At 39.6% G+C, this 72089-nt stretch overlaps 2 protein-coding genes and 1 long non-coding RNA gene across 3 annotated transcripts; all 3 read left to right on the top strand.

Annotated features, from left to right (window-relative positions):
- The first annotated feature begins 37279 nt into the window (after nucleotides 1–37279).
- On the top strand, nucleotides 37280–42455 carry LOC131224336 (serine/threonine-protein kinase BLUS1-like). The gene is made up of 2 exons (XM_058219854.1): nucleotides 37280–37313; nucleotides 41485–42455. Exons 1-2 carry the CDS (start codon nucleotides 37280–37282, stop codon nucleotides 42453–42455), a joined length of 1005 nt encoding a protein of 334 aa, XP_058075837.1.
- A 1938-nt stretch (nucleotides 42456–44393) lies between these two features.
- LOC131222461 (dol-P-Man:Man(6)GlcNAc(2)-PP-Dol alpha-1,2-mannosyltransferase-like) lies at nucleotides 44394–47640 on the top strand. Its single transcript, XM_058217531.1, has 2 exons — nucleotides 44394–44715; nucleotides 47514–47640. The coding sequence occupies exons 1-2, from the start codon at nucleotides 44438–44440 to the stop codon at nucleotides 47623–47625; spliced, it is 390 nt and encodes a 129-aa protein (XP_058073514.1). The 5' UTR covers nucleotides 44394–44437; the 3' UTR covers nucleotides 47626–47640.
- Nucleotides 47641–49941: 2301 nt separating this feature from the next.
- Nucleotides 49942–50676, top strand: LOC131222460 (uncharacterized). The gene is made up of 3 exons (XR_009160057.1): nucleotides 49942–50026; nucleotides 50118–50201; nucleotides 50286–50676. It is a non-coding gene; the product is annotated as an uncharacterized LOC131222460 (long non-coding RNA).
- Nucleotides 50677–72089: the final 21413 nt, after the last annotated feature.

Below are 72089 nucleotides of genomic sequence, written 5' to 3'. Positions count from 1 at the left end.
AACCTTTTCATAGTGAAAGTCAAAATTACGAGGGAAGTAATTTTGGGAGTGGAGTAGGTGTGGTTGTTTTTAAAGCACCGAATCACTATAATCCTTTGTGTTATGTGGTGAATGCCTTTATTTTATTTGTGGTGAATGATTATATTTAATTTCAGATTAAGTAATGAATGTTGTAATATTTTAATTTACTCTTGCAAGTTTGAGGTTTTGATTTTAAAGAAATTCATGAAATAAGGTTATCCTGCCTAAAACTTTAGGTAAAGAATGTCCTACGAATTATTTGAAATCAACCTTGAGATGTTTGTTTTATTTACATATTCATCACTTAGTTCAATTATTTGGCACTGTCCTATTCCACCCCTCCCCCCCCCCCCCAAGTCATCTTAAGCTCGCATTTTCATTATTCAATAAGAATTGTGGTGTTCACAACCCCAAGTATAGGGTCGTGATGCAGTAATAATCTTGGTGAGACCGAGGTCGAATCCACAGGGACCAATCTTGTGTGTATTCTAAAAGTAACTAGAAGTAGAACTAGAAAAAGATATGAATCTAAATCTGAAATTAAAGGAAGTAATTATGAAGTGTGTAATTCGAAACTTAAGAATTCAAAGGTGGGAACTAGGGTTTCCAAGGATCTACTTGTAGCAATTAAGGTGATTCTTTAGTTGATTTAAGTAATACAATTGGAATTAGAGTCCTATCCTATCCAATTGGAAGATATAATCATTAAGATCAAATCCGAACTTCCTTTAACCTAATTCTCAAAAGAGGAGAATTATGATAATTGGCAGGGATTCCATCACCAAACCATGCCCATGAGACGATGACAAACAACAGGATTTACCAATCCCATAATCTCAAAAGAATATACTCAAAGCTATTGCAGATCTACCGTAATTTAAGTCACAATAAATCATTAAAAACTGAAAGTATTCCTTAAATATCAAACTAGAATCAAAGTAAGTTCAACATAAACACAAATCAAAGCAATAAAAACATCCCATCATGCTACAAGCTTTACCTCTTAGCCCTAGCTAAGAGGTTTAGCCAACCATAAACATGATTGGACCAAAGTCTCTTAACAAAAACATGAAAACAACTAAGGAATAAGAAGAAAAACTCTTGGCAACGGCTTCTCCACCCTTTTGCTTCACTCCTTAAACCCTAGAAGATGCCTAAGAACATCTTAGGGAGTCCTATTTATAGTTGTGGAACTCCAACTTTCGCACCTAGTTGGAAAATTTTAGAAATCGCCTCAAATTTACGTAGTTTGCTAAAATAGACTTCACTCTGTGCAGTTTCCCAAAATAGACTCCACTCTGCATAATTTCACAGAATGACCTAGAGTTTTAGAATATAATTTTTTAGGATGATTTCAGGATTCCTTTTCTTCACTTCAAATCTTTGATTCTCTTCATTCCTCACTTGGTTTTATTGGATATTTGGCATGTGAATTCTTCAATCTTGGTCTCCTAAGTTCCATCCCTTGCCTTGGTGATTCTCGAACATCAAATCCATGCTTTTAGCACCCTTTTCAATCCAAGCTCTTAAATTCACCTTGCAACAGAAACATGAGTAAAATAGAACATTAAGCATTATCATGTTCATAAAACCAAGATATAAATCGGGGATAATATGCAATATTTGACCCTCAACACGTGGTAGACCATTCAACAAAAGGGTGAAACCATCGGACTACAAGGGCCAAATAGGCAAATATTTTAATAAGTCTAAAGAGCCCCAATCTTACAATTGTCATAAGTATGGGCACATATCCATAGAATGTTCCAGAAAGAAAACTAAAGGAAAGGTTATGACAGCCACCTAGGACGACACCGAAGACTCTGAATATGATTCAAGTGAGTCTGAAGTTGATGAAGATAAAAAATCATTGAAAATAATCATGGCCTCCATCACTACTATCATCCCAGAATTAGGGGATACTGATGAATTGAATGAACAACAAATCGAAGAGGCACCTTCCTCAGTTGAAGAAGAGAAAGAAAAAGATAACATCCAAGTAGCATATGACCAACTTTGTATACATAATATAAACGTTCTTAGAAAGATTGGTTAAGTCAACAATAAAAATAAACAACTATAGTCAGACTTGGATGAAGCATTAGCCACAAATACACAATTACTTAATAGCCTAGATGAGTATTATGTTGAAAATGCCAAGCTTGAAAGAGAAGCTACCAATGATGGTTTTATGATTGAGAAACTAATCAAGAAAACTAATCATCTAGAATTAGAAATTGAAGAACCAAAAAATGAAAATAAAATCTAATTCTAGATGTAGAAAAATCTAATTACTCAGTGGAACTTAGTAGTAAGTTTTCCCAAAGTAATGAAAAACTAGAAAAACTTTTAGGCTTGGGTAGAAACTTCAAGGATAGGAAAGGCTTGGGCTATGAAATAGGTAAATCTATTTATTCACTTGTACCTCATATGACTAAGAAATCTGTTGCATCAGGAAGCAACACAAAAGCTAGTCCTATCTGTCATACATGCGGAGATATGGAGCACTACAAATTTGAATGTCTTGTACTGAGACAGCCCCACTCCACCTCCAGTTTGAGCTATACAGGTAAATCCAAACCAACCAAAGAAATGACGCAAAATTTAGGGAATTCTCCAAAACAAGCAAATCTGGATCAGTTACCTTGTGAGGTCAAAGAACCAATGGGTAACCACTTCAAAAGAAAAAAAAAATGAAATATCATACTCAAAGAAAGTAGTTACCAAATGGATACTATCAAATAAAAATAATTGCCCTATAAATCATGTTAAACTTAATTTGGGCACTTGTGGTGATTGCTTCAAGTAAACAATCTGTGACTATGACCCATTTCTATGATAACTCTTAAATTTGATAATGGGTCAGTCACATCTAAAGGGAGCTCCATTAAGAAAAGTGAGCAAGGAACGATACTTGAGTTTGAACTATCAAGGATTGAAGATGCTTTAATGGTTAAGGGACTACAACTCAATGTTTAAATTATTTCCCAATATCTATGATCGAGATCTATCTATTATCTTACTCAAGGAAATGTGCAAGATCTTCTATCATATAGAAAAATGAATATAACATCTTTGCACAAATGATTGTCTATATGTTTATTGATGACAAGCCACATGACAAAATGGTCCTTCCACTAATATGAAGGTTAATGAGAATTATGCATTATATAAAAATCTGATAACTATTCCATTCCTCCATTTGAGTATCATATCAGTTTTTAGGATCATCACATCCTTATAGAGCCTATAGCCAATGTGGAAACTCAGCATTGACATGAGTATAACAACTAGTCATCTCTGCTTCATCTTTTTTTTTTTTTAACCACAAAACAATGTTCTAAGCACTCGAATGAGAATTTTGGATTATAATAGTGCTAAATGAACTAAAACAAGTTGAGAAAAATGAGATGTTGCAGTCAGGTCCCAGGTCATTAGCAGGAACTACAAATTTTGACTTATGGTACCCGTTTGACACATCTACCATCATTGTCAGGTATTCAAACATTGATTGGGCTGGAAACATAGATGATCGCAAATCAACCAGCAGTGGTTGTTTCTATATCAGCAACTGCCTTGTATCTTGGCATAGTAAAAAATAAACTTCATCTCTTTGTCTACTGCTAAGGCCAAATACAATGCAGCTGATAGTTGTTGCGCTCATCTTCTTTGACTGAAGCAAATGTTTCTAGATTATAGCATTGATCAATCTACAATGACACTCTTTTGTGACAACACATGTGCCATTAATATCTCAAAAATCCAGTTCAACACTCAAGGACAAAGCACATTGATATCCGATACCACTTCGTACATGAACTTATAGAAGGAAATATAATTATGTTGGAACATGTACCTACCAAACTTGCCGACATATTAACGAAACCGATGGATGCCAATAGATTTGGAGATCTCCAAAAATCTATTGGAGTATGCGCGATCTAATCTTGTCTATGGCCCATTTGGTTTAGATGCTATATTTGAGGATTCTTTTTCCTCATTATTCATTTTGAATATATGTGTGTTTGTATTTTTATTTTGTTAAATTTGGATGGATGTACAAATGCTAAATTATTAAGATCTATTAGTGTACCTCCCAGTGTATAGGGCAGTGCAAGTTGAACTAGTATATTATTGACTGAAAGCTTTGTCAATGGCATCAAACACCTCTTTGATGGATTCGGACATCCGCTCGATGACATTGAAGGTGGTTCGATGAGTTTGAAAATCTTTCATATCTCATTGACCTAACCGAACACTTTTTGATGACATTGAATCTAGTTTGATGTCATTGAAGCTTATGCTTTGATGGCATCGAAGACCATTCGATGACATCGAAGCATCACGGTCTATATAAACTATGCTAGCAGGATTTTTTTTTATTCATTTTCATCTCTATCTCCCTCCTATGTGTGTCCGGTCATCTTCCAACCTTCTTCGGAGTCCAATGATCATTTTTCACTCAATCTTCTTCTCTCCATTGCGCTCCATTTTGGTAAGGAATCCTATTTAAATATGTTATTCTCATTTTCTTTCGATTGGGTTGCTATTCTAAGGTATTTAGGGTTGATTTGGGGTTTTCTTACTTTTGTGCACTTATTGGCTGACTTTCCTGAAAAATCGTGTGTATTCTTAGTCGTGCGCCATGCCTAAGGAGAGAGGTAAAGCCCTGGTCCAAAAGGAAAAACCTCGACCCTCATGGTTCAAAACATGCGCCCCATGCCCAAGGGCCAAAACTCCAGTGGGTTCCTCGACACCCACATCTCCCGTTTCACAGCAGGAAAGACTGACCCATGAAGACCCACAAGTCGAGATACCCATCCCAATGATTCCACCCCCTAGTGATATACTATTGCAAAAATATAGGGGGAGGCTAATCGTTCGGGAAGGCGAGGTGGATCTAGCATGCATTGAACCTTTCGGAATCCAACCACTACTCGAGGCTGTGAGCTGGACCAAACTCCTTGATTTTGGGGCACGATATGCGACGAACAAGTATTTTAATTTTTGGCATATTGTTACATGCCCATCTTGGACCCCCCTTCCATCTCAGTCACTATTGGATTAACCACTAAGGTCATCACCACCAAGACTATTACACATCTCCTAGGTGTATCAGGTTGTCCTGTTGGTCTAGAGGACCTTGACACCGACTCTCCTATTGTCCGTCTCACCATGACCAAAGCTTTGTGCAATGGTAAGGACGTTCCTTGGCATGATGGGAACACCCTACACTCCAAAGACCTAGTCAGTATCTATGTCTTCCATCTATTATACTTCATCAGATTACAGTTGTTGTCTTTGGCACCCAGTCTACAAATATTCCATTTGCCCATCTACTTTGCCTTCTTTCTCGGGATTGTGAACTGCTACCTATGGGAGACTGTACTTGGTTGGTGCCAAAATTCACGCAACTCAACATTTAGTGAATGAATCTGACTGAGGTTCCATCGACCACCACGACAGCATCTCAACAAGAGGAGATGGAGACCCAGGGAGAGACAGAGGGAGCCGACACAGACATCTGCACGACGGATGACACTCGCCCACGAACCTCCCATCCTCCCACTCCGGACTTGGTGCATACATGTAGACATCGACGCCACCATGATCGCATTAGTACCATTCTCCGCAGACAAGAGAGTGGAGGAGAGGCTCAGTCGGTGTGAGATGTGGATCTCTGCTATGGAGCGACTATTGGAATCTCTATAGTGCACAACACAACATGTGGTGGACCTGATGACCTATCATCGTGATGATACCACTCTAAGAGAGGGTGTTCCATCCAGTTAGAGTCTAGTTCAGTTGATGCACAGTCAGGGTTGTAGGCTCATGGCATTAGATATCTTTTTGGATGCTGAGATGATCTGATCAGTCCTTCCTTGCATATATATATATATATATATATATGATCCGATTCATACTTGTATTTGAGTGTTATGGATGTTGATACAATTTCTTTTTGGGGTATGTATCATTTTGGATATTTGTGCCCATAAGGTTAGAGGTGTACACGAGTCAATCCGAGTCGAGCTTGGCATAGCTCGACTCGGCTCGGCCACTTGCTAACCTCAGCTCAGACTCGGTCCTCAAGCCTGACTAGCCAGCTCAACTCAGTTCGGTCAGCAGCTCGGGCCAATTTGAGCCAAGATCGAGCCGAGTTCGTCTGTGCAGCATTTTCACAAACACATGAACTGCACTTTCAAAATCTTGTTGTATGTAAAATAGCAACAATAGATTTACAAGTATTTCATCAAACACCTTGTAAACAACATAAAAATTAAGAAAAAAAGGGTATTTGTTTCATATATGTACCTTCCTTGCCACCAGCCACACTTCGTTGAGTCATTTCATCAAACACTTGGTGAGCAACAACAATATCAAAGTAACCGAGTCACCAAACTAAATCGATCTGAATTCGATTCGAGTTGGGTTCGATCCGAGTCGAGTTGAGCTCGAGCAAGCTCAAACTCGGTTTAAAATTTTTTCGAGCTCAAAAAATCAGCTCGACTCGGCTCGAACTCAGTTTCGAACCGAGTTGAATCGAGCTTTTTCGAGTCGAGTTGAGCGAGTTACCTAGCTAACTCTGCTCATGTACAGCCCTACATTATGTGTTTTGGATGATAATCTATTTTTTAATTGATACTTCGGATATCTTTATGATAGTTTTGGGCATTTATCTTGATATATCTATACATGACATTTCTCTTAGTTTCTCACATAATTCTTGCTCTTCATTCTATTATTGCAAATTATGTTATTACTTGATCTATCTCCCCATATGCTTAAACATGACTATCTATCCAACTTTAGTTATCTATGTCTATGTTTACTAATCCTTCGCCAATGACTGACAAAAACAATATTTCCCACCATTATGTGCATTATGTTCCCTTGATGATAATGGTGATGTGGGAATATAAGGAGAGTACGAAGAAAGGGGGGGTAACAAAACTCAAATTAGCAACTTGAGCATCAAGACCTTTATATGTATATGTCCTTAGTTGAGTTGTAACAATGAATTTCTGAAATATTTGAGTTGTTTGTAATACCTAGGGTTTGTTAGTTGTTTTGTCACGTAATTGATAAAGGGGGAGATTGAAAGTGCCCTGATTTGTCAATATACATGAGTGTTGAGTTAGTCTGTCAAGTGAGCCCAAATTGAAGACCATAAGATTAAAGACTCATCAACTAAAGAAATTTGAGCACTCCACATAGGTAAACAAAGCCTCACTTCCCTAACCAAACCCTTGAGGTATATAACCCCACTCATAAGAACCTAATCTTACCCACAAATGTTTTTGAAAATTTCTTGTAAGCTCAGTTTAGGATATTTTAAGTATGGGAGGAATTATGAACTATGCAAGAAAATTTTATGTCCTGTCGATTGCATCGAAGTGCAATGGAGGACAGTTTCGATGGCATCGAACCTAGTTCAATTACATCATAAAATATGGCCAAATACTCCAGCAACGAACTGAATATATGTTGAAAATTGTCAATTACATTGAGTGATGTTCGATGGCATCGAAACATAAGTTTTGATGACATCGAGCCCACTTCGATAGCATTGACCTTGGCCTCTTCTCTCCACTATACTTGAAATACTCTAAGTGCTCTTCGATGTAATCAAACTTCTGTTGATAGCATCGAGGTAAGTTATCGATGGTATCAAAGACTGTTCAATAGCATCAAAATATGGACCAGTTTGTCCAGCAAGCTTTTAAGAAAAATCATATATTTTCTACTACATCGACGAAAGTTCGATGACATCGAAATTCAAAATCTGAGGGCATCGAAGGTACGATCGATGGCATCGAAATAGGGGACAAACTGGCCAAAGAGCTTTTATAGGAAAATAATTTTTCTCTCAATGGTATCAAAACATAATCGATGACATCCTCAATGGCATCGAAGGTTGCTCGATGACATCAAAGAAGGCCTTAATTAGTCCAACAACCAAAGCGTATTTTTTAAAGGAATCCCGATGGCATCGAATCATCCCTCAATGGCATCGAAGTGCACATCGATGACATCGAAGTTTGCTCAATGAAATCGGACAGAATCTATCCTACACCCAACTAAATACTTGGTGCAGGAAGTCGATGCAATCAGAGTGAGTTCGATGACATCGAAGGAAACTTTAATGACATCGAATAGCCTTCGATGGCATTGATAATGCTAAAATTTATGCCCTTTTTTTTTACCATTGGGATTTGTCTTTATATACCACTTGGGTTACTTCTTGGACTTTTGAGCTTAGATTGAAAAGAGTTTTGATAAAGTAATTTTTATAGTTAATTCCCTCATCCTCAAGCTCTCTTTTCCATTAGAGTTCATCATTCAATCCATTAATCAAGCATTTATTAATATATTCAATAGCTTGGATTGAACTATGAACTCTATTAATCTTCCAACAACACTCTTTATTGACAAATCATTATGTTGGGATCCTTAGATGCTAAGCTCATGGGAATCTTCTCTAGATTTTTATTGCATATCATTCATTAGAGAAGATCAGATCAAACCCTAAACCGAACAAAATTCAAATGATGGTTGGAGCATCTACAAATGGTTACAGTTCAAGGGAGCTGAAGACTCTTCATCAATAAGAAGATCTTCAACAAAGTGTTATAACAGGGCTCACTCACTTATCAGTAAGTATATAGAGTTTATTGAGTCTGAAGCCCTTTCTTTGTGTAAGACTGGGATTCAGAGTTTGAGTTTCTAACTCACTAAGCCCTTTCATAGGCCTCCGATGGGAGAATACGTATAGGCCCTCGTGTAAGCCTGTAACGCCCCAGTTTTCGAAACCCGAATACTTGTTTTCCAAGAAACCAAGTATTAACTAAACATGTATGTAACAATTTATAATAATCAGAGTACGAGGAAATAAACCAAGCATGGTGAACCATCTCATAGAAAACTGTGTCAAGATCTTAGTCCACCCAGCTGGGTACTTTTAATATAAAACTAAAGATTCAAATTTTCCAATGATAAAACAAGAAAAGAAGTAAACTAGCAAACTACTGATTGAACTCATAGTGTTCCGACACCTCTTGGTGGGGCTCCTCTTCATAAAAGTCTTCTCCCAATCCTATGAGGTCCATCCTATAGGTACCCTCATATAAGTCTTCATTATCTATACGGTTATATATTCAAAGGATGAATGGTCAGCTCAGTGGGAACTCCCCTCAAGATTACACACTACTGCGTTAGTTAAGCATAATTTTGAATAATAAAGCATACAAAACAGTGATACATGAATGCACATCAACTAGGGATGCACATCCAGTTGGCCAAATAAATGGACCTTTCCAAACAGTCAGTCTATTCATGCAAGAGAATGCGCCTTTCAAACAGTCGACCCGCTCAATTACGGTAGTGGGCCTTTCAAACAGTCAGCTCATCCCTAATATGAGAATGGACCTCTCAAACAGTCAATCCATTCAAATACAAGTGCCATGAATGCATGATTAGTCCCAACCATTATTATTCCAATTTGCAAACAGCTAATTTAAGGATGCTCAAAGGCCACTATGGGGGGCTCGTCACCAAACATAGGCTGACAGCTTGGGCAAAATGTCCCATTCCACCATCCCCAGCTCATGAGACTCCATCATTAGGATGTTTAATGGCATCCTCCCCAACCAGTGGTCAGTCACAATTTAATAGTGGGGCTTGTCATCACATGGTCACACTAAATAAACCCACCAATCCAGGTAGCCCATAGGTTGAGGATCCATTATGATCACAACCAGTCAAGTTTCATCCCAAGTCTGGATGTACATGTATAAGTGGGGTTCTCCCAATAATAAATGTCATGGCTCAAATTTCACAAGCATGTAATTCATAACCATTCCTTAAGCATGAATTGATATACCATGTATAGATGTTTACACAAAATAAGTATTGAGCATGTAATTAAATTCAATAACTAATGCAAATAATTTGAAAACGAGGTTATCGATTTAGAGTCGAACTAACACTTAGGCTAACATGGAAGAGGAAAGCTCAAGGGGAAGAATCCTCACCTTACGAGTTGAATTGCACGCCAAAGTCGCTAGGGAGTGCGTGCTCCCTTAGAATCGAATCCTACCACAAATTGTGAAATTATACTATTATGATGAAAGTCTAGGGTTTGGACCACATAAGTTTAGGGTTTTATCATGTAACTCAATTCTAGGTTTTGATTATGGACTTTGAACTCTATTTTGTGTGGCCATTAATGATATTATTAATAGGGATAATAAATTAATAAAACAAATTAGTTATTAATATTAGGAATATTAATTATGGCTAATATTATATTAAGTAATCTAATGGTAATCAACAATGAATAATAATACTAGTAGTGACTCATAATGGTAATAACAACAATAAAAGGAACCTATAATAATATCACAGAGAATGAACCCATTAACAATAGAGCTCGACTCGATGAAAGAAGTGAACCAACCCGAAGGGTCAGATTCGGTCCCGATCACAATCTAATCCGAACAGTCCTGGCAAGGATTTGAACCTTGGGACTTGTCACTGCAAAGCTGGACCGGATCAACCCTTGAATTGACTCAATTCATAGCCAAACTCAGTGAATGTTACTAAGTTGGATCGGTTTCATTCCACGTCCTATGGGCACATTACTAGGTAAAAATAGAAGCTGACTAGGATGTAATTACCTGGCTGGTCATAGCAACAAGAATGGGAGATCCCGAAGATGGATTAGAAAGTCCAGCGATGTAACACCCCGTACCTATCAGTACTCGGGTGTTACTATAATTCACAATGTAGGATTTCTTCATCACTTACCAGTCAACCCACGATCTAAAATCAACCACTGAGGCATGTGATATCGTACTTAAACATCTTGAGATCAACCTTCATCCATCGAACAGACCATCTATCTGTTGATTTTTTTAAGATGGACCATCACATCATTAGAGAAATTTATTTTTAGGATTTCAATCTCATTCATAGATAAATCTAACTGGCCATCTTAGGTTTAGAACCTTGAATCATGTGATCCATTGTGCATCATGTTCACAACTAGTGTTAAATGATTCGACCATTAAATCTTCATAGATTATAGGATAACTATAAATTTAGGGATCGTGACCATATATCTCATAAATCAACTGCTAAAAACTCACCCAGATGGATTTTAAAAACCCCTGGGACTATTAGTAATCACATGTAGCTAATCAAATAGTTAAATCGATGGAAATTAACACAAAGATGCCATAATCCCATTGATAAGGCCCACCTGAATTTCTGATCTTCCTCATCTTTGGTCAGATATCATTTCACGGACCGTAGAGCCCATTGAACGGAGTGGATTTGTCAAAATATCACTGTGGGCCCCATGATCATGGTGCATGTGCACCAACAGCATGTCCGCCCGCAGCACGCAGGTTCAGCCTGCCCGGTCAAAGGAGTGCTAACCCGATAAAAGAGAAATTGTCTCTCTTTCGTATTTTCCCATCAGCGACGGATAGCTGTCCGTTGTTTCGATCAGTGGACCAACATCATCGTCCATTTGGATGATCCAGACTGTCCATCTGGTTCGGACGGGAAATCTGACCAAAACCCAGCTCCTCCCACATGTGGACGCACGTGTACACGTACACAATCTCGAACATAAATCGGTTATGTGCCGCCATTTTTCCAAAAATGGATAGCTCCATTCTCCTTTCGGATTGTCAAACTGGAAACCCTAGCCTCTTGTCAGCTCAACCATCCATTCTAAGGGAATCCTAGCCCTAGAAAGTAGGTTGTTATAAAAAGAAAGAGAGAGAGGAGTTGCGGAAGGAATCTTCCTACTTTTGTGCTGGTGCAATCCCATCCACTCCCTCCTCTAACAACCTCTCCAAATGCATCGTGGCCCTAGAAACTAGCGCATCCTCAAGCATCCAGCTTTGAAATCTCGCGCGAGATCTCCTTCTTGGGAGAAAACCGCCCGAGGAAGAATATCTCGGGACCCATCGAGATATCGTCCATCACTATCCAAAAGCTAGGTCCCACAATGATCATTGATCAAATCCAAACCATCCAGATGCCTCAGATCAAGAGATCAGCCCTCCGATGAGATTTTTCCATGATCAGCCACACCTTCTTCTCCAACCGGCTAGTGAAACCCATCACCTTACATGGGACCCTAATCATTGATCCGGGTGATCCATTGGATCGGCCAGGACCCCAAAAGATCATCCATAACAACAGATTTCAACCATGCAAATGATCTACAAAGAGATCATTAACCATATCTCCTTGTTAATCTAGATTAGCGGGCGCGACTGTAACTAATTGGCCGATTATGAGCCAATCCTTCTAGGCTCCCATAAAGCCATAAATAGCCTCTTTCCCTTTAGGGCAACTAATTCAAAAAGGGAGAAAAGAGAAAAATAATGAGAGAAATAGCGAAAGTGCCGTTTCTGGAGCCGCACCGCACTAAGTCCACTCGTAAGAGTCCATGCGAGATAGGGCGAGCTGCATTGAGCCCATTTTCTACATAATGACAGCAGAAGAAGGAAGAAGAATGGAGAGAGAGGAAAGAGAAGAGAGAGAAAGACGATGGAAGGAGAAAGAGAGCACCTTCCAGCCGACTACCGTACCGAGTCACTCAACTCGGTTCGAATCACTGTAAATCAGGGCCGAGTCTCATGTCTCAAATCCTCCCAATAGAAAGAAAGAAAGAAAGAAAGAGAGGCTAGAGGAGAAGAATGAGAGAAGTGAGGGTGTGGGCAAGTCAGACTGTAGGCCGCTGACGAGTTTGGGAGAGTGACTCACTGACTCGACCGTCCTTCGTCGAGTTTAACTAAGTTGAGTCGGGTCAGGCTCTAATGTCCACGGTTGGACTTCCACCAGAAAAGGGAGAAGGAAGAAGAGGAGGAAGAAAGAAGAGGAAAAGAAGCCCAAGTGACTCGTCTAAGTCGACTCATTGAGTCAGCCAGGGATCGGGCCTGATGTATCTGTTGTGATTCAGCTAGTTAGATTCCTACATGCACCCTTGTTTAAGCCCATGGGCTGAACTCAGTCAGCATGAGCTTAGCAAGTTGTTGCGAATAACGAACCATTGAGTTCTGACTCAGTAATATGCAAGCACCTAGGATTATAAAGGAACTGAATTGGATTCTTCGTCCTTTTACTATGCGAAACCGATACTCCACTTCAATTCATCAGGTAATCTTTTTCCCTGACGTGAATTTGATTAATCTTGAGGAGTTTTAGATGGGAACCCATGTTGAGTTGACTCAATTAGATCAATGAGTTTAGTTGGCCCATCCCTGACTGTTGTAATCTGCCTAGAGACTTGTTATTATATTTTTGAAACATCTATACTCAGTTATATCCATAGTAAACTCAATTTTGAGCTGAGTTAATTAACTAGGTTAACTCCCTTAGGTTTGGGAGTCACTGAGTTGATTAACTAATAGTAGCTTTTGAGTCAACAGTGTAATAATTGGTCTTAATAGTGCAATCCGAGTTTGAAATCAGTTGATCTAAATAGTGTGAGTTAAAACTAAGAATGTGGGGATTCTTACTTTGAAATGATCAAAATTAAGATGATTAGACCATATTGTTGTAGCGAATCCCATATGTGTTAACCTCCATATAAGTGTTCGACTCTTTCTAAACTAAATATTAACTAATGTGCAATTATTCAAATCAGCTATATATTTAGGGTGGATATGATCATGATCAAATACTCTCATCCTAAAACCACTCTTGAATGGAAGTTCAACTTAAACGGTGAGGATTACCTTCAAGCTTTTCTACATCATGACAATTACCTTAGTTCGTTTACTTCATTAATTGCTTAATTTAATATTTAGTAAAAATGATGATGAATGCTAGTTTATGTTTGAGTGAACTCTTTCTAAATGACTAATCATTGGATTTACATTCAAGCATCTGAACATGTTATATATCACAAAATCTCTATCTCGGTTTAAATGAAACATTTCATATAGATAAGCGTTATTGAAATTTTACGTGGCTTATTTCACCACTTGTGATTACTGTATAGATACTTGAAGATCCTCGTACTAGTGGCCATATTGTCTAATAAATTAAATGGAGTTTTTGTTGTGAAATTACCATCTTATGGACCATTTTTTGCCTATGTGGCTTTTGGGAAAATTCACTTTTATTACATCCTTGGGATGGATTGTTTGCCCTATGCAGCTTGATGTAATAATTTCCCTATATGGCTTTAATGAACGTCTTCATTTAACCTTGCGATGGTAAGTACCACTTGTAGAACTATAATTGGCCATTAGTTGAGTAGGTTACCTTTAAACATCCTATTTGTTAGTCTCATGAGCCAGGGATAGTGGAATGAGACACTATGCCTGAGCTATCGGCCTATGCTGGGTGACAAACCCCCCATAGTGACCTTTGAGCTTTCTTAAAATGATTGTTTGAAATTAGAATAATAATGGTTGGGCTAATTATGCTTTTCATGGCATGAAGACTTTACCAGGCGATCGATGTAAGACACGGGGGTTTTCTTAGATCACTATGGCCTGTATCATAGAGTATTTTACCAAGTGATTGTCATGCCTCAAACTCGAAAATTGGACTCACGAAATTCCCGATCACCGAATCCGGCGCCGACAGCCTCCATAGTACCCCATTCTCGGCTCCTAACACCCATACACCAGGTTCCGATCCTGGGATCCTACAAGGAGGATTTTTACAATATAAGTTTATTCCATAATCAACATAACCAAGATCATAATCCACAAATAATAACCACATGAACATCATCACAAAATCCAAAGGACATAACCTGAAACTCAAAATGACCGTAGCGCGTCCGAAAAGCTGTCTTCGGGATGTCCTCCTCTCGGACTCGAATCTGATGATAGTCAGACCGTAAGTCAATCTTCAAAAAGAACTGTGTACCCTGTAGCTGATCAAATAAATCATCGATCCTCAGGAGTGGATATTTGTTCTTCATCGTAACCCTGTTGAGCTCGCAGTAATCCACGCAGAGCCTTAACAAGCCATCTTTCTTCTTCACGAATAATACCGGGGCTCCCCTACTCGGACGGATAAAGCCTAACTCCTGCAACTCATCCAACAGCTCCTGCAATTCCTGTAACTCCATCGGTGTTATACGATATGGGGCCTTCAAAATAGGCGCGGTACCGAGCACAAGATCAATCTGGAACTCAATCTGTCGGCACGATGGCAACCCCGGAATCTCTTAGAACATGTCAGGAAAATCACAAACAATCGGCAACTGATCGATGCTCATAGCCACCGACTCATCTACTACACACACCATTAAACTAGACAAGGCTCTCCTCTAGGCTCGGTGACGAACTAGAACAGCGGCAAGCCGGGTACACAGAACGTGACTGTCCTTGTGGAGTAGTCTAATACGGCGTGGTACTCAGCGAGCTAATCCATGCTCAAGATAACATCAAACTCAGACATCGACAACACAAAAAAATCTGCAGGCATAAAGATATCCCCAATTAGAACAGGGTAAGATGAGCAAAATTAGCCCAATACTGCAATCTTCCCCAAGGAAGTCGATACCGACAAAGCCTCATGAGCGGACTCCAATGGTAAACCAGTCGATCGGTAAAACTCCTCGGCCACAAAAGAATGAGATGCTCCAGAATCAAACAACACACGTGCAATGTAAGTGGAAACAGGAAGAATAGTCTCGACTACCCCTCCTGATGACTAAGGGTCCTGCTGAGCGGCATAAAATCTGCCCTCGGTCGGTGGTGGAGGTGCATGTCCCCTCTTCGATCTCTGCTACTATTGCTGCCACTCTGATGACCTAATTTGCTGCCTCTGCTACTGCAGGGGAGGCCTTGAAGGCTAGTGTTATGGTCGCTGCTACTACTACTGCTTCTGTTGTAGTGGAGACTGATGCGGGGGCTACTGTTGTGCCCTCGGCTGTTGTTGTTGCTGCTGAGGATGGGGACACTCGTGCCTACAATGTCCCGTCCTACCACAACCAAAGCAAACACCTATGAATGATCCCTAAGATGATGTTGGATGCACTACTGGTGGTCGAAATCCTAGGCGAGCCGTACGCCGACGGTGCTACTACTGACAGGAGCTACCGGAGGGCGCCTTCCTCTTCTGGTGTCCTCCTTGGTCACGGGTCCAATGTAAGGTGGCCCAATCATCCTCGTAGACCAAAGCTCTCTGAGCAACCTGATTGAACGTCGTAAGTAGGTGTCCAACCACACGACTCCTGAGAGCAGGACGCAAGTCGTTCACGAAATGATGGGCCTTCCACCTCTCATCATCCACAAGATAAGTCGCAAATCTAGACAATGCGACGAAACGTGCCTCATACCGTGACATGGTCATGTCCCCCTAAACAAGCATCTCGAACTCCAATGCACGCTGCTACTGAACATGCTTGGGGAAGAACTTCTAGTTAAACCGATCCACGAAGTCCTCCCAAGTCCACACAAAACCTGGCCTAGCCACTCGGGAAACGGATGCCCACTAATGCCGAGCCTCTCCCTAAAGAAGGAATACTGCCAACGGGACTCACTGCTGAGTCATGCATCGCATGGTGTCGAAGATCTTCTCCACCTCGAAGCACCATAACTCAGCTGCTGCAAGGTCTGGCTCACCTCAAAAATGTGGAGGATCATGCTGACGGAAGTCTTGTAGAAGAGCACTCATGCGCACCTGCTCTGTCTACTCTTGAGTCTCTACTGGATGTCTGCTCTACCCCTGGAGGGCGACTGTGATAGGCTGCAGCATCTGCTGCAACTGCTCTGCTCCAACGGGTATTGTAGGGAATGTAGGGGCTGCACTGGCCTTAGGTGGAGGCTCAAGAACTGTGGGGGCCTTTGGCATAGGTACCGCAGGCTCAGGCGGGAGAATGGGAGCAACTAGAGGTGGAATGAGAACCTCAGGAATAGGATTCTTAAGAGGTGGAGCGAGATGCGCTCGGGTACCACGGGTGCCTCGTTTAGGCGGCATAGTCTACAGAAAGAAAAAAGGCATCTATCAGCCTTGAGAATAGAACCCTCGAAGGCTCAGACATTAGAGAACCAAATCAAAAGAGTATGCATTCGCGACACTACTTGCCCTAAGCTCGAAGCAGATATGTGATGTCGTCCTGAGTTATTCCCAGGTTATAGCTCTGATACCAACTCTTGTCACACCCCAAACTTGAAAACTGGGCTCATGAAATTTTCGATTGCCGAATCCGACACCGACAGCCTCTGTAGTACCCCATTCTCGGCTCCTGGCTCCCATACACCAGGTTCCAATCCTGGGATCATACAAGGAGGATTTTTATAATATAAGTCTGTTTCATAATCAGCATAACCAAGATCATAACCCACAAATAATAACCACAGGAACATCATCACAAAATTCACTTATAATAAAAACTTTTACAATACAAGGCGCATAAAGGGAAAAATACAATGGCTATAATAAAATTCCAAAAGAAAGCTCCGCGGCATGCTCCTGCTCCTGCTCAGCTACTACCTAGCGTCACCTACATGTATCAACCATGCATAAGCTTATAGAATGCTTAGATGGTGGTGTAAGTGTGTGCAGGACAGGTGTCAAGTATGCAATATCATAGTATGCGGAATATGCGGGCAAGACTATAAATATTGTCAGCCATAACAAAGCTATACAAGGCAGGAATGCCATCAACCATCCCAAGGCTATGCTACACCAAGCATGAATGCTATCAGTCATACCAAGGCTATGCAATGCAGGGCCTATATAGCCAAATGTCGTATGCAATATGCAATGCGATCATGCCAGTCCTCATATCAAATCCGCATATCAGTACAGTTCCTCTATGGAAAATCACCGGGGTCAAATACACTCCACATTGACTGCCACCTCCCTAGCCGTGCAGCCCAGTAAGCTTAAGAGACCTCACTACCCACCTGTGGTCTACCAATACCTACTCGGCTTGTCGGTAGCAGACCCATTTATGAGCTAGTCAAACTCATCGTAGCTTATGCCCCCTCACTCGGGTGGGTAAGGCCACACCCCCTTCTAACCAACCACGACACAGTGGGAGACACGGCCTAATAGTATTCAACACCGGCACTCATGTTTCCACTCGGTCTAGATGTTGGAGCATCTCCTAGTACTAAAAAGGTTTTAGGACTTTCACCCAAGGACACCCTGTGTGCCCACAATGCTAGAACCAAGCCTTTTCGGTGTCCAAAATCTGGCCATCCACAATGTGCCTGTGGAGGCTATGGCCCTGATAATACTAGGGTGAATAATAACTGTGCCATGCAAATGCTAGATGCATGAATCATACCAATCACCCATACGTCAGTCATGCGCATACAGCTCGCTCATGTGGGGCAACTCCATCACTCAGGGAGTCCCATAAGCAACCTGCTCAATGGCACATACCATGATCAATCACCCCTCAACCAAGCATACATATGATGCACATGGGGATGAATCATAAAGATAAACTAAGCATAGCATGCGGTGATGTTGTACTCTCCTCTTAACAAGGTCAGGTCTAGGTACTTAGGTGATTCTACATGGTATGGAAGGAGAATAACCAATAGTGGGGGTCCAATGGTTTGGGGTAGCCCACAAAGTCTAGGGAAGCAATACTACGAGCCCAATGGATGAGAACGGGCCTAACAAAGGGCCTAAGGGGGTTCACAATGTGGACATTTAACCACCATTGTTCCCTAGAAGGCAGCCCAACAAGGAACCTAGCTAAAACAAGGCCCAAGGCCCAGATACAACTATGAAAAGAAAATGGGCAGCAACCCATAACATCTCATACCACATGATGGGCCTCAAGAAAGGGCCCAAAACCTATATACATCAACATGGACCCAATGGGGCACACCAAGGTCCAAGTACAATGGCCACCGAATTCATGCATTATGATGGGCCTTATGGGTAGCCCATATGGCCAAATACATAAGTAAGGCATATCCAAGATTTGGTAAAATGGGCCCTACAATTCAGCCCAAGACTAGGCAAGATAGATGGGCAACAGGGTCCAATTACATATAACATTTCAGCCCATAAAGTCCAGCACAATGTGAAACAGCCCATTCACAAAACTGGGCTCAAGACTGGACGTCTAATGTTATTTGGACCTACTGGACATCCAAAAATCTAGACTATCATGGTCCTCAACCATCAGCCCAAAAGCGGGCCTCCCAAGGCACTAATTAAGCCCAAAAATCTCAAAAAATATGAGCATGGTGTGTGTACACAATTCTCTCAATCTGATGGGCCTCACATCTTCACAATATTCAACTACATGCAAAATTTTCTTAAGGCCTTGCTGGACATTCAACCCACCCCAACTTCCTAGGCCTGCTGAGGTCCAGTAGATGGTAAAAGTGAGTGAACAGTGATATGATGGCCAGCAATAATCATAGTGGGCCCCACCAGATGGAAGGTGTGTATACGACACATAAATCAAGTGGGCCTGTTGTTGGACTGCAAGTCCAGTAGTATTCCCAAATGGCCTGGATGGTCTGGGCGGTCCCAATGGGCTAGACGACTGGCCCTTCAAACACCCAAGGTGGGCCCCACTTGTGGACATCCACCAGGGGAGGTGGACCACGTCCAAGTGGGCCACACAAAAGGGGGACGGCATGGATAAAACACATTATCAAAGTGGGCCGCATGGAGGAAAAGAACGGCCAACCACCTGCTAGACGCCAGCTGGAATGTCCAGTAGGTGGGCTGCTAGCCTAGTACAATAACCCCTAAAAATAAGTTGATTTGATGGTCCACATGCACCTGAGATAGGTCCCACCAAAGTGACCCTCAAGATTGGTAAGGAAAAAAAAAACCATAAGATCATACAAACGGGAATTACAGAAATGGACAGCAAGGTTTTAGATATAAAAATACTGCTAGAAATTATTGTTGTCCCTGCACGGTACACCCAATGGAGTGGGCCCAGGCCTTCCTGAAAATGGGGTGAATGGGTGGTCAACAAGCACCCCTAAATATACAGCAAGGTGGGGTCCACAAAAGTGGCCAACCATCCCCAAAGATCAAGCTGATATGCATGTTTTCCCTTCTTACAGGGTGGCTAGACAGTCCAGAGACTTAGACCATCCCACCCCTTAGGCCTGCTCCATTAATGTCCCAATCAGGGAGTAATGGAGGTGGCTTCCACATGCATCAAGGTGGGGTCCAACCTCCAAGAAACACCCCTCACTAGGAAAAAAAATAGGCTACATGCAAGGCTAAATCCCATACCAAAAATCAGCAATCAATGGCCTAGAAAATAGCCTAGAAATATCTAGACAGCAACATATTGCTAGGCATATCAGTCCATAAGTTGCTAGACAAAGGGAAATAGCCCAAATAAGCCATGATGTGGCCTACCTTAGTGGGCCCCACAAATCCCCAGACCAAGACACCACATCAAGTCTCCTTGCATGTCACAAATGGACAGTAAGTGGGACACCCAACGTCCAGAAAATGGACAACAAGGGCGTCCCACCTTGCTAAACGGTCTGGACGTCCTAGGCACACCAGGTGGCCACACACATCGGGGAAATAATAAGAGAGAAAGAGAGAAATGATCACGACCATAGGAGAAGGGCTCCGCCACTGTTGAGTCCTTCTCCATCAATCACAACCACACATCATAATATTTCATCAAGATATCACATGGATCTATACATGCATGGCCCTACAAATCAAAAATCTGAGGTGGGGATACCATCCCCACCATGGATCTAGGGTCTAGATGACCTAATCAAACTATGGATCAATGAAAATCATCATGATGGGGTCCATGCAGAATGGCCCCATCATGGCTCATGCATGCACAAGGTGGGCCATTGGCCACACCTACGGGGTTAAGGAGGACCTCCACCATTGATTGGTGGGTCCTACAAGCTTCCAAGAATGAAATACAAGAATAAATGAAAGAAAAATCAGGAAAACTAGCCTACGAGCACACCCACCTCTAAGATCTTCCTTCTTCTTCTAGCCTAAGGTTCTTTAGCTCCAATGGAATTATTTTAATGGAGGAGATGGGTTTTAGAGGGCTAGATTGAGGGGGATTAAGGGAAGAAGGGGCTGGAAAGTTTAAGAAGGGTAGGACGTCCCAAGTTCTCTTGCAAATGGGGGAGAGATTGAATGAGAGAGAAAGAGAGAGATGGGGAGTTGTAGCAAAGTAATCATGGGTTTGTAAGATACTCATGGGTCTTGGGAAGAAAAGCCATCATGGAAAATGGGATACGGAGAGAAATGATTATTTTTTAGAAGAAAAATCCATGACTGCTAGGCTAGGTAGGGTAGGCTATAGGTAATGATGGACTAGGGTGATCTCATCACCTAGGGAAATGAGTACATGCAATAGGTGGGTCCTACAATCATGATCAATGGTCCAAATATTGCGCAAGCTACAACTTTTGATCTACACCTTGGATTGACGCACGAGACATAGCGTTAGAACCGCGACGACGATGCAGTCGCCAAGGCATAGGTTTCAGGTCGAATCGGTTTAGGTTTATAGGGCGGAACTTAGGGATGACAGGAAATGCTATCTAATGGTCACGGGCCACCAAAATTCAACTGGAAGGACCAGGGGACCTAACAGAATGGAATAGATACTAGGTTATGGATCTGATAGTGATCCTAAATTATTATTTCATACATTCATACCACTATGGGTTGTCCTTATTATATGGACTTTTTCAGGTGCCTAGTCCTCCTTAGGGCGTACCTTTGAGTACTTTTTCGGGAGACTAGTCCATCTTGGGTGTCCTCGTTGCACAGTCTTTTCCAGGTGGCTAGTTCTCCTTAGGCATACCTTTGAGTACTTTTTCGGGTGGCTAGTTCTCCTTGGGCAACTTTTTACCAGCTAGATGTGCATCCCCAGGTCTGTGAGCATGTACATGTATTCATGCATTTAAATAAGATTGCCTTTGTGGAATTTATCTGATGAACCTTATCTATTTTCTATGATAATCATTGTGGAATATTTATTATACACTATTTCTGATAACTATGCTTAATTATCTTGATGATATAATAAATCTTGGGGGTTATACCTCACTGGGATAGCCATTGACGCTATCAAACCGTATTCAGTGTGCAGGATACATGGATGATGTGAGAGTTCACTCTGGTGCATCACATGGAGAAATCGATGGCTATGCGGCTCAAATTTATAGACTACATTTATTATTTTGTTGTTCAATCGTTAATTACGAGACATTGGTTTGTATAAGCTTTTGGGTAACTGCAAGAATATTTGGTTATATATATTTGGACTCCCTCTTATACTTGATTTGCTCATATTCCGCTAAAATTGTTAACTCTGATAAAAATAAATGTACGTGAAATTGGCTATCTTTAAAGGTTAACACTCGAGTTTTAGGAAAACGAGTACTCAGGTTCCAGGAGTGAAGAGAAGATTTATTTTCAAAAGATTACTAAATGAAGATTTAGAGATTTGAAAGTCACTAATGAAGAATTCACATGCCAAAGATCCAAGGAAACCAAGTGAGGAATGAAGAGAATCGAAGATTTGAAGTGAAGAAAAGGAATCCTGAAAATTGGCCAAAAAATTCATATTCTGAAATTTAGAGTCTAAAAATGAAAGTCCTAAAATAATTCTAAAAATGGCTTCAGTCCGACCAAAATCGCGTAAAACAATCCACTGAGAAAGTGGGATTTCAGCCTTAATTCGGTCCGACCGAAGCTAACTTCGGTTTAACTAAGCATAACTTTTTGCGTAAGATTGAGATAATTTCAAAGTCAGTCCAAGCAAGGCTTATAAATACGGGTCTTTTATGAGTTTTTAAGCATGAACTAGGGTTGGAATAGAGGAGCAAAGTGTTGGAGAACTTCAAGGAGTCCTTCCTTCTTCCCCAATCTTCTTCTTCTAGTTAGTTTTTATATTTTCTTTAAGAGTTTTAGTTTCAATCATGTCTTTGGTTGGTTAATGTAAGGTCCGTGTCCTAGTATCACATTGTTCCCTAAGATCTCGCGATCCTCCCCGTCAAATTTCGGCAACTCACAACCTGTAGCCAGCGTTTACGAGTAACCTTAAGTCACATCCTGTGAACCCGAGTCGACTCAACTCGAGACCTATGCCATTGCGACTGCGCCATCACTACGGTTCCAACACCGTGTCTCGTGCGCTAATGCGACGCCTAGACTAGGAGATATGGCCCGCGCATAATCTTAGCCACAGACTGCGCGTTGCTAGGCCACAAGATTCTAGATAAAATAGATTCTCTACCTAGAGCCATCATGAGGATGACATCATCATAGGCTACCTAGCCTAGGGTGACATCACCCTAGCCCTCCCCATGCTTGCTAGTCATAAGGACAAGCATGTCATACTCCCTTACACAAGCAATGATTCTCTTACAAACTAATCATTTCTCTCATATACATCCCTCTCTCTCCCTCTCATATTCCTCATTTTCCTAGCAAGAGGAGCTTAGGACTTCCATGAGAGACCCATTACTCCAGCCCCTTCCAAGCTACATCCGTCCTAATCCAACCATCTAAAACCCATCTCCACCATTGAAAGAGCTCCATAGAAGCTTAAGCATACAAGGGAAGAAGAAGTAGAAGAGGTGAGTGCCTCTTAGGTTAGTTTTCTTCATTTCATGTATGGGACAAGTGGGACCTACCAATTAATGGTAGGGATCCTATCTTGGACCCTAGGTGTGGCCAATGGCCCACCATGATTTTCATGCATGTATCTATGATGGGGCCATTCTCCATGGACCCCATCATGATGTTTGTTGATGTGATATTTGTTTAAGGCCATTTAGGCCCTGATTTGTGTGGTGGGAATAAGGTTTCCCACCTGATTTCCTCATGTATGGTCCACCATGATGAACATCTATCCACACCCTTCACATGTAATCATGTTTTTGTATCTGGATAGCAAGTTCTAAAAATCATATAAAATTGATCATGCTAAGATCAAAGTTGAAACTCAGGAATAATATGAACCACAATATGAACTAACTCTAGACCAAATTTTGTAGCCATCCAACAGTCCAATCATCTGTAACATCAAGTTTACTTGGCTGCTGTCCAGCAGCATATGCAGGATTCCGATTCACCTAAAATGGACCCATTTTTAGCTCCTTTAATGAATGTATTAAAATATATGTTCCGTTAGATTCGTAGAAAATCGAACCAGCTTTTCAACGGTATATAATAAGCCTTAATCGGAGTTCGGACGGCTGAGATCTTGGCCTTATACGAAAGATGTATTTGGGGGCTTGTTATGACCAATCTTGTGTGGGCCATATCCGTGATTGCAACGGTTAGATATATTTGAATAATCATATGTATGGTCCTTATGATCATATTCTTTCATGATAAAGTTTAGAAAATTTTAAACTGACCGATACTTCCCTAAGGATAAACCTTAAATTGTTTTGTATGGTCCAGATGGATCCCAGGCTCTGTATGATGGGAAACCTATATACAGCCTGAATGATATATTCCCAAATCATCCATTGGCTTAGATTTTCCAACATAGAATCTGATTATAGATATTTGATCAAGACATTTCATGTGTCACTTGTATGTTGTATGCATGTTAACTATAACATTCATCCTCTTATTATGGACCCACTTGGTAATGAGGCCACTTTTGATTTATGTTCTTTATTAGTTCACTTAATCTGGACAGCCATGTGTATTGATATGTGTCTCTTATCTATGCTTTTCTAGCATGTGGGTCCCACTTGCCATTGAATCTATTTCATTTCTTTGCACTTTCTGCTTGCTGAAATTTTTCAAGTACTTAACTGTATTGCATGTAGGCCTCTTTGACACCTTGTAGTGGGCCCCACACTCTGTAGTTAAGGGTCCCACTTTGGGGGATGTTTAATCCTTATATAAGTGAGCTGGGATGTCCCACCTTTTTGTCAGGAGTGATCCCTAAGTGTTTGGAAATTGGGCCCTAAGTTGTGATAGACCCCATTGCTGAAGATTATCTGATTATTTGTATTTTGTACCAACTTTGGGCCTCTGTAGCGGACCACACGCTGGAGATATGAGTAGGCCACCACTTGGAACCTTTAAATTATACCAATGAATAAATAAATAATATTTTACTCGGGCTAAATCAGACCCCACATGATCAGGGAGTGGATCCCAAAATGTGGTCAGGCATGGTTGTACAGAAAATTATGTGCAGAAAATTAAAGTACCTATGTTTGGCCCTATACCAAATATTATGTGTGTACAATCAATTAGTCCCAACTTATGGTTTTTGAAGTATATATATAGTACAATCAAGGTCACCTGATGGGACACTGAAAGGTGGTACCCTATGATCATGGGACGTACTCAAGATTGGGCCAAAACTAATATGCACTGTGTTTCCTGCACATTTCCTCGGAGTATCCATATTTGGGACATCACCGTAAATTGTATACACCAGACTAATGAGGATCGCCTTATACCTTTTAAAGCCCATACATAGAGTTACCAGATGGATCCTTCCTTTTACCAAATGTGGGTCCCACATGATCATAAATATGAATTGAAAATGGCCAGAAACCAACATTGCACTAAAAATCTGTTTGACGTGAAATTTATGTGAGGCCATGTCAATATAGTCCACCACCTTCCCAAAGCATTTAATGCAGCATCTAAACTCTGAAAAATGACTCTCAAATATTGTTAGGCTTAAAAACCTTAAGTGGAAAATCTAGTATGGGCTATCTTGTATGGGCCTTACCTTTCATGTAATGAAGTCCACCTGGCATATTCTGTAAATGGGTGTTGTATTACTTCTAAATTTTTAGTAGATAAATCTTGTTGTCTAAATGTTCTCTTAAGACATAGGTAGCCTTGGGCCCATCTAAATGATGCAAACCTAAGGCCCACGCGAGCCCAACACTAAGAGAAATCGTTGGGGAATGAGAAACCCACAATGGTAACCTTCCTTGAGCCTGTTGGGCAGGCCCAATGCCTACTAGACAGCGTGCCTTTCATACTACCTCTAGTCAAGTGGACTACGCTTAGAGAGACCCATTTTACAATGCATAAACTGGATAATTGGGCTTTTTCTTGGTTTGTTATGTATGCGGCTAGTGGACCGAATATGATATATGACATGAAAGATGTTAGCATGTTATCCTTTATGTTTAAGATTATGCATTATTTCTAGTTGGTGGAATGTGTGGGGCCCACTTAGTTGTGGAATTAGATCCACACCATTGAAAGCATTGTTGTTGGACATTTATACCCTTGGGTTGGCCTATCGGTTCACCAAGTGGGACTCACACATGACCTATACGACCCCATGCCTTGCATGTAGTTCAAGTTCAGTGTGAAAGTCACACTAGGTAGGACGCACCTAGTGATGGGTGAGATGATAATATATGTATGGTAACATGATAATGATGTTTGTGAGTTGTTGGTTGAAATGATAGATATGATTTAATGGATGGTAAATTATAGCATATGCATTGATGATGGATGACCGATTATTTATGGTACTTATGACATTGTTTATGTTAATCATGAAGTGAAAATGATCATCATGGTAATGATGATGATATTTTATATATATATATATAAACATGCTAGTTGACTAACATGCTTGATATCCAAGTGATAATAATGCACGTATTGATTGTCGTAATGATAATATTGATAAGATAACCATATTTTACTTGATGTATGGATAATGATAAACAAATGATGTTGGTGGATGTAAGGATAACCTTATGCATAATAGACAACTAATGCCTAGGGCATGTATAATGATAGTATTGGACAATGGTTATGATATTGATGATGCATGTAAATCCCTATATGTTATATACTCTATGCACGTGATTACATGATACATGCTCATACGCATCATTGGTATGTCTGTTGTGAGGGATAATTGATCATAGTATATGCCATTGAGCTGAAATATTTATGGGACTCATTGTGAGAGGGAGTTGCCATCACATGATATGCGTAAATTTGATGCATGACTAGATGGTATGACTCATGCATCTCACATTTTGTGTGACATGATCGACACACTGAGAACACGCTTAGTATAACATCATGATACATGCTCATACGCATCATTGGTATGCCTGTTCTGAGGGATGATTGATTATAGCATATATCATTGGGCTGAGATGTTTATGGGACTCCTTGTGAGATGGAGTTGCCCCACATAATCGCGCGGTACACGCAGGTTGGATACATGACTAGATGGTATGACTCATGCATCTCGTATTTTGTGACATAATCATTTGGCGCCCTAGCGACATCAGGGCTGTGGCATCCATATGCTTATCATGGATGGTCAGATGAGACACCAGAAATGTTTGAGATTCAGCATATGGGCACTTTAGATGTCCGTGGGTGAAAGTCCCTAAACCCCCGTGGCCAGGGGATGCTCCAACATTAGACTGGGTGGATGATATAAGCGCCCGAGTCCTGAATACCAATATGCAGCGTCTCCCACTGATCGTGGTCGATTGGAAGGGGGTGTGATTTTACCCGCTCGGGTGAAGGGGGCATAGCTAGGTTGAGTTTAACCAGCTCGAGGAATGGGTCCACTACTAACAAGCCAGGTAGATATTGGCTGACTACTAGCCAGGCAAGTAGTGAGGTCTCTTACACTCACTTGGTTGCGCGCCGAGGGGAGGGGCAATCATGTGGAGTGCACTAGACCCCGGTAATGATCCCAGAGATGTACGATACTGATATGTGGACTTACTGAGCAGGAGTTGCATACTCAGCATTTGATTCATTCATTCATTCATTTATTCACTATCCACTCGACTCGGGCTGGTGGTGCGTAACCAAATCATTATGTGTACCTTCGTAATGGCCAGGATTTCATTTGAGCACCCGACCAACCTGAGATCAGGAGTTTACCACATTGAGTCTAGCTATCCAAATTTAGGTATGAGACTGGTTTGGATAGAAGTCACATGTGATGAACCCCATAGCTTATGATACCACGTACTATCATCCCGACTACACACTCCAACTTTGTTATTTCTTTTGCATTGCATACTGCATTGCATCCTCTGCATATGACATATTGTGATGCCTCATCACTGTGGTCACATATGGGCAGGCACACGTGAACGGATGCTGATGTGGGCGGGGCCTAGTGGGCCTGGGCGAGCTACCAGTGGTTGGCAGGCTATGTGCTGGCAGGCTAATGTGCACACAGTGAAGGCAGAACTTTGTCCCACATATTTATAGACTCGTCAGGATTTTCGTATTACATTACATCCTCAGTATATGACATTTGGCTTACTATGTCTCTGCATTGCATAACCGATCTACATTGCTTCCTCAGTATATAACATTGGCTTATTATGTCTTTACGTCGCATAGCCTGTATAAGGCTAATGGTATTTATGGACTTGCCAGTATTTCTGCTTACTCTGATATCTGTTTGCTTGTCACATGCATTGCACACACATACACCACCCTCTAAGCTTCTTGTAAGCTTATGCACGACCGTTGCGTGCAGGTGACGTTAGGTCGCAGCAGCATTGAGACAGGAGCATGTGCTAAAGCTTTGGGGCTTTTGTTTCATATATGTATTTCCCTTTCAGCATTGTACTTGAATGATTTTATTAGTGGATATGTGGTGATGTTGTTTTGTGACTTGGTTATGCTTATGGTTATGCTTTACAAAAAAATTTTACTGAAAATCCTTCTTGTAGGATCCCATGATCGGAATTCGGTATATGGGTGCCGGGAGCCGAGAATGGGGTACTACGGAGGCTATTGGCGCCGAATTTGACGATCGAAAATTTTGTGAGCCCGGTTTCCGAGTTTGTGGCGTGATAGTTAATCTCCTAACTAGAGCTAAGAGGTGAAGCTTGTAGTTTGTTTAGATGTTTATCTTACTTTGATTCATATTTATGTTGAACTTTTATTGATTCTTAGTTTGAATTAAGGAATATTTTCAGTTTTTCTGTGGTTTATTGTGACTCTAATTACAGTAGATGCTTGAAAGGTTTTTAATATCTTCTTACTTGTTTTATAATTATGTGATATGTAAAATTCATGATTCACCATTCTCCTGGGCATGGTGGATGGTTGAATTCTCTACGATCATCGCATTGGTGCTTCATGTGGGAACTAATTCAATGGAAAGTTTAGATTATGGTTCAACTACTCTATCATGCAACTAGATAGGATAGGACTCTAATTCCAATTGTGTTTATTGAATCAAGTGAGGTAGTATCTTAATAACTACAAGTGGATCCTTGGCGCTCTAGTGTCCCTTTTCTTATTGATAGTTTATTTACAATTGATCCCTCTTATTACATATTCTAGTGTAAATCTTAGTCTAGTTCTAGTTCTAATTATTTTCAGAATACGTACAAGTTTAAGTCCCTGTGGATTCGACCTCGGTCTCACCGAGTTATTACTACATCACAACCCTGCACTTGGGGTTGTGAGCAAAACTCATCTAAGGAGAGTTGGGGATACCAATTCCCTATCAATACTAAAATTAATAGGAATTGGTTAGTTCTACCTCAATCTTGAGATGAGAGTCCAAAGAATTAACTCACCTTAATATTTGAGTCGCCCAAACCTGGTACCTAAACTTGAGTTCCACTTATTGTAACCCAAAGGATATCTCTACAACTAGATGTTTTAAATTTCTCATATCTTAAATGAGGATTTCAACCTCATCAGTCTTAACTATTATTTAACATACAGAATAATAGAGATTACTTTGGAAAGTGGCTTGCTAGGTTCGGATTTGGCCGACGCCACCCGGTTTGCTCTCCACTCGGTGAGTAGGTTGCAACTTGGGACTAACCGTTACTTGCTGGAATGTCGATAGTTTTCAAAATGAGAGTAAGCCAGTAGAACTAACTGAGTCAGCTTGTTAGCAACTTGGCATAAGTCGGTTGCACAAGGCTTGGCCCGAATTGAGTTCCCTATGAAACTTGATACCAATCATACATTTGAGGGAAGCGGTGAACCATACGGAGTAGTCCTCCTGATTCTCCTCCTCCTCCTCCTCTCTCTCTCTCTCTCTCTCTCTCTCTCTCTCTCTCTCTCTCTCTCTCTCTCTCTCTGGACGGACAAAGAGCAAATGGCTCAATGGTGACTGATCAGCTCGAGGCATACCTAACTCAGTGGGTCAGGGCACCCACTTGACTCAAGCTTAGCCTGTTAGCAGTGACGGTGGGCCCGTGCAGAAGCCATCTAGTGGATTGAGTCGAGTCTAGACCGCGCACCAGCCTGGACTCTTGGACGAGTCTGAGGAGTTGGCTCATGCACAAGCCTGGACTCAACTCGTGGTTCCCTTTTGACGGCCAAAACTCCGAACTCGGCATGACTCGGTTTGGAACCCAGTCAACTTTCAACTTTTCTTCCCTCCTTCTTCACTCTCCCTCTCTCTTTCTCTCCTTCCTCAGTGCCTAAAGCTTTTGTATTTACCCGGTTGACTTGATGCAATGCGACACCAAGCTCGGAACCACGCACTCGTTTCCTCCCTCTCTTTCTTTCTATCTCCCAGCCTCTAGAGCTTGCTCGGTACATTTCCTGAAATAGGAGGAAAGGCTTTTATAGCATTGTGTCCTTTCAAAAGGAGAATTAAGCAATAATCCTCCATTTCCCACTGTTTAGAGACCGAGGTTCTAATTGCTAAACCTCCTTGCATGGGGGAGATCCAATGCTTGGAACGGACTTCTAGAAATAGGGTCCACTAGATGAGCGTCTTCAATCTGAAAATGGGGCTCACATCATCGTGATGGGTCTCACGGCTGATCGGAGAAGATGGAGTGGCCGATCATGGTAGTTTTTGATTTACGGCCCCATCCGACGATCCGCTGCTTTTAGATGGACCAGATGGGTCCATTGACCACTATGGGGACCACTAATCCCATCGATAATCACAAGGATGCAGCCACTCATGAGAAATTCCGTTGTGGCCTTTTATCTCGTGCGAAGCTGCTCACCCTAATGGCTAGGGCTGTTGCTGCCCTAGTGCAGACTCTCGGGATGATTGGACAAAGCTCCAACAGTAGCTCAAATCACGCCAGCCCGCCCCACCCAAAGAGGAAAGAATCTTTCCTCCTTTCTTTAAGCCACGTAAAGGTTTCCCTCTGCGGTGCTAAACGGAGGGCTGTGATACGCCCTAAACGAAGGGATGATATTGAAGGTGGGATGCTGACTCAGATCGCCAGCAAGGCAATGAAAACAGCTTCCATTTTTGGAGATGCACCACACGTTCGTCTGTCTGTGTCAGCTATCGTGTGCATGCCATAGCCTTTCAACGTGCGAAAGAGGAGTGGTTTTGGTCGAATCCCACACCCGCTCCCGATGGATGGCTCAGGTCTCTGGTTCTGATGGCGGAAGTGGGCCACTTATCCGATTAAACGAACAGTGTTCCACTACAAGAAAATGGGCCTTAGCTGACCGATGGGCTAATGCTTTGCCGGCTGCTAGTTTTAACGGCTGCCGGCAGGCCCATATAGATATATATAAAAGAAAAGGAAAAAAACCCTAACCTATCGCGCGCCTCTCTCTCTCCTTCTCACTCCCTCTTTTTGCCGCTCGGTTTCCCTCTCACTCCATCGCTCTGCCGCTCGCTCTCCCTCTCACTCCCTCGCTCTGCCGCTCTCTCTGCCTCTCCTTCTCCGTCTCCGGCCCTCTCCCTCTCTCTCTCCCTCCCTCTCTCTGCCTCTCCCTCTGCCTCTCCCTCTCCGATCGCTTTCCCTCTCTCTCTCTCTCTCAAAACCCTAGTCTTCTCTCTCTCTCTCTCTCTCTCTCTCTCTCTCTCTCTCTCAAAACCCTAGTCCTCTCTCTTTCTATCTCCTCGGCCCTCTGCTGCAACATCAGGTATCTGTCTCTCCACTCGATCTCTGCTGCAACATCAGGTCTCTCTCTCTCTCTCTCTCTCTCTCTCTCTCTCTCTCTCTCTCTCTCTCTCCCCCCTTATCTATTCATATCAATTTGGGCATTTTTTGGCATTTTTTTAATCCTTCAAGTAACATTGTGCAATGATTTGTGTATTGGGATTTTTTGAGTTTCGAATCCCTAATTAGGGATTTGTAGTGTCGATTCCCTAATTGCGGATTAGTGTATAGGTGTTGTCTGAGAGAAGACAGTCATGTATCAGAGGTTCATTTGCATGAAGATGTTGATATGGGGCTAGAAAGGTTTTGGATTCCTTCGTCCAGGTCTGTTTGACCTAATCAATAGGTTGGATGGCAAATAAAGATTACAGTGGGCCCTAATCTCAAGATGCATGTCTACTACTTGTCTAAACCATATTAAACGTGAACTTTCCATTCGCTGAATTTTGGTGTTTCTATTATTTTACCATTTCTAATTTAATTTTTTTTTACCGTATTTCTAACAATTGAGGCTGAACTAGAAATGAATATTTCCCGTTCCTTTTTTTTTTTTGCCATATGCCTAACTACAAGTCAAACAAGTTACATCAAAGTCATCCTATAGTATTAAATCCATGGATCCAGCAGACTATGAACAGAAACTTACCTGGAGAGCTAATATCCGATCCTCCACTGTATCTTTAACAGTTAGCCATGAAACAGTCACAGGGCGAGTCTGCCTAATTCAATGTGCCCTGTCAATAGCTTGATCTTCGGTAGTTGGGTTCCACCAAGGATCTAGAAGAATAATGTGACAGGCAGCAACCATGTTTAGACCGAGATTTCCAGCCTTCAATGACATGATTATGACAGTCACCTGAAGAAAAAAAAATCAAGTTTAAATCAATGTATGATACATTTCTAGAAGGCAACAGAAATATAACAAAGGGAACTTTTACAATATCTCATGCACCATGCATCTCTTAAAAAACAAAGAACAATATGAAAGTAAGAATAAAAAGAACCCATAAGGCTAAAGTGAGCTTCATACTAATGACAGCAATGAACTTTACACATTTCTGTAAGGCTGAAGTGTCAAACCTCTGGATCAGAGGTGACAATTAGATTCCATGCTTACATTCCCAAATCCTCCTTTGCTAATTTAAAATCAAGGACAGTATACCTGGTTTTCAATTTTGTAAAAGTTGCATGTTTCAGTGATAGACTGCTGGTAACTCTTCACATTTAAAAAAAAAATGTACCACCTACTTTTTATTTACTACTGAAGTTTGCCTGTAGTCTTGTGGCACATGAATTGTAAGAATGCTGGCTATATTTGATAATTCAATAATTTTTAGTTGCAGGGCATTGAAGAAATGTTGGAGCATAGTCAAGGAACCACTCCTTCATATACTTTTAGCAATCGAAAACCGGATTATGGTGATATGTTTGACGCCGAAGAGGGGTTTTTTCATGGACTCACCACCTTTGTTAGCAATGGCTTCAATGGCGTCAATTCTGGTTGGAGCAATGCTTTTAGTGATCTTATTTCAGATCTGTACAGTCAAGCTGAGCAGATATCCACTGTAAATTCTACTCGACAACCCACTGCAAATGAATTTAGTTCAACTCAGTTGGGCCTGAATTCAGATTTAGTAAATGGTGATGATGATTTGGATGAAAATGACTGGGAATTCAAGGATGCCTTCTAAGAAGGCACAGTTGGAAATGGGAATCCTGAATTTGAGATTGTAGATGCACATCAAAACTTTTCCGCTGAACTAAAGCTAAAGAATTTTGTAGGTTTCTACTCTAGATTGAAAGACGAAGCACGATTTTTCATACTTGACCATCTTGATGATCTCAAGGTGAGTGCAAATTCATTGTTAAGATCTATCTTTATCATTTCATAGAGCTGAAAGAAATCGAATAGTGGTTGGTATTAGAAAGCCAAGAAGGATGCTGCTCTTTCTGGTGATGAAGTAAAGGTTATGGCCTTTGATAAGGAAATTCAGGTGTGTATTTTCATCAAATTACCTTGGTCTTTTCCTTTGGAACCTTTTGTGTGTGTATGTGTGTGTGTGTGTGTGTGTGTGTGTGTGTGTTTTGACATGTTTGCCTGGGTCCTATATGTTCCAGTTCACTTTTGGGGGTGTGTTATTTCTTCCTTAGGATGCTTCAGTTTAGTAATTCCAGGTTTGTGCTAGTAAAAGTATGAAATACAATATACAGGTCACCTAGAACTTCAATTATTTTACTTGGGCTAATGATGGTTAATCATCTACATTGTTGGAGCTACTTTTGTAGCCTACTTGTGCTGCTGTCTTCAATGTCACTCAGTTGTCGTATACCTGGTTGTTTAGTACATAAGGCTATAATAATTTCACAAAATTTATATTTATTTCTCAACAATCCTTAGTGATTTGCATCTATAAAACTTGTTAAAAAACAGAAGCTGCCATGGGTTTTTGGATATAACATTGAATTGAATTGAAATTTATTTGATTTATGAACTCAAAATAATCAAATTGTGGTCTGCTTCCTTAGCTTTAGTATACAGGGTCTGGGGTGACTACTGCAATTATGTTAATTTCTAGTTAGACAGTAACAATAATTGAAATTTGAGGGTTAATATCTTCTTGATTAAATAGGATATTTGCAGCTCTATTTACGAGTACATCTGAACAACCTCATTTTGGTGCGCAAGTCATCTAAAAGTCCAAAACAGATAAGGTTAGGTGGCTTTCCATTAATATATGATATTCCTCATTAGTTTTCATTGTATTGCAGTGACCTCACCAAACTCCATATTATATTCCAGGTATCAATACCATTAGCCAAAGGCACCACAGCCTGTCTTGCTGGCATATCTAGATTTTTTGTGCCAATATGCTAATTGTGGAGCACATCCATACAAGACAGGCAGTAGGCTGCATCATGGATATGCTTAGATACTTAGCTTAGATATGCTTTTATTGTTTGCTATTGTCATGGATATGCTTAGATACTTAGCTTACTCCTGACTTGTAAAAGATCATTCTCCTTTCGCACAGTTTCCTGGAACTTGTAACAGATCATTCTTTAGTAAGAGTCTTGTCTCAACCCACCAAGTACATTGGACAGTTTCCTTTATCTGGCTACAGTCCCCATCAGACTAGAACTCCCTATTTGTTTAAGACAACTACATTTACAGCACAAGTAAGATGCAATAGATACAGATTCCTTTATTTTGATGGAAGCAAACCTGCTCTTTACTTTACCAGAAAACTTCAAATGACATTTGTGTGTATAGTGCATGTATCAGTACACAAATTCCTTGATTAGAGATAGATGAGAAGGAAATATTCTCAAATTTCAATCAGAACAGTTGCCGCAACTCCCGAATTTAAGGGCAATTCAATGTGAACTGTGATGATGATTGATTTTATTCAAAGTCTGCTTGCTAGTAAGTTTTAATGTTTCAAAGTCTTCTTGGTTGTGGAATGCATCTGATAAATGGTTGTCATGGCTTTTTGTGGAATGCATGTGTTATGTACTCATCATATTGTCAGGATTCTTGATAAAAAGAAGGAAAAAAAGAAAAGATTGTTGTGTGTCTTTTCTCTATGTTCCTTACAAGGCTAATTGGTTGACCTGAGTTTGCCATGTGCCAGCATATATGGTTCTGTTGGGCTTTTTTCCTCCCATGTTTAAGTGGGTAATGGTTTCCATTTCATCTGTTTTTCGCCATGGTTACAGATTTTATGGTTACAGAACTCGTTGAGAAGCCAATGTGTCTGGATCAGTTTGCAGTCATTCTATGATTTGAAGCTCAGATTGGATGAGTATAGTAATTTCACATCTTGAGTTTGAAATTTAATTGTGTTAATTATATTCTTATAAAGAGTTATCTATTTGGTATGACTTAAGGAAATTTAATTGAGAATTCTTGCCATATAATCTTTGGCCATCTTTTTTTTTTCCAGGCAATTGATTTATAATTTTTTCTTAACCGTCTTTCATAGGACGTTGATTGACAGATTAGGAAATTCGATCTGTAAGATTTTCGGAGCATCTTCCATCTATGGCAGTGCCTATCAAATCAAAGTTTGGATTTTAGAAGTATCATTCCCACTTGTAACAAGCATCATCAAGATACTTGGACCGAATGCCCTAGTAACTTATACTCCCTGTTCTATCCATGAATAGTTTCTAAAGTTAGGTATATGCTTCAAATTCTTTTATAAATTTTGAGCAAGCAAACTCTAGAAAATTCTTTAATTACAATTTTCTTTTCCAGACATTTTTCTCACAGCAGAGAGTGCGATGATCTGCACATGCAAAGTAACCAAAGAAAATAAAGAATGGTGCAATGGTGATGAAATGTTTGGATGATATCTTGTAATTGTAACAGGAGGGCATGGATATTTTGTTTCAGATATTTTGATACGTAACCATGTGCTAATATTTGTTATATGTTTTGTACTTTAATTCATAGAAACTGTTCAATTAAGGTTTGATTTATTTCACTATAGGCATTGTCTGCCTGTAATATGTTAGTTAAAAACTGAAATAGGAAGCAATTTCTTTATAGTATATGTCTAGGAGGGCTTCCATGAATTTTATTTATTGCCTATCATATGCTTAGAATAACTAAGAGTTTCCCTGTATCTTATTGAGGTAAGCTGATATGGATTCAACACTGCCGTATCAGCTGATGTGAAACTGATTTTCTGAACACCACTCAGCAGGCTACGCATTTACTGTGGCTACGGTACCAATGACTACGGTTGTACTGTGGGGCTAGTCATATTTAGCTACGGATTTTATCCGTAGCTTATAACCATTTTTAACAAAAACTGACGATTTAGCGGCGTCCAACACAACTGTCAGTAAAGGTCGTGGCCGCCGGTAAAGCCTTTACCGACTGAGGCTTTACCGGCTGTTAGCTAACTGCAGGCAAAGGATTTACCGACGGTTCTCTTGACCTTTGCCGGCGGTTTTGACCGCCGGTAAAGGCTAGTTTTCTTGTAGTGTTCATTGGGCGGGAAAATGCCTTTTGTTCGAAATGTTATCGAGCCAACGATGTTTGACCACCCTCGCTGGTCTAGTGCTCTGCAGGTAGACGCCCATTTGTGCATACACAGCTCTCGTGTAGGGTCCACCATGATGGGATTTCCAATCCACACCATCTATTCACTTAAGAGGTCCCAGACTAGGTCTTTGACCAAAGATCAGACGAATCCACGACCTAAGTGGGCCACACTATGTGATATTTGTCTAAATCTCAGGATTCCCATTGATCTAACTGTTAGATCCCTCTAATCTTGAACATCCACAGTTATAAAGGTCCCTAGGGCCTATGAAGTGAATTCCATTGGTAGCTTTCATTACCAGAAGCCGAGGCAATGGTGATCAAGTGGTGGGTTGTGAACTCGGATGTTGATAAACGGTGTATCTGGTGAATTGGCCCGACCTTTACAATGATCTACAAGCATGGCCTTCCAAGATTGAAGGGTAATGATGGAGGCTGCTAGTTCTTGGGTTACACGGACATAGGTCTTCATGCGCCCTCTCCTCATTGTTTGAATTTTCAAATCGGTGTATGTTATCATGCTCATATAGTTAAGTAGGAAGAACGTTTGTGGTGTTAGCTTGGGGTATTCGACACCCGAGTATTAGGTAGATAGGGTGTTACACTCGACCCTGAGTAAGGGCTAATCTAAGGCATCCGGAACCTAGACGGTAGCTAGGATCTCATGATGTCATCCATGAACGAGGGCTTAGCTACCTCAAGCATGGCGTCGACGGAGGCTGGGGATTTTGCCCAGCATGCTTGCTGGATGTCTCTGAGCTAATCTCAGATTTCCTTCATCTCTACCTCCCATGGAACTTCACTCTCTATAGTGACCTCGGGAGCCTTCCCACGCCTTCTCTTCTCCACACTGTAGTGTAGATCGGACTTCACGAGTTTGGTTGTTCCCTTTGTCTACGTGGGAACCCCCTGCTTCGTGTTGGTTCATCCTTTACCGCGTACGAATCATGAGGTACTTTTCGAGGTCGGGACTGCTCGATTGTTGTCCCCACTTCCACGCCTGGATTGGAGAATGGATGTTGTCTTTCCAATATCCGCATTATCCAATCCACATTATCGATTAGAGCCTTGACTTGATTCTCTAAAGAGAAGAGACGAGCCGAACCCCCCCCCCCACCCCCCCCCCCCGGTTCCGGGATCTTTGTGCGACTACCGAGGGAGGGGTCGGGCTGATGAGCTGACTGTGGTGCTGAGGGCTCTCAGGTTGTTCTTCCGACATTAGGATCAACTGAGTAATGGCAGCCAAGGGCCTTCTTTTTTCCTATAGGCATTATAGGATAAAGGAAAAAAGGGAAAAACTAGCTTTGATATAAAAAGAACTTCTGGATGGCTTTGTTGTCATTCCCACAGACAACACCAAACTGTTGTTGCTCAAATTTGGTTGACCTTGCTCCACCTCCTGTGAGCTACTGAGTACCTGCAAATTAATGGAGGGCAAGAAGACACACTACGTGAAAAATGGAAAAAAATGACGGATTTAGAGACGGTTTTGGACCGTCTCTAAAATTGCTTGGTTTAAAGACGCTTTAGAGACGGCCGTAAACCGTCTCTAAATTTTTAGACGGCCCTTGACCGTCCTTATTATTGTCTTGAAAATTTAAACGTCCATAAATTATTTAAGACGGTCAAAAACCGTCGTTAATTGCAGATAAAAGACGGTCATAAACCGTCTGGAATAAGAGACGGTCCTGGACGGTCTTATATGTCGGAATTTGAGACGGTCAAAGACCGTCCCTATTAGAGACGGTTATTGGCCGTCTCTTACTGGTAATTTGAGATTGTCGAGGACCGTCTCAATTAGAGACGGTCGTGGGCCGTCTTTTCCGATAGTTAGGGACTGCATACCATTAGTCTGTATTAGGGACGGTTCTTAGCAGTCTCTGTTTGAGACTGTCAAGGACCGTCTCTATTAGGGACGGTCATTGACCGTCTCATATTGGTAATCAGAGACTGTCATGGACCGTCTCAATTATAGACGGCTGATGGCCGTCTTTTCCCGGGACGCAACATAGGCCTACGTTGGGGACGGCTGGTAGCAGTCCCTATTTGAGACCGTCAATGACCGTCTCTATTAGAGACGGTCCTAATCCGTCTCTAATGCTCAAGCAAATCTTACAAAATATTATGAATTACGAAGAAAAAAATAAAAAGAGCTAAAAAACTTGGAAAAATAACTAACAATGTTTAAGAAAAAAATTTAGATTTTGAAAAAAAATGTAATTTTATAAAAATCTAGATTTTGAAATAAAAATTAAGAACTTTTAATAATGTTGATAATTTTGAAAAAAAAAAATTTCGATAAGAAAATGATATTTTGAAAAAGAAAATTTTAAAAATTAAACAAAATTGTAAAAAAATTGTCAAATTGCAAAAAAATATATATTTAAAAAAAAAACTAGATTTTGTATTTTGAAAAGAAAAATTAAAAAGTTGTATAACAAAAGTGATATTTAAAAAATGATATTTTGAAAAAGAAAATTTAAAAACATTAAACAAAATTGTGAAAAAATTGACAAATTGTAAAAAATATATATTTTAAAAAAGAAAACTAGATTTTGTATTTTGAAAAGAAAAATTAAAAAGTTATATAACAAAAATGATATTTAAAAAATGATATTTTGAAAAAGAAAATTTAAAAAATTAAACAAAATTGTGAAAAATTTGACAAATTGTAAAAAAATATATATTTTAAAAAAAGAAAGTAGATTTTGTATTTTGACAAGAAAAATTAAAAAGTTATATAACAAAAGTGATATTTTGAAAAAGAAAATTTAAAAAATTAAACAAAATTGTGAAAAAATTGACAAATATTTGTAAATAATATATATATATATATATATATATATAAAGAAAACTAGATTTTGTATTTTGAAAAGAAAAATTAAAAAGTTATATAATAAGATTTCGATAAAAAAATGATATTTTGAAAAAGAAAATTTTAAAAATTAAATGAAATTGTGAAAAAATTGACAAATTGTAAATATATATATATATATATATATATATATATATATATATATATATATATATATATTAAAAAAGAAAACTAGATTTTGTATTTTGACAACAAAAATTAAAAAGTTATATAACAAAAGTGAGATTAAAAAATGATATTTTGAAAAAAAAATACGAAATTAAACAAAATTTTGAAAAAATTAAAAAAATGTAAAAATATATATTTTTTAAAAAAGAAAACTAGATTTTGTATTTTGACAAGAAAAATTGAAAAAAAAAATGATCTATACCAAATTGAATGGATGTGGTCTACAATACACAAGGTGGGATTAAAAACATGTAAACGTGAAAAGAAAAAAGAAAAAGAAGAAGAAAAAGAGTGTTAACTTGAGGTAAAAAAAAAAATATACACGTTTAAGAAACAGGAGTATAAATCAAAGTTCCTTAATACCTTGGTAAAAAAGAAAATGGTCTAAATTCAACGGTAATATTAGATGGTTGAGATTATCCAATCATTGTGATATTAAAATAAGTGTTCTACCCAACAGAAGATGTGCCCTTTAATTAACAAGTGCAGACCAAAGGAGATCGAAGCATATAGATGTTTAAAAAGAATAGTACAAGTCAATATTATTCATCAGGATAGTCAAAAAGAAAATGGTCTAAATTAATCCAACGACAATTTTAGACAGTTAAAATCATCCAATCAGTGTGACCTTTGGAGAGGTACAGGTATGCCAGGTGTTGCCAACATTAAGAATTGGTACCAAATGCATACATTAGTATAGGCCATTCTCATGTTATCATTTTTCGGCTATTAACTCGTCTCAAAAGCAATGAGATGTAAACTTGCACAGCTTAGATATAATTTAAGCTGCTTGTTAATTAAAAAGGAACTGAAATATAGTTTAACCAAATGGAATTTCAAAAAAAAAAAAGAAAAAAAGACGACCGACATCCATCCAATCGTACCAAGTCCACCAATCAGGTGGCAGAGATTGTTCCATGAAAGGCATTCCCTGCTCTCCACCCATCCACAATCGGCCCTCACATATTAGCTCCAAGGACTCCAAAACAATAAAACACAACACATATATAAGTCTCACTAGAAACCCTAGAACTTGCAGAAACACAAGACAATGACACAAACAGAATTTTTCCCAAATGGAATCAAATTAATATCAGAGGATAGTTTCCAAACACCACTAGTAGAATCGAACAATCTTTAACAAGAAAACAAAATCAAACCCTACAACCCCTATAATTCAATATACAACCTCATCAAAACAGCAACATCCAAAGGTGAAAAAATCATCACAAGAGTGATTTCATGACCCACCTGAAATTATTGAGTTCTTATGATTCGAAATCACATCCTAAATATATGATGGAAAAATATATGGACGATGTCGATATACATAAAATATATCAAGGTGGGCCATACACGGTTAGAGTAATACCCATGAAGGAGTTATCTAAATAGTGAAATGGTACTATAAGGTCACCTCTTGGGAACTTCCCATGAGGTTAATCTGTGTGCGCGCCACCACAATGTATGTAGAACATCAACACCATGCATTTGATGTGTCCCATTTAAGTCCAAAAATTAGTCGTATACAAAACTCAGGTGAGCCATAGCATCTAAAGGCCTCCACAGCCAAGGCCTTCTCCACCGTGACATCAAGGCCGGTAATATTGTTGTCGATTCCAATGGTTCCATCAAGCTCACTGACTTTGGTGTCTCTGCATCCATCTACGAAGCGTCTTCTTCCTCCTATTCCATGTCATCTCTTTCTTTATCTTTCTTCAACGACGTTACTGGCACACTCTACTGGATGGCGCCTGAGGTCATACACTCACATGTAGGTTATGGGTTCAAGGCCGATATATGGTCTTTCGGTATCACTACGTTGGAGCTAGCACATGGCCGTCCACCCCTCTCTCACCTCCCACCCTCTAAATCGCTGGTGGTGAGGATCACTAACCGCTTCAAACTCAACTACGAAGATGATCACGATGAAGAAAGTGTCATCGGCAAGAAGAAGAACAAGAAGGATAAGAAACCAAGAAAGAAGTTCTCGAAGGCATTCAAGGAAATGGTTGCTTCTTGCCTCATGCAAGATCCATCAAAGAGGCCATCTGCCGAGAAGCTGCTCAAGCATCCTTTCTTCAAGAACTGTAAGTCGTCTGATTACCTTCTCCGGAATGTACTGCAAGTATTGCCTATAGTGGAAGAAAGGGTAAGGGAGTACTTATTAGTTCCTCCAACATCCACATCTATACAAGATGATGATGATGAGGACGACGGTATGTTGCCGCTTATCAAAAACAGAAGGATTAGTGGATGGAATTTTAATGAAGATGTCTTCCAGTTGGATCCTGTTTTCCCAAACGATAATTGGCAAGATAATGTTAAAAAAGTTCAGTTCACGGAGGAGAAGGAAGGCGGCGATAAAGGTAGCACTCATCAAGAAGGGTCTCCTTCCCCTACTTCATTTTCTTTAGAAGAAAATGATCGAGATAGCGAGGCTGGGGGCCATGAAAAGGACAATGCCAAGAAGAGTGATGGCAATGACGACAACAACGATGATGAAAAGGATGGTAATTAAACTGGATGGTAATTAAACTATGTAAAGACATCACTAAAACATATAAAAGCATTCAATTGGTGGGGCCCACATGAGTTTTGGATGTGTGTGAAACTTGGGTTGACTCCTCTCAACTATAGTGAATGGGCTAGATCTATGAACCACATCTAGGTGGGCCCAATAAATGATTATGAATGTTTTAATGGGAGGGTAACCCTCTCAACTATAGTATGTGGTGTGGCCCACCCAAGTCATGGATTGACTTTATTTTTAAGGTCGTGGCCACCATGGAATGGTGCATTTGACTGACGGGGCAAATCCAAAGTTCAAGTGGACCCACCATAGAAAAGAGTGGGATAGTGACACCCACTATTGAAACCTTCTTAGGGCCCGCCGCGATGTTTATTTGAGATCCAACCTGTTTATGGGGCCCACATGAGTTTTAGATGCGGCTGAAAATTGGTCTGACCCCTCATCCAAGTGGGACACACATAATGAGTGGGTTGGATATGTGAATCACATTTAGGCAGGCCCAATATATGATTATGAATGTTCTAAGGAAACCCCTCCATTATATTATGTGGTGTGGCCCACATTTAAGCTGATGTTTGTGTTTTCCCTTCATTCATATTTTTTTTTTGATATTATGAACATGTTGGATGACAAATAAACATTACTGTGGGCCCAAGGAAGGTATCAACGGTGGAAATCATTATTCCACACCGTTTTGTGTGGCATGGTCCACTTGAATTATGGATTTACCGAAAATTTGGGATCAACCCACACCGTTCATCTATTTTTCGAGATCATTGTATAGAATTATCCAAAAAATGAATCATATCCAAAGATTAAATGGACCACACCACAAATAAAGGGAACGAATTGGCTCCTCCCCTACACCATCCAATAGCTTGTGGTTGGTGCTGTGTGGGCCCAACCATGATGTTTTTTTACAAATACATGGATGAAGGGAAAAACTAAAATATCAACTTGATCCAAAACTTCAGTGGCCTCCCAAAATTTTTCAATGGTAGACGTTTAGTTTATATTATTTCCTATGATGTGGTCCACTTCAGATTTTTATAGGCTTCATTTTTGAGCTTATGTAAGAAAATTATATGTTAAAATGGATGGATGGAGTGCATAAAATGAAAAAATCATGGTGAGCCCCAAAGGATTTACTTAGTATGCTTGCAAACGGATTGACTACTCCCCCATACACTAGCTGATGGCTGGTGGTGGGTGCTTTGTGGCCCCCACCATGATGTATGTGTTTCATCCATGCCGTCCATATAATTTTACAATATGAGACCAAAAATGAGATATATGCAAATCTCAAGTGGACCACATTATAGGAAACAGTGTTGAATGAGCATCGACCATTAAAAACATTTTGGCAGCCATAAAAGTTTTCGCTACCAAAAAAAGGGCAAAGGATACGTCGCTACTAAAAAAAGGGCAAAGGATACGGATCACGTTAGTTTTTTGCTATGGATATAAACCTTCGCTATAGTTACTACGGTTTTAATCCATAGACCTGCAGCTAAAACTTACATCCTCATCAAGACCTTATTAGATATTGATTGTGCTTAAGGGGCTCCATGAGGCCCAGTAGAATATATGTGTTTGATCTAAGCTGTCCATAAATTCTGATATATAATTTCAATGGATTAATCTAAAAATTATATAAATTAAAAATATAAGTGGACCACACCATAAGAAATAATAAAAATTAAATTTCTATTGTTAATATGTTGTGTTGTCTTCTTAAAACTTAGATCTGATTTTTTTTGCATCAACCTATAAAATAATATTTTAAAATTAATGGACGGAGTGGATAAAGAACATACATCACGGTGGCCCCACGTTCAAAAACGCACGGTCCTAATGGTCCGTCCGTCCTGCGCCCTCCCCAAAATTTCATTCCACTTTTATCTCCCGCCCGCGTCCGCCCTTTTCTCCCTCTCTTCATCTCCCAGGCTCTCTCTCTCTCTCTCTCTCTCATGGCTCTCGCCACATCGAAGCAACGACGCCCTCCCACCTCATCTTCACCTTCTACGGAGAGCTACACCAAGGAGGACAAACCAGAGAAGAAATTGGACGGTGGAGAGAAGACGGATGACGGATCCATGAGCTGGAAGCTCCCGTTCTTCCCACTGGTAACCCTCCGATACATGAGCGCGACATCCAACATCATACACAACTGCAATGAGGTCTTCAATTACTGGGAGCCACTACATTTTCTCCTCTTCAAATCCGGATTCCAGACCTGGGAATACAGGTAAACCCTCATTCTATCTGTTTCAATTCTATTTTGAAGTGTCCAAGGTCATTTTCTCGAGTCCAAGATCGTTTTCGTGTTCCTCATTCCAAGAACCTAGGTTAGGGTTTTGCCCAATCCCATGATCAGAATATCGCATTTCGTGTATAGAACCTGGGCAAGATTCAAACATCGTGACGGTCCTGGTTCTGCAAAACACGCATCGGCAACCACTTGATTCGGCTAGTTAGGGGTTGTTTGAGTAGGGTGATGATGAAATGTTGATACGGAAACCCCCATGGAAATCAGTCAACACAGAAAATAGTGTAAATGTTGCAAGGACTCGTGTCAATGTACCTTATTTGTTGTTCGGCTTGATTTCCGTGGAAATGAACCTAAGGGGCTGTTTGATTTTCCTAATTACGCTGTAAATACCTGCAAATGGCCCATCATTATTTCTTACCATTGTTTGGTCGAGGGAGAATTGCTGCCTCAAAACTGTGTGAATCATCTCTCCTAAAAAAGGGAAGCCTGTGCATTTCTATACTGATAAAAATCGTGAGGCTCACCATGATGAATATGTCATATCCATGCTGTCCATTGGTTCCGCCAGCTCATTTTAGGGCATGAGCAAAAAAAATGAGGCAGATCCAAAGCTCAAATGGACCACACCACATGAAAGAGTGGTCTAAACGGATCCAGCCAACCACTAGGGTCCACATGAACAGTTCAGATTGATGCTCCATACATCCACACATGTAGATGCCCTTGACTCACCTCCCCGCCAGTTCTCCCTGAACTACGTGCCTAGAAATGGGTAGGCCCACACGTTTTGAGCTTAGATGGAAAGGGTTAAGAGTCTCTCATGCTACTATATTCATGTGAAGTTTCCTTAAGTGGTTAGGCTTTGAAGCGAGAGCCCAAGTTTCCTTCATGGAAGACGCATGTGTGCATTTGTGACACCTCACACGTGGGCTGATGCTAGTAGTTAGAATTTTCAACCATGTTTTGATGCATCAGGACTAATTCTCAATTCCTTGTTGATTTCATACAGGGCTGGATTCTACCGGTGGGAAAACCACAGCCCTCTGTCTGGAGTTAATAAAGGTACGAGTGGTGGCTTGGCCATTTCTTTCAGTGGTTGTGATGGCAATCAAACTTCTGCAGATACATCAGTAAGTGGTTGTTTCTTCTGACTCCCCTCTTAATGAATTCAGCAAATGCATGCATTTGTTCATAAGAGATAAATGTGTATACAAAACCAGCAAATGTCTAGAGATGACTGGATGATTCTGGTTTAAACAACTGCATTGCTCTCCTAGAGGTGAATTTAGGGGAATTGTGATTGCTGATTGCTTTGGTTATTTTACAAGAGCCCCACGTTCGCTGTTTAGATGGCCATGCCATCTATGAATCGGGACTTGTCTGTCTGCTAGGCCAGGGCATGGATGGCTCATGGATCAAAAACAATATTTGATCAGTGCATATTGGAATCTGTCTGGTCTTCCTTTGAATTGACAGTGGGAAAGAAAAAAAAAACAGTTAGTGCCAACACTTAATGAGGAGAAGTGTGGAGATTGTGATCACTGTGACCATCCAATTATGTGGTTCTTGCACCACAGGCCATCCATGATGGGACCCAATAGGTGGATGGTCCCAATTCATATGATATCCTTATTTTTCTCTTTCTAATTTTGTCAATATAGCTTGATTCCATTCTCTAAGCTTTGTCAAAAGATTCTCTGCACTTGATGGTGCTTCTTGTGGGAACCAGGGTATTTCTGGAGGTCTTATTACTCATGTTTGGGCAGGTCCCCTGGTTTTGCCTTTCTTCGATTCCTCCCACTACTGGTCATTGCTATACATTGAGTGAAGAGTTAAGAATACTAGTTGATAGGATTAGATATTTCAAACTTTTTAATGTTCTTAAGAATTCTCTTTTGCTTTGGAATGAATTTCAAAATATCTGATATAGCTTGACAGTAATTTTCATGCAAACTTTCAGGGAAGGGAATAAGGTGGTTGATGCCTTGATGGTGTTGTGATTGTCGATCTAATGAAATTTTCGATAATAGGTTTTCTCTGCCTGCTAAGGCTAAATTTGCTTTTGTTTTGGATAAGGTTGTGCGATATGATGTTCATTGTTAGCTTTCTTGGTGTAATGTTTCTTTGTTCCCCCATTTTAATTTTCCTTTTTAATCAATAAATTCGGTGGTACTGTCCACCTTTCCAAAAAATGGAGCATAAAATATTGCAGAGACTGATATAGGAATTTGATGTTCGGCATGCACAATGCATTTTAATAATGTTTGTGTAGTTAGACTATTTAGTTTTGCTGTAGCTGATGTGATGTATGTTCTTTTTGCTTGTTTGGTCATTTTAGCCTTTCTAGAGGGAATTAATGATGTAACCTTATGTTTGATGACATTCAATAGATCCATGATTTTTTTTTCTCTCCAATGTTACTGATAGTATGGAACCATGTTCGTCTTTTTTATATCTTGTAAGTTACATCGCCATTGCCATTGCCATTGCCATTGCCATACTTGTTGAGGTGTTTCTGGCAACTGATGATGATGGGGGGCCTATTATTTGTTTGCTCCTTCAAGAACAAAAAGTGCTACTCTATGTAAGGCTTCGGACTGATGAGAGTAATAATGAGCTTCTTGTTGATGTTAAACTTTATATGAGCCAAAGCATCCCTGCGATTGTTGTTGCTTCTGTTATTGTGAAACGTCCAAGGTAGTGATGCTTGATCAACTACAAATTTAGCCACATACCAATTATATGAATCTTACTTCTTGCCATCTTTTTTATAGAGTGAAAGTTGGACTGCTACCGTTTGTTGACATAGTTGTCTTGGCTTCAGAAAACAACCTTCTTTATGTAAGCTCTTCTTGCGATGGGTTCTTATATTTGCTGGTCTTATAGAACTATGTTGTATTGCTAAGGTCGTGTTCCCTGTTACTCCATAGCATGGGCATGTTTTCAGGCTCTTTCAATTCCCCATGAGGTTAATGTGACATTTTGCACTATCTAGTTTTTTAATATAATTTGTCACTATGAAATACAGTTTCTTCAATCTTTGTTTGTTTTTCTTTGAAATTTTGGTCTTTTTTTTTTCTTTGGGAATTTTCAAATCCAGGTTTAATTTAGGCTTATACGACTTTGAAATTTACAGTTTATTTCTGTTTCGAGGTGTTTAATGTATGCATTAGTTGTCTTGCTTAAATGATTTGTTTTTTTGGGGAAACCTTTGTAAATGGATTACATGCTTCTTTCATACTTTTGCTGTTGACTTTGTAACTGGTCAACTTTTCACTTTTTTCACTTTCTCAGGATTATTGATAAGATATTATGGTTTTGTTGTTTGCAAAACTGCAGTCAGGTAAACGAAGCTTATGCAGGTATTATTTGCCATATAGTCTGGGAAAAGGCTTGGTTTCAGATAATGCAGAATTTTCAAATTTGACAACCAATTTCCATGACCTGAAGATTATTGGATTAGCAGATGCTGTTGACAGCAAAATTAATATAATAGTCAATAATGGCCAGGTATTCCCACATCATCATTTTCACATTTGAGATTATAGGAAAATAGAATATGACATTGTCCTGGTGTCCTACTCTATCAAAATTTCATTATTTTTTTTTTTTAATTATTATTTCACTGTATATTGGATTCTTTGAGTCTGAGAGTCTGTGTGTGAGTATAGGTATCTCCTTATGAGATTGACTTTTTCCATTAGTCATTAGAGTTGGAACTCAATTTGATTTTAGTAGATGTGTAGTTGTATTTTTTTTCTTTTTCTTTTTCTTTTTGGAAAATCAGTGAAATTTGGGATGTTTTGAAGCAATTTTATGCATATTTTTCGATTTCGATGTTCATCAAATTTGGATTAAAAAAGGAGTATTATGTGGGTTTTTTCTATTATATGTAACAGAATTTCATTTGAGTGCTTTTGCATTTATCAGTTCTTCAAGTCTGTGTAATCATTTGATGTGAATCCATTTGGATTCTACTGTAATAATTTTTCTATTGTCAAGAAGGAAATCTCATATGGGTATCTCCTTTTGAACTTTCTTTGATTTGGTGAAAATCAATGTGACTTTAAGATGATGTGTGGCCTGTTTTCAATTGTTTTGGGATGAAAAACCAATGAAATTTGGGATGTTCTTAAGCAGTTTGATGCATGTTGGTTGAAAAATGAAGTGTTATGCAGATTTATTATAATTTTTTGTGGTTTAGATGATGGAATCTTGTGTGGGTGCTTTTGCATTTATCAATTCTTAAAATTTGGGGGATTACTTGATGTGAATCAATGGGAGTTTTTGATGAGTAGTAGTTGCTTTTGGGTGTTCTTGGACTGAAACCAATGGAATTTGGGGCACTTTCAAGTTATTTGGACTTGGCATAATTAATGGAGTGTTGTACACATCATTTATGTTACATGTAAGCGAAGCTCATGTGGGTACTTTTGCATTTGGCAATTTTTGAAGTTTATGTGATCATGTTACATTAATTGATGGGAATTTAGGATGATGGGTACTTGTTTTTGGGAATTTTTTTTTTTTGGGGACCAAAATAAAGGGAACTTGGGATGTTCTCAAGCAATTTGATGCATATGTATTGACCCAGATGTTCTTCATACTTGGATTATCTGAAAAATGGAGTGGTCATGTAGATACTTTTCTGTTTATTAATTTTTGAAGTTTGTGTTTATTTGATGAAAATCAATGGGAGTTGAGGATGCTGGGTACTTGTTTTCAGGTGTTTTGATTGGAACTAAGGTAATTAGGGGCTTTTTCTAGTTATCTGATGCACATTGATTGATTTTAATGTTTTTCAAAATTTAATGATTGTATTTATATGCATGTGGTGTCCTCGGGTCCTACATGAACTAATTTATATGCATGTGGTGTCCGCAGATCTTACATGAACTAATATGACGCCCCAACTAGATTATGTGGAGCAAGAAAGAAGTTAGTTTTCTTCCCTTTACCATTGTTGTTTGATTGTTAATCCATGCAACAATTATTTTTTTATGCCATAGGTCTTGGCACTTGCTATTTTTCTTAGAATTTATTAGTTTAATAACCTAGCTATGTAAACTATTAGACTTTGTTTCATAAGCATAAATATGAATCACCTTCTTTCTTCTTTTTGCTAGGTGGCATCAAATTTAGATGTCGTAACAGATGTGTATGATTTTCTCTATTTGGTAAGCACCATTTCTAGTGAAAAAGAAGTAAGCAATGAAGCAGCCCGTTCAATCTGATCAATCTACTCCCTGGGGAGGTTGGAAATCAAATGATGTGTACAACAATTCAGGTATGGTTTACACCAATTCAAGAGACTGTACATTAGGCATTCAATATATAAGACTGGAGTGAGACTGATTAGGCATTTAAATGTGTTTTAGGATGTTGTTTGAATTACTTGTCCTAACAGGTGCACAAGTTGGGATGGATTGGACTTCTATCTTGAGAAAACGCCATGATTTCAGGTAGTTATTATTGTAATGAAAAGTTAAAAAATTAAAAGAGAGAGAGATAATGAATTCCTGGAAAGAAATGTTCTTTATCATTAGGGTTGCTTTCGCCGGGTTTGATGCAGAAATCGTTGCCAACTTCACAAAAAGACAAATAGCATCAGTGGCCACAGATTGCAACTTGGATTTAAACATGGTTCGAGGTGCCGTCAACATTACTAACAGAATCCTCCAGGTCAGATTGTTGATTGGATTTGATTTTATTTAAATGATCTTGATAATCCATTTTATTTAAATGAGTAGACCCGGATGTACGTCGGAGCTATCCGGATGTTGAGCGGGGGTCCCTGGAAGGTGGGAACCGCTGTTATGACCATGATGAAGCTATCCATTTCCTATGGACAGCATTGGAGTGGCCTAGCCATTTAGACAGGCCATGTTTATGTATTTACTCGAAATTAATGGAGCAGACCCGGATGTGCGTCGAAGCTATCCGGATGTTGAGCGGGGGTCCCTGGAAGATGGGAACCGCTGTTATAACCATGATGAAGCTGTCCATTTCATATGGACAGCATTGGAAGGGCCTGGCCAATTGGAGCAGGCCGTGTTTATATCTGTGTTTGCAGGGACCACACCCTTAACCTATAACCTAAACCTATTCTCAAATCCCAAAACCTATAACTACAACCTAAACCTATAACCTAAACTCAATTCCCTAAACTTTAACCTACAACCTAACCTAAATCTATACTTGTAACCTAAACCTATTCTCAAATCCCAAAACCTATAACGTAAACCTTAACCTAAACCTATAACCTATAACTTGAACCTATAACCTATTCTCAAGTCCCAAAACCTATAACTATAACCTAAACCTTAACCAAAAACCTATAACCTAAACCCGAACCCAATTTCTTAAACCTCAACCTTAACCTATTCTCAATTCCCTAAACCTATAGCTTATAACCTAAACCGAAACCTAAACCTATACCTTAACCTAAACCTAAACCTAAACCTATAACCTATAACTTAAACCTAAACCTAAACCTAAACCTATATAACATATAACCTAAACCTAAACCTAAACCTAAACCTATACCTTAACCTATAACCTAAACCTAAACCTAAAACCTAAATGTATTCTCAAATCCCTAAACCTAAATCTACACCTAATCCTAATCTCAACTCCCTAACCTAAACCTAAACCTAAACTTGAAAATCAAAACCTAAACCCGATCCCGAACCCGAACCCGATTTCCTAAACCTAAACCTTAACCTATTCTCAATTCCCTAAACCTATAGCTTATAACCTAAAGCTAAGCCTAAACCTAAACCTGTAACCTGTAACATAAACCTAAACCTAAAACCTAAATGTATTCTCAAATTCCTAAACCTAAACCTACACCTAATCCTAATCTCAACTCCCTAACCTAAACCTAAACCTAAACATGAAAACCAAAACCTAAACCCGATCCCGAATCCGAACCCGATTTCCTAAACCTAAACCTTAACTGATTCTCAATTCCCTATACCTATTGCTTATAACCTAAACCGAAACATAAACCTATACCTTAACCTAAACCTATAACCTATAACCTAAACATAAACCTAAAACCTAAATGTATTCTCAAATCCCTAAACCTAAACCTACACCTAATCCTAATCTCAACTCCCTAACCTAAACCTAAACCTAAACTTGAAAACTCAAACCTAAAACCGATCCCGAACCCGAACCCGATTTCCTAAACCTAAACCTTAATGTATTCTCAATTCCCTAAACCTAAACCTACACCTAATCCTAATCTCAACTCCCTAACCTAAACCTAAACTTAAACTTGAAAATCCAAACCTAAATCCGATCCCGAACCCGATTTTCTAAACCTAAACCTTAACCTATTCTCAATTCCCTAAACCTATAGCTTATAACTTAAACCTAAACCTAAACCTAAACCTATATAACATATAACCTAAACCTAAACCTAAACCTAAACCTAAACCTATATAACATATAACCTAAACCGAAACCTAAACCTATACCTTAACCTAAACCTAAACCTAAACCTATAACCTAAACCTAAACCTAAAACCTAAATGTATTCTCAAATCTCTAAACTTAAACCTACACCAAATCCTAATCTCAACTCCCTAACCTAAACCTAAACTTGAAAACCAAAACCTAAACCCGATCCCAAACCCGAACCCGATTTTCTGAACCTAAACCTTAACCTATTCTCAATTCCCTAAACCTATAGCTTATAACCTAAAGCTAAGCCTAAACCTAAACCTAAACCTAAACCTGTAACCTGTAACCTGTAACATAAACCTAAACCTAAAACCTAAATGTATTCTCAAATCCCTAAACCTAAACCTACACCTAATCCTAATCTCAACTCTCTAATCTAAACCTAAACCCGATCCCGAACCCGAACCCGATTTCCTAAACCTAAACCTTAACCTATTCTCAATTCCCTAAACCTATAGCTTATAACTTAAACCTAAACTTAAACCTAAACCTAAACCTGTAACCTGTAACATAAACCTAAACCTAAACCTAAAACCTAAATGTATTCTCAAATCCCTAAACCTAAACCTACACCTAATCTTAACCTAAACCTAAACCTAAACTTGAAAACCAAAACCTAAACCCGATCCCGAACCCGAACCCGATTTCCTAAACCTATTGCTTATAACCTAAACCGAAATATAAACCTATACCTTAACCTAAACCTATAACCTATAACCTAAACATAAACCTAAAACCTAAATGTATTCTCAAATTCCTAAACCTAAACCTACACCTAATCCTAATCTCAACTCCCTAACCTAAACCTAAACCTAAACTTGAAAACTCAAACCTAAACCCGATCCCGAATCCGAACCCGATTTCCTAAACCTAAACCTTAATGTATTCTCAATTCCCTAAACCTAAACCTACACCTAATCCTAATCTCAACTCCCTAACCTAAACCTAAACTTAAACTTGAAAACCTAAACCTAAACCCGATCTCGAACCCGAACCCGATTTCCTAAACCTAAACCTTAACCTATTCTCAATTCCCTAAACCTATAGCTTATAACCTAAACCTAAACCTAAACCTAAACCTATATAACATATAACCTAAACCGAAACCTAAACCTCTACCTTAACCTAAACCTAAACCTAAACCTATAACCTATAACCTAAACCTAAACCTAAACCCTAAATGTATTCTCAAATCCCTAAACCTAAACCTACACCTAATCCTAATCTCAAGTCCCTAACCTAAACCTAAACCTAAACTTGAAAACCAAAACCTAAACCCGATCCCGAACCCGAACCCGATTTCCTAAACCTAAACCTTAACCTATTCTCAATTCCCTAAACCTATAGCTTATAACCTAAAGTTAAGCCTAAACCCAAACCTTAACCTAAACCTGTAACCTGTAACATAAACCTAAACCTAAAACCTAAATGTATTCCCAAATCCCTAAACCTAAACCTAAACTTGAAAACTCAAACCTAAACCCGATCCCGAACCCGAACCCGATTTCCTAAACCTAAACCTTAATGTATTCTCAATTCCCTAAACCTAAACCTAAACTTAAACTTGAAAACCCAAACCTAAACCTGATCTCGAACTCGAACCCGATTTCCTAAACCTAAACCTTAACCTATTCTCAATTCCCTAAACCTATAGCTTATAACCTAAACCTAAACCTATATAACATATAACCTAAACCTAAACCTAAAACCTAATGTATTCTCAAATCCCTAAACCTAAACCTACACCGATTTCCTAAACCTAAACCTTAACCTATTCTCAATTCCCTAAACCTATAGCTTATAACCTAAAACTAAACCTAAATCTAAACTTTAACCTAAACCAATAACCTATAACCTAAACCTAAACCTAAAACCTAAATGTATTCTCGAAGCCCTAAACCTAAACCTACACCTAATCCTAGCCTCAACTCCCTAACCTAAACCTAAACCTTAACCTATTCTCAATTCCCTAAACCTTAACCTATAACCTAACCTAAACCTAAAACTATTACCTGCACTTATAATCTAAACTTATAACCTAAACCTAAGCCTAAAACTTAAACCTAAACCTAAAATCGAAATGTATTCCCAAATCCTTAAACCTAAACCTACACCTAATCCTAATTCAACTCCATAACCTAAACTTAAACCTAAACTTGAAAGCCCAAACCTAAACCCGATTCCGAACCTGGACCCGATTTCCTAAACCTAAACCTTAACTTTAACCTATTCTCAATTCCCTAAAGCTATAACCTATATACTAAAACCTAAACCTATATACTAAAACCTAAACCTTAACCTAAACCTTAACCTTAACCTAAACCAAAACCTATAACCTTAACCTATAACCTATAACCTATAACCCAAACTTATAACGTAAAACCTAATCCTAAACCTAAACCTAAAACCTAAAACCCAAAACCTAAACCTAAACCTTTAACCTAAATGTATTATCAAATCCTTAAACCTAGACCTACACCTAATCCTAATCTCAACTCCCTAACCTAAACCTAAACTTGAAAACCCAAACCTAAACCCGATCCCGAACCCGAACCCGATTTCCTAAACCTAAACGTTAACCTATAACCTAACATAAACCTAAACCTATTACCTGTACTTATAACCTAAACCTATAACCTAAACATAAGCCTAAAACCTAAACCTAAACCTAAAATCGAAATGTATTTTCAAATCCTTGAACCTAAACCTACACCTAATCCTAATCTCAACTCTCTAACCTAAACTTAAACCTAAACTTGATAACCCAAACCTAAACCTGATCCCGAACTCGGACCCGATTTCCTAAACCTAAATCTTAACCTTAACCTATTCTCAATTCCCTAAAGCTATAACCTATATACTATAACCTATAACTAAACCTAAACCAAAACCTTAACTTATAACCTATAACCTATAACCTAAACTTATAACCTAAAACCTAATTCTAAATCTAAACCTAAACCTAAAACCTAACACCTAAAACCTAAAACCTAAACCTAAACCTATTTTAATGATTAGTTTTATTTTTAAAAAGTGCTCACTTTTTTGGAAGAAGTTTATGCAATTCTTCATGATTCTGAATTATAATGTTTTGTTGGTTTAATATTTTTTTTTTCAAGTGAGACAAAAAGAAAATTGTTACTGATTTTTTTTCTTTTTTTATTTATGATGTTAAACTTATATGTATTTATGTGTGGATGAATGTAATGTGGATAAGATTGCTTGTGTTTGGATGGATGTAGTTTATGTTTGGATGAATGTAGTTTATGTTGGATTTACGTAGTTTGGGTTTAGATGGATGTAGTTTATGTTTGGATGAATGTAGTTTATGTTGGATTTACGTAGTTTGGGTTTAGATGGATGTAGTTTATGTTTGGATGAATGTAGTTTATGTTAGATTTACGTAGTTTAGGTTTACATGAATGTGAATGTGAATATGAATATGATGAAATATATTATATAACAGGTGTTTATCAGGAAGAATATGATAATATAACAGGTGTATATTGACCCTATAACCGGTGTTTATCAGGAAGAATATGATAATATAACAGGTGTATATTGACTCTCTTATAAGGGACGGCCGATGACAGTCCTTTTTAAGGACGGTCCATGACCGTCCTTTAAAAGGACGGTCCATGGCCGTCCTTTTAAAGGAGGTTTGTGGCTAGCCAAAGGCCCATAAAGGGACGGAGAATGGCAGTCCTTTAAAGTCTCATCCAAAACGGTCGACGACAGTCTTTTTAAAGGACGGACTATGACCGTTCTTTTAAAGGACGGTCGATGGCCGTCCTTTAAAGGGTCCGAGACCGTCCTTTTTAAGGACGGTCCTGAACCGTCCTTTTTTAGGACGGTCCATGACCGTCCTTTTTTCGTCAATAAAAATGACGGTTTTCGACCGTCCTTTAAGTAATAAGACACGTCAAAAATTGACGGCCCTTGTGACGGTCCATGACCGTCCTTTTTGGTCATTTGAGACGGTTTTGGACCGTCCTTTTTTCGCAGTTTTGGCGTAGTGACACTAGGGGCACCGATTGTGGCCGGGGACCCTCCAAATGCTGAGTTAATCATATGGACTCACAATAAGCATAGTAAAATCATAATAGTTATGTACCTTTTACCCATGGTAGGGGGTGTATTTATAGGCTTTCTTGGTGGTATATGTATCAAAGTGGATTTGTTAGATACGCTGGAGTCGCCCGTATTAGAATCGGAATTTATTCTCGAATTTCTCTGATTATGCCTCGATTGGCATGATCTTCAGCTGAGACTTCGCGAGGGAACCCCACCCATACATGATATAAGATTCTTTCTAGATATTTTCATTTTGAGGTCGAGGTCAACATTCGATCTTAAGGTCAGATCAGTGGTCGAGCTCAGGGTGGATAGTCGAGGTTATCGTCTAAGGTCGAGGTTGGCATCTGACCTAAGGAGGTTGGCATCTAAGGTAGAGGTCGGCATCCAACCTTAAGGTCATCATATAGGGTCTGGTCGGCATGTCTACTAACGAGATTGGTACTTGTAACTAAGATTTGTAGGTTTGCTGACAATCTTATTTTCAAACTGGTTTAAGTATTTCAGCTCGATCACTAAATCTCACTATTCGGCTCATCTTCCTTAACCCTCGGGTATTTCAGAGAGTTTACTCAGACGCTCTTGTTGTCATGTGCCTATACATTAGGTTAGCTCAATTTTATCCATAACAATATGCGTGATTAAACGAATGCTATGAGTTAATAGTTAACACCTCCCACACACACATGTATACTATCATATATAGACTAGTTGCTTAAATGTCATATCTATTGTAGTCTATGTGATTAGACCCTCTATTGGCTTGGAAGCCTTAGAGTTAATTACCTTAGTTTAAATTGACATATTAATTTAAGAAAGCAATTGTATTTTAATTAGAAAATTTTTATTTGGTCTTAATTACGCTCCCCTCTAGGACATAGTCATTCATTCCTTAGCTCTATCAAGCATCCATGTATAGTTGTGGTATTCTCTCCTACCATGCAATTTCAATATAGTCAATTAAAAAATAATATGATGATTCTTATGGGCGATTTGCACTCAATTATCAAACCATCCAACGATTCAATATATGAGAACCCTCAACTCCATTAACGATCCACATCTATGTATATAGTCAAAGATTCATGATACAATAGCAAGATCATAAAATCTCACTTTAATTTATAATTTACTAGATTCCAATGATGCAGATCTAATGCTAGGATATGGGTCACATGCATGCACCAAGGACAACCATACAATACATGAGTATAGGCACACTCAAGAAGGTTGCATACACCTAAATGCATTGCAATGCTAGATGACCAATCTCAACAATCAATTAAAGATCAAATAGTATAGATTGATGCCCATGATGTGACATTTGATATCTACAAATTCCATTCATTCTGAGTTCGATCAGCAGGTCAAGAGCTTGCTAAAACTTAATTACTACAAAAGAGGTCTGCATGCTAGACAACATGTACGGTCCAAATTACAACGATGGGTCCAGACACTTCTCAACATCGAATTGACCTAAAATTTGGTGTGATTCCAAGTCCCTGAGCATACTATCATATATAAAAAATTTGGATCAATCAGACAATGATATACTTTTTATAATGGAACCATTCGGGGAAGGTGGATGTATTATTTCTCTGCACTGGACAACATGGATGGTCCAGAGTGCGGTGATAATATCGAAGACTTCCTGATGTCTAATCGACCTCAAAATTGAAATGTTGGTGGCCATTAAAGATTATTATCATGAACTAAAATTTTAGATTGATTCCACATCATTAGACTTCTCGAGATCAGACCATTCGGAAAGGTATCATCGTTGTGAACTGCACTAGATAACGTAATTAACCTGAATTTAGATGATGAGATAAGGGATTATACTAATTGAAATGGACTCAAAATTTATACACATATTTCTTAATAAACCTATTAATGTTGTAAAAATTTTGAGGTTGATCTATGATCTATGGACCCCACTAATCTTAATTGTTCTAAAGGGTAGTATTGTTCACTACATTGTTTAGTACACCTGATTAGAGTTGAGTTAATTCATTGCAGGGGTTAAATAGATTTGATCAATCCCAAATTTGGTACACACATTTCTCATTAAGTACAAGTTCAGTGTGCTAAATTTTAGGTAATTTTTCTACACCCATATAATCTCAACTATTCGTCAGGGTACACAATTTAATTTTAGATTGAACAATGTAAAGGGTTCAAATTCAATGATCGATTAAATCATATCACAATCTGATATGAGATCTATTATTTCTTGAATTCAATAGATCCCATAATACCTCTCATGAGCTTATGAGTACCTGCACTTTAATGGAAAAACGAATGACACTGAGGGCGCTGGTTATGGCCGAGGACCCTCTGATGCCTAAGTCAGATAGATGAACCTAAAGTAGGTGTGGTTAGAGTCAAGATCTTTGTGCGTACCTTTCTCCTTAAATGGGGTGATGTATTTAGGCTTTCTAGGCAGCTTGTGTATCTGAGTAGATCCGCGAGATATGATAAAGGGACCCGTATTGGAGTTGGAATCTACTCTCGAGTATATCTCCGATTATACCTCGATTAGCGTGATTTTTGGATAAGATCCCACTAGGTAATCCTGCTTAATGCGAGATTCTCTCCGGATATTTTCATCTTAAGCTCGAGGTCGATATCCATGGTTAAGGTTTGTCGATGAACCTTATTACTGGCTTGGTTGACTAATTCAGTTCGATTGCTAGGTTTCCTTGCTCAGCCCAGCTTCCCTAGTAGAAAGCACTTCAATAGTTCAGAGAGTCTGCTTTAATGGTTCTCTGTCATGTATCTAATATATTAAGTCAATTCAATTTTTCCCATAACAATTGCCCCCCTACTTCCGAGTTTCATATTCATGAGCTCAGGAAGTAAGAAGATTTGAACTAAAGTATGAGCGAGAGAATTTGAACTTTTATCTGTAGGTAGTCAGCTCGATACATCCGTCTTCCTTGATTTTATTGCCTACTGGTGAAAGCGGGAATTGAAAGGGACAGCCCGGGTTGCGGTAATCGAGGAAGATATTATGACAGTATCTCTGTACAAGGAGTCATGGACAGAGTGGCGAGCGTCGTTTTGCCTTCCAAGTGACCACAAGCAAACACATGTCCCTGCTTCATTAATGCGGACTTTGGATGAACCCCACTTCGCCCCTTGGTGGAGATCGTGCATCGAGGCATCCTTTCATGCCCTCATGAGCGATACTACATTAAAGGTACTCCCCTTCGGATGTTTATAGATAGAGGTTTCCCCTCATTTATTCACTCACTGCTTTCGTGAAGTCCAATCTATGCTGACCTGCATCCCTCTTTCTCTCTTCCGATTCTTCTCTTTCGTAGTTTTTCTAGAGACTTTTCGGTACGTCTTCCTCATGTCACTCCCTCTTTCCCTCTTTTGGCATCTCTTCTCTTCTTTGTTGTCATCTCCCTATGCTCAATGATGACCACCCCCATAATGGCATTTGAGCTTTCTTAAATTGACTATTTGCAATTGGAATAATAACGGTTGGGTTAATCGTGCATTCATAGCATAGGGACGATGACACGTGGTTAATTCTAGATGTTGTAGCACATGCTTATTATCGTGGTATCGTTTCGCTAGCTCCTAGACCACCGAAAACTGACCCAATTTAGGTGAGCTAATCACTATGCATGTACTTGATGTATTTTCGCTGGTGGTTGGCCACTTGCATGGGTTTTGCCCAAAAGCCAACTGGATGAGCATCTCCAGTTGATGTGCATTCATGCATCCATGCATTGTAAATTGTTTTGTATGTTTTCTTGTTTAAACTATGATTAACTAATGTGGTGGTGTGTGATCTTGAGGGGAATTCACACTAAGTTAGCCACTCATCCTCTGAATATATAATCATATAGGTGGTGCAAGTGGTTTGAATAATATTCATGTTCATACTGATGAGGAGCAGGGTACAAACATCAAGGATGCATGGTTATATATGCCCAAGAAAAGCTGTGTGATCCTGCAACTCAAGACTAGTTGCATTTTATTTTATTTTTCATGTGTAAATTGTTTCCTTCCTATATTTGTAGCATTGATGTAATGCTCCGGTTTTCGGAACCCGAGTATATGATTCGTTTTCCAAAAACCCGAGTGTTAACCTTTAAAGACAACCAAATTTTATGTATTTATTTTCTTTTCTTTTCTTTTTCTTTCAGAGTTAACAGCTTAGCAAAGGATTAACTAATCAAGCATAAAGAAAATCTGCATACATATTTAAAATATATGAGCAACTGCCCAAAGAACTTATACAAACCAATGTCTCATACTAATAAATACAAGAATGAACAATTAATACATCAAAAATAAAATGCAACTAAACTTGAGCTACAAGATCGTATAGCTCCTCTTGGCAGATGCGGCCATGGATCCCTGATAATTATACCATGCTTCTCATCAATCTAAACAGGAATATCATTTAAACTACCTCCTTTACATGTACAGTTATATATTCGATGAATGAGTGGCCAACTCAGTATGAATTCCAATCAAGATTACACACCGTTACATTAGTCAAGCATAGTTTTAAACAACAAGGCATTCAAAATAATATATGATGCAATCTTATTTAAATGTATGGATGTGTGACTGCACATCAACCTGGGGATGCTCATCCAGTTGGAATTTGGGTGAAGCCCATGCATATGGCTAGTCACCAGCGTAAGCACGTCACGTACAAGCATAGTGACCAAGCTCAAAGTACATCACGTACATGAGTCGATAGTCGATGGTCTAGGAGCTAGCGAAACAATACCACGCTAAGGGCACATGTTATAGCATCTAGAATTAGCCACCCGTCATTGTCTGTATGCTATAAATGCATGATTAGCCCAACCGTTATTATTCTAATTACAACCAGCCAATTTAACAAAACTCAAAGGTTACTATGGGGGACTCATCACCGAGCGTAGGCTGACATCTCAGGTATAGTGTCCCATAGCACCATCCCCAGCTCATGATCTCCAACATTAGGAAGTTTAATAGTAACCTCCTCAACTAGTGGTCAATCACAGTCTAACAAGTGGAACTTACAATCGCATCGTTATATAAAAATGATCCATCAAGACACTTAGGGCAAATATCAAATGAAAGCCACATGGTGCGAATATCAAATCAATGCCACAGGGGGAAAATATTAAATCGAAGCCACAAAGGGTATAACGATCCTAAAGATGGTAAGTCCACAACAGAATCCCATTTAATCCATTGGTTAAAGTGGCCACTAGGTCGAGGGCCCATTATACTCACAGTCAATCAAGTTACATCCCAAGTCTGAATGCACATATCTATAAGTGGAGTTCTCCACTGATAGATGTACCAATTAAAGTTCCACAAGTAATCCACAAGCATGAGACGATGCACAAGTATAACATATAGATGTTTACGCAAGATAAATGTTGAGCATATTATTTATGAATCAATTCAAACAAACAACATAAGTAATCGTGAAATAGAGATATCAATTATCAACCGAAATTAAAAATAGAAACTATTACTTAAGCTAATGGGAAAACGGAAAGCTCGAGGGGAAGAAATCATCACCTAATCCCACTACATGACCGAGTGTTGTCAAGAGGTTGTTTCGATTTAGGCTTCACCTCACCATATAGAGATGTTTTAGTGAAATTTAGCCTAGCTACGAGTCTACTCTAATGTACTTGATCTTGTTGTGTTAAATATAACTCAACTCCATCGAACCGGAATGCATGTAGACCTAACTAGATCCGGTCTGAACTTAGCAACCTTATAGTCAAGCTTAATGGCATTTAACCTTCAAAGGACTGAGGGGATCTCAAGTCAGCCATCCCTAACTCAATCAAGAGGGCTCATCTGGCCAACTCAGCAACAATCAACGGTACTATAATGCCCCAGTTTTCGAAACCTGAGTATATAACTCGTTTTCCAAAATCCCAAGTGTTAACCTTTAAAGATAGCTAAATTTCACATATATTTTTTTCTTTCTTTTCTTTTTTTATCAAAGTTAGCAGGTTAGTGGAATATTAACAAATCAATCATAAAAGAAATTTCATATACATTCAAAATATACGAACGGCTACCCAAATGGCTTATACAAACCAATGTCTCTATGTTAATAAATATAAGAAATACACAATTTAACACATGAGAAATAATAAAATGCATATAAACTTGAGCCGCAAGATCGCGCAGCTTCTCTTGGCATAAACGGCCATGCATCCCTGATAATTATACCATGTTCTTCATCAGTCTGAACATGAATAATATTTAAGTCACCTACACTACCTATACAGTTATATATTCGATGAATGAGTAGACAGCTCAATGTGAATTCCCTTCAAGATTACACACCACTGAATTACTTAAGCATAGTTGTAAATAGAAAATCATATAAAACAATCCAATGCAATCTTATTAAATGCATGGATGCGTGAATGCACATCAACTAGGGATGCTCATTCAGTTGGCTTTTGGTCGAAACCCATGCATATGGCCGGTCACCAGCAAAAGTACACCCCGTACATGCATAGTGCCAAACTCACCAAAAGTGGGTTGATAGTTGATGGTCTGGGAGCTAACGAAACAATACCACTACTAACGGCGCATGCTACAACATTCAGAATTAGCCACCCGTCATCGCCCGTATGCTATGAACGCATGATTAGCCCAAAAATTATTATTTCGATTACAACAAGCCAATTTAAGAAAGCTCGAAGGTCACTATGGGAGGCTCATCACCCAGCATAAGCCGACAGCTGGGGAATAATGTCTCATACCACCATCCCCGGCTCATGAGACTCCAATATTGGGATGTTTAATAAAACCTCATCGACTAGTAGCCCATTATAGTTCAACATATAGAACTTATCATCACATGGTTACGCAAAGATAATACATCGAATCTATATAAGCCAAATACTAAAACTAAGCTACATAGGAAAAATATCAAATTAAAGCCACAGAGAAAATATCAAATCAAATGCCACATATGGCAAATATAAAATCAAATGCCACATATGGCAAATATCAAATCAAAGCCACATAGGGTAAATATCAAATCAAATGCCACATAAGGTAAATAAAAATCGATACAATAAAAAGACCATCCTCAAAATCCACGTGGACGCAACAACCCATGGATGGTAGGTGTCATGCCCTAAACTCGGAAACTGGGCTCACAAAATTCTCGATCGTCGAATCTGGTGCCGACAGCCTCCGTAATACCCCATTCTCGGCTCCCGGCACCCATACACCAGGTTCCGATCCTGGGATGCTACAAGGAGGATTTCAAATCACCAATTTAATTGTAATGAGCATAACCATAAGTATAACCCACGAACAATAACCACAAGAACACCATCACAAAATCCACTATGATAAAAAAAACTTTTAAGTACAATGCATCTGAAGGGAATACAAGATAATGTAAAAGATAGAAACTCCAAAAGCTCGTCTGCACACTCCTACTGCTACTATGCTACGGCTGCGTCCTGGCTTCACCTGCACGCATCAATCATGCATAAGCTTATAGAAAGCTTAGAAGGTGGTGTAAGTGTGTGCGCAATATAAGCGTACTCAGAATGCAAGGTTAAAGTAATGCGGAATCATAGTGATGAGTACATGAATGCAGTCAATCGTACCAAGGTTATGCGGTGTAAAATATGAATGTTTTCGGCCATAACACGGCAATGCGATGCGAGATGCAACTCAAGCATGCCAATCCTTATCATATATCAGTACAATTCTCATTCTGGATAATCACCGGAGTTTAGTACACTCCAATTGGCACTGCCGCTCTCCTAGCCACACAGTCCAAGTGAGCGTAAGAAACCTCACTATCTACCTGGCCAATAGTCTGTCAATACCTATCCGACATGACGATAGCGGACCCATTCATGAGCTGGTCAAACTCAGCCTAGTATTGCCCCCTACCCTCAGGCAAGTAAGGTCACACCCCTTTACAACCAACCATGACACAGTGGGAGACGCGACCTTCTGGTATTCGGCCCTCATGCGCTCATATATACACTCGGTCTCGACGTTGGAGTCATCCTCTGGTACCATCGAGTTTAGAAATTTTCACCTAGGGACATCTATGGCGCCCATATGCTAGAACCAAACATTTTTTATATCCAATCCAGCCACCCACGATGTGTCTGTGAAGGCTTTGGCCCTGACGTCTCTAGGGCATACAATAATCATGATCACACAAATGCAAGTGCATGAATCACCCTACTAATCATGCAATAATCCTGCGCGTACCGAGCGCTCATGTGGGGCAACTCCACCTGTCAAGGAGCCCATAAACGATCTGCCCGAAGGCATATGCTATGATCAGTCACTTCTTATATCAAACATACATATGATGCGTATGATCATGAATCATGGATCTATACTATATATGTTATGTGGTGATGGGCTCTGATCAAAACGACGATGGGCCTAGACGGCCTCTATGCTACAGGTATAGGCCTATTAATTGACCCTAGGGAGAGAGAGACAATGCAGACATTTAACCAACATCATCCTTACAATGTGGACATCAAACCATCATTGCTCCCAAGGCACGGCCTACCATGAATCACATATTGCAATGGGCCTTATATAGATCTTGTTGGGCCTCGACCCAAGGGCCCAAATACATCAAATGGGTCTCAAACCATGGACTCATATATCTCAAGTGGGTCTTAGTGGGCGGGCCACAAATACATCAAGCTGGACCTAATCACATGAGCCTTACATACGTCACAATGGGCCTCATAATATAGGCCTTATACAAATCAAGGTGGGTCTCAACAAGGACCACCAATACATCAAGATGGACCTCAACAATGGGCCTTAAATTATCTCCAAAATGGTTGGACGGTTTGGATAAAACACATGCATCATGATGGAGCCCACACTAATGGAGGGTGTGGATTACAATACATACATAAGTGGGTCCCATGTGGGGCCTACCATAATGTTTATTTTCCATCCAACCCATTGATAAGTCACTCAGACATGGGGTCCACAGTAATGTTTATTTTCCACCCAACCTGGGCCCACTGCAATGTTTATTTACATCCAATCTGTGCATAAGGTCACGTGGACTAGGGCCTACCATAATGTTTATTTACATCCAACCTGTACATAAGGTCACGTGGACCAGGGCCCACCATAACGTTTATTTAAATCCAATCTGTTCACAAGGCCACTTGGACCAGGGCCCACCATAACGTTTATTTACATCCAATCTGTTCACAAGGCCACGCGGACCAGGGGAGAAATTGGGCCCACTGTACTGTTTATTCTCATCCAATCTGTTGATAGGGTCTGGACCAGGGGGGGAGGCCCACTGGAATGTTTTTTTGCCACCCAAACTATTTATAAGGTCACACAGACCTTGGGTAGGGCCCACTATAATATTTATCTGTCATTCAACCTGTTTATAAGGTCACGTGGACCTGGGGGTGGGCTTGGGGCCCACCGTAATGTGGTTCACAAATCAAGTCCACTCATTATGTATGTCCCACTTGACTGAGGGTTCAGACCAAGTTTCAGCCGCATCTAAATTTCAGGTAGGCCCCACCAAGTGTTTTTATATGTTTAGGCATGTCTTCACATGATTTTAAATGGCGTGGCCCATCTGAGTTCCATATACAGCTGATTTTTGAGGCGGCCTCCTGGTCCGAGGGGACCCATCAAATGCATCATGTCGATGTTCGAAACGCATCACGGTGGGGCCCACAGCTGGAGCCGTGAGGACCAGCCCGCCATCCGTCTGCCAGCAGCAGGCAGCGCCTGCTGCGTCCTGACAACAGCAGCGCTGCTACTGTTTATCTATTTATTTTTTTTAAACCAGTTTTCCTGTGGTTTTTCACAGGTGAGGCCCACATTAAGGAAATCTGCTCCGCCCATTGTATTCCCCCGCTCGATACAGTCAAATAGAGTCCAATATCCATTAGGATTGGGCGAGTAAAACAACAATGTGGGTTTTGGACGGTAATAATACTGTTTCCTAAGGTATGACCCGCCCGAGAATCAGATTTCCCTCAAAGTTTGGCTCAACGCCTAAAATAGGTTGAGTGATGAAATGGACGGAGTGGATTATATACATACATTAAGGTAGGGCCCACATGAGTGGCCCATTCCAAAAGTACTTTTTCCCCCTTTTATTTGTGTTAGCTTGTAAGTACACACCCTGTCGGTACACGCACTCCATAAAGCCACGCCCGTCCAGCGTCCAGGGATGCTGGATGGCATGGATAAACACATGCATTGTGGTGGGTCCCACATGGACGTGGCCCACCAACTATATATATGTATATTCTAATATAAATATAATATATTGTGTATATATATATATATGCAGGTGGGACTTTCCACCGGATGGTGGATTTTACCTAAAATGTGGTGGGCCACACCATTGATGAATGAAGTGGATTTAACATGATTTGGTGGGGCCCACTTCATTCTAGGGAAAGGAAAGAGAGAGAGAGAGAGATATATATATATATATATATATATATGCGGTGATAGAGAGGAGGGACCCCGCCACTATGGGCCCTCCATTGATACAACACATACATCAAGTGGGTCCCACAACAAGTGGCCCTTAAAATTGAAAACAACGGTAGATCACCCACCTCTAGGCCTCCTCCTTGCTCCCTTAGCCTTTTATGCTCCTTGCCTTCACTTTTGATGGTGGTTGATGGAATTTTGATGGTGTGGATGAGAGATGAGAGGGTGAGCCACACTTGTGGTTTGGGAGAGAGGGAGGTTGGACGTGGGATGTTGCTTGGGAGAGTTTTTTTTAAGAAATGAGGGAGAGAGAGAAGTGATGGGATGATAAGGATGGGTGATGTGGTGGTTGTAAGAAAAAGGTGATGGGAGGAGTGATGGGTTGTAAGAAAGGGATGGGTGGAGAGAGAGGGAGAGTTGACTTTAGGAATGAGAAGGGATGGGTTGATGTACTTGGGGTATGGAGTGACTTGACTTGTACTTAACATTGATTGATTGATTGATTGATGGGACATATCGTAGAGATTTCCTCGATATTCGCAACGCGCACATTTCTTTGAAACAAACGCTAGCCTATATCTCCTGGCCTAGGTATCGGTTCGGTGCGCGAGTCACGGCGTTAGAACCGTGGTGACGGCGCGGTCGCCAAAGTATAGGTTTCAGTTCGAGCCGACTTCGGTAAGCGGGACTCGGCTTAGGATCGCGCGCAAATGTCGGATACGGTGCGAAGGTTGCCAAAATTCAACCGGAAGGACCGCGGAAGCCAACGGAATGATACGGACTAGGATACGAGTCTTACAACTCTCCTCTCTAAATAAAAATTTCATCCTCAAAATTTACACAATCATCGCAAGAAAACATAACTCATAATAAAAAAGGAATCAAGGCATCGTCATATAAAATCGAAGGCAGCACACAAGATACAATATATGATCAATCATCAAAAAGATGGGGATAGTGCTCTCGAATCTCAGCCTCGCTCTCCCAAGACGCCTCATCAACGAAATGGTGACCCCACTAAACCTTCACCAAGGGGATGACCTTGGTTCGGAGGACCTACTCCTTCTGATCAAGGATACGAACTGGCTGCTCAATGTAAGAAGCATCCTCATGAACCTCCAATGGCTGTCAATCGATAACAAAAACTATGTCTGACCCACACTTCCTCAACATAGAGACGTGGAAAATATTGTGAACGCCAGATAACTGAGATGGTAAGGCAAGCTAATAGGCCACGGCGCCAATGCGCTCAGTGATCTCAAAAGGTCCTATAAATCTCAGGGCAAGTTTGCCCTTCTCTCCAAATCGAACAATGCCCTTCACGGGCGAGACCTTGAGATACACATGGTCCCCTACATCAAACTCCAAGGGACGACGCCGGCGATTAGCAAAACTCTTCTGCCGGCTCTGAGCTGTACGCATCCTCTGCTTGATGATATCAATAACCTCTGACGTCTACTGCACAAGCTCGGGACCTAAGAGACGCCACTCTCCAACCTCGGTCCAACAACTCGGAGACCTACATCCTTGATAATTATACCATGTTCTTCATCAGTCTGAACATGAATAATATTTAAGTCACTTACACTACCTATACAGCTATATATTCGATGAATGAGTAGCTAGCTCAAAGTGAATTCCCTTCAAGATTACACACCACCGTATTATCATTACGCCAAAATTGCAAAAAAAGGACGATCCAAAACCGTCTCAAATGACCAAAAAGGACGTCATGGACCGTCGCAAGGGCCGTCAAATTATGACGTGTCGTATTACTTAAAGGACGGTCGAAAACCGTCATTTTTATTGACGAAAAAAAGACGGTGATAGACCGTCCTAAAAAAGGACGGTCGTGAACCGTCTTTAAAAAGGACGGTCTTGGACCGTCTCTTATGAGCCTTTAAAGGACGGCCATAGACCGTCCTTAAAAAAGACCATCGTCAACCGTCTCTGATAAGCCTTCAAAGGACGGCCATAGACCGTCTCTTATAGGCCTTCAAAGGACGGCCATAGACCGTCCTTTATAAAAGGGTCAATATATATATTTTATCGTATTCTTCCTGATATACACCTGTTATATAATATATTTCATCATATTCACATTCACATTCATCTAAACAACCCAAACTACGTAAATCCAACATAAACTACATCCATCCAAACACAAGCAATCTTATCCACCTAGTAGTCTCAGTAAGCTCCCTATTGCAAAGATTCTGCAAGAAAGAAGAAGAAGAAGAATGAGAAGACACTTGTTAATAATTTCAGTCACTAAAAAGGAAAAAAATAAAATAGCCAAGCTAATATGATGCGTATGCATTTATCAACTTAAGGACTCAATGGCGAATGTCAATAGATTGAGACAATACAACATTAAACAAGGTATTTCAATCTTACAAACAATGAACTCATAGGTAAAAAAGGGTCATCATCAAATACATGTAAGAGATGACAATGCATGAAATGGAAATATGTTGTGCATTACATGGAACTCTAGTGCCTAGGGGAGTGAGTTTATATACAATTAGTAAGCAAAGGATTCTAATGAACATATCCAATAAATGAGAACTGAGAAAATAAAAGTCACCAAGGGAAAAAAAAAAACAAAAGGCTAAATTCATACATTTTGGCATAGTTCCCATGGAGACAAGTCCTATACAAGCCTGGCCTGACAGTCCAAACTTGGTCTGCTTTAAGCTTGCAGGTCAAACACAGGCCTATGTTTAAGTCCACCAAATGAACGGGACAGGCCCAGTCCAAGTTTGATGGGGGTGCTTGGTGCTTGTAAAATCTCTTCTTAGTGGTAGGGCTATCAATAGGACACACTCATGGTTGGTTTCAACTGGATTTTAATTGGTCAGGCTAAGCTTGTCAGGCCAGCCCTGTTCATAAGAAATTTTAGAATCACGTGGGCAAACCCACTCCAGCTGCAAAAGAAAATTATTGTGCCCAAATTTTCAGTAATGTACATGTACATCACCATCTCATAAAAGCATAGTTGAAGAATTTACCATCAGGATCAGCCACCCTTGCCATCGAAAGTGCATTGAAAGTGCCCATATCCACACCATTCATTTATTTTTCATAGAAGGGTAAGAATAAGAATTGTTCAATACTTGTTGATTGTCTATCTTTTTCTTTTTATAGATTACTAATTAATCTGATTAACCAAACACTATTAGCCGGTAATCATTCATTCACTGTTGAAAAGAAACAGAAAGATTAGAAAATGAAAATAAAAGGGGAAAAAAAGTACGTTTGTCAACGACAGTCAAGGCATAGGCCTTAACCAATATATATATATATATATATATAGGAAAAAGAAGAAGAAAGAGCTAGAAAATAGACTAACAGAATCCAGCAGGACGTTTGGATATATATAGGAAAAAGAAGAAGAAAGAGCTAGAAAATAGACTAACAGAATCCAGCAGGACGTTTGGAAAGGATGCCAAAACCCTAGGCTGGTTAGCCATGAATGATATTCATGCCTCAGCTTGAAAGTTGTTGGGAGGGTCAGATAGAAGAAGTCAATACATTTATTTTAAGATTTCCAAAAGTTCAACACATCCAGGCCTTTAATATCAATCAAAAAGAAAATATAAACATGGGCATTGTATTTAGAGACATGGCAAAGCTTCATCTCTGATGTGGAGATCAAATGGCTATCTTCTAGACTCATAAATAAAGATAACTCCACAAAACAATGACTATAAGAAGAACAGAATCCCAGTAATTACATTATTTGGTGAACAAAAATGAGTTTTCTCATCCACAATAGCATGATATAGGAATCGGATATACGCCTTACCTGCTTCTAATGAAATCTACTTTTCAATGTTCTTAAAAGCTAGAGACAATTCACACTGAGTACTAATAGTTCATGTTGCAGAATTTAAAAAGATGATGATGATGCATACTCACGGGACATGAAGGAGAGATGTATGGACATACCTAGAGAAAAAGATATTCCTACAGTAGAGAAAATTAAAAAAGATGCCCCCATGATCATATTTAGAATAACCCCAAAGGCTGCAAGAAAATATGACAGTGACAGCCAAGAATAGAATGCAAAGTTTAAATTACATGAGCCTTCACATTATTGCAGAACTTAATTAGTCCCTTTCATTCCCACTCAACTGCACATGGTTTATGGATGGCTCATTCCCACTGTAGGGGTCTATTTTTGGATGATTGGGTTGGCATACCTCAGCCATGTTGAATGATTGCAGTTGGCATACCACAGCCATGTGTATGGTGGATGCATTTTTTAGTATGATCCTCCATACACAGCCAAAGTAACATATCATTCCTCATTGATATGAGTCACAATTTCAGCTTTTCTCATATTACTCCGTATTGCAAAACTCATAAAATGATTCAACCTCAAAGTTCCTATTGTTCCTTAAATTCCTATTGTTTCCTCTCATGAGGCACACTTGACTTTTGGATCCACCTCATTTTTACTATCATGTTTTAAAATGAGATAGGAAAAGGATGGATGGGGTGAATTTATAACAAACATAGTGTGGCCCCACTTAACTTCCTGGAGTGTGTGTACTAACAAGCTAACCAAAAAAAAGCCTCAAATACAGATATGGCGTTGGAACGAATTACTGTCATTTCTTTGAAGTCTCTACATATTGTGATTCCTCAAATCCCCACCAGCGATGAAATCACCGCAATGCATTTCTTGGATGAGAAATTTCCTCTATAAGCAACATAACAAAAAGGTACCTTGCATCGTTGAGAAAAATATGAAAAGGCGTCTTCCTTCCATTTCTGGACAGATAGGTACTAGTATCCTCACCCATGAGGGGGACGTCCATTTGTAATAACCACCTTTATGTGAAAAGGATTCTACAAGGCACAAGGGTTCCGCTTGCAGTATGTACCACCTTATCATGCAGCAGAGAAAACTCAGTTTCCCATAGGAAAATCAATTCACTGTAGGATCCATCATCGTCATCATCATCGTCATCAAGTTATGATCAGCAAGAATTGCCAAAACCAAAATTCATAACAAACATCCTTCAATACAATACCCAATCACGAACAAGAACAAAACCAAACACCACCCAAGAATGAAGATAACAGAATTCAAACACCAATTCATTCAAAGAAAAAAAAATACAATTGGAGCAACGAGGAATTCAATTTTAGAAGTCATACCTTGAAAGAGAGGCTGCCCAAACGCTCGCTCGGTGTCAGAAAATGAAAATAAAAAAATCCCGTAGACTTTAATCCATGCTCCAAAAATAAAAAACAAAAAAAATAAAAATAAATCAAAATACACACTGACTTTAATTTATACTTTTCAAAAC

The sequence above is a fragment of the Magnolia sinica genome, chromosome 13 (assembly GCF_029962835.1).
Source record: "Magnolia sinica isolate HGM2019 chromosome 13, MsV1, whole genome shotgun sequence".
In the NCBI taxonomy this organism is placed as follows: domain Eukaryota; kingdom Viridiplantae; phylum Streptophyta; class Magnoliopsida; order Magnoliales; family Magnoliaceae; genus Magnolia; species Magnolia sinica.
This window is presented reverse-complemented; position numbering and strand designations above follow the sequence as displayed.

Coding starts and splice junctions, on each gene's coding strand:
- LOC131224336 (XM_058219854.1), top strand. CDS start 37,280: ATGATCTACAAGCATGGCCTTCCAAGATTGAAGG. Junction 37,314..41,484: donor TGGCCTTCCAAGATTGAAGG/GTAATGATGGAG, acceptor GGTGAGCCATAG/CATCTAAAGGCCTCCACAGC.
- LOC131222461 (XM_058217531.1), top strand. CDS start 44,438: ATGGCTCTCGCCACATCGAAGCAACGACGCCCTCCCACCTCATCTTCA. Junction 44,716..47,513: donor TTCCAGACCTGGGAATACAG/GTAAACCCTCAT, acceptor TCTTTTTTATAG/AGTGAAAGTTGGACTGCTAC.